General features: G+C 37.6%; 5 protein-coding genes, 1 long non-coding RNA gene and 1 other non-coding gene across 10 annotated transcripts; 4 read left to right on the forward strand and 3 right to left on the reverse strand.

Moving 5' to 3' along the window:
• Positions 1-13,688: 13,688 nt before the first annotated feature.
• Positions 13,689-15,934, forward strand: LOC145012360 (uncharacterized). Its single transcript, XM_078971161.1, has 5 exons — positions 13,689-14,589; positions 14,668-14,720; positions 14,809-14,975; positions 15,051-15,202; positions 15,261-15,934. The coding sequence occupies exons 1-5, from the start codon at positions 13,791-13,793 to the stop codon at positions 15,686-15,688; spliced, it is 1,599 nt and encodes a 532-aa protein (XP_078827287.1). The 5' UTR covers positions 13,689-13,790; the 3' UTR covers positions 15,689-15,934.
• Positions 15,935-23,990: 8,056 nt separating this feature from the next.
• LOC145008099 (uncharacterized) lies at positions 23,991-25,499 on the forward strand. The gene is made up of 6 exons (XR_013663270.1): positions 23,991-24,102; positions 24,228-24,310; positions 24,425-24,489; positions 24,820-24,904; positions 25,022-25,122; positions 25,460-25,499. It is a non-coding gene; the product is annotated as an uncharacterized LOC145008099 (long non-coding RNA).
• Positions 25,500-28,734: 3,235 nt separating this feature from the next.
• Positions 28,735-29,964, forward strand: LOC145013395 (tetraspanin-2-like). Its single transcript, XM_078972188.1, has 2 exons — positions 28,735-29,304; positions 29,498-29,964. Exons 1-2 carry the CDS (start codon positions 28,807-28,809, stop codon positions 29,783-29,785), a joined length of 786 nt encoding a protein of 261 aa, XP_078828314.1. The 5' UTR covers positions 28,735-28,806; the 3' UTR covers positions 29,786-29,964.
• An 893-nt stretch (positions 29,965-30,857) lies between these two features.
• Positions 30,858-33,946, reverse strand: LOC145011934 (S-adenosyl-L-methionine-dependent methyltransferases superfamily protein). Its single transcript, XM_078970681.1, has 8 exons — positions 33,541-33,946; positions 33,332-33,399; positions 32,949-33,177; positions 32,787-32,873; positions 32,625-32,710; positions 32,413-32,533; positions 32,206-32,297; positions 30,858-31,213 (listed from the first exon to the last, which is right to left on the reverse strand). The coding sequence occupies exons 1-7, from the start codon at positions 33,811-33,813 to the stop codon at positions 32,220-32,222; spliced, it is 942 nt and encodes a 313-aa protein (XP_078826807.1). The 5' UTR covers positions 33,814-33,946; the 3' UTR covers positions 30,858-31,213; positions 32,206-32,219.
• Positions 33,947-34,271: 325 nt separating this feature from the next.
• Positions 34,272-34,352, forward strand: TRNAL-AAG (transfer RNA leucine (anticodon AAG)). The gene has a single exon. It is a non-coding gene; the product is annotated as a tRNA-Leu (tRNA).
• A 307-nt stretch (positions 34,353-34,659) lies between these two features.
• On the reverse strand, positions 34,660-36,254 carry LOC145013135 (ubiquitin-related modifier 1 homolog 1-like). Of its 4 annotated transcripts, none has more exons than XM_078971942.1 (6): positions 35,871-36,254; positions 35,666-35,792; positions 35,505-35,549; positions 35,154-35,229; positions 34,977-35,059; positions 34,660-34,891 (listed from the first exon to the last, which is right to left on the reverse strand). In XM_078971942.1, the coding sequence occupies exons 3-6, from the start codon at positions 35,525-35,527 to the stop codon at positions 34,774-34,776; spliced, it is 300 nt and encodes a 99-aa protein (XP_078828068.1). In that variant the 5' UTR covers positions 35,528-35,549; positions 35,666-35,792; positions 35,871-36,254; the 3' UTR covers positions 34,660-34,773. The 4 variants fall into 4 exon arrangements, with proteins under 4 accessions (XP_078828068.1, XP_078828067.1, XP_078828069.1 ...); XM_078971941.1 differs by having other exon boundaries at positions 35,505-35,565; XM_078971943.1 differs by having other exon boundaries at positions 35,666-36,254.
• Positions 36,255-40,716: 4,462 nt separating this feature from the next.
• Positions 40,717-43,500, reverse strand: LOC145012745 (protein HEAT STRESS TOLERANT DWD 1-like). The gene is made up of 12 exons (XM_078971532.1): positions 43,345-43,500; positions 43,017-43,183; positions 42,832-42,910; positions 42,573-42,746; positions 42,398-42,496; positions 42,143-42,311; positions 41,928-42,034; positions 41,702-41,841; positions 41,515-41,587; positions 41,331-41,446; positions 41,135-41,252; positions 40,717-41,042 (listed from the first exon to the last, which is right to left on the reverse strand). Exons 1-12 carry the CDS (start codon positions 43,390-43,392, stop codon positions 40,905-40,907), a joined length of 1,428 nt encoding a protein of 475 aa, XP_078827658.1. The 5' UTR covers positions 43,393-43,500; the 3' UTR covers positions 40,717-40,904.
• Between the last annotated feature and the right edge of the window lie 26,069 nt (positions 43,501-69,569).

The raw sequence follows: 69,569 nt of genomic DNA on the forward strand, positions 1-69,569 counted from the left end.
CAAATTGTGATCTTCTCACATAAAGGGTAATATAAAACTATATTTTGGTAATGATAGTCATATTTGGGAAAAGCATTCACTTTTACAGAGAAACAACCATATGAAACAGTCGAGTCTTGGTAGAAGACTACTTTTTATACTAGTAGAAAATATAGGATTTTCTAGGAGTTTTCAAACATATACAAACATTTACATTATACATTTACAAACATTTTCATCGAACTTATACAAACATTGACACTAAATACTTATGAACTCACCAGCTTAAATGTTGATCCTCTCTTTCAAAATAACTTGTATTCTCAGGTCATCAATAGACAGGTGCCGATGGCAGGTTTTGAGAAGACGGAGCACAGTCAAGACTCATCTTTTATTTTGGTTATTCATTTTTGGTGTCTTATTACTATTTAACGAATGCACTTGTATGAAATTATACTATTAATGCAATGGATGATGTTGTTGCCTATTTACTACTTTGCATTGTTATGATACTATACATGACGTCCTCTGCCCCGGAACGTTTACGCCGTTCAGGTTTTGGGGTGTAACAGATTGGTATCAGAGCATTGTTTATAGTGAATCGAGTATATCAACCCATAAAAGATATACAAACTATAAACACAACGGGATTAAAATACTCTGACCAAGAGTTTATACTTTTAAATAATAAAATATTTAACTAAGTATACGTACCTGCATTCATACTAAAATCATTGTCACTAGAACAGAACAAAAGTATTACGATTGTTGAATATCACAAGTAGGATTGGGGATGTATGGTCAGTTCTGGGAATGACATAGCCTGATCAACTATGTTGGTCCGAGAAGTGATTAGCATATGCCCACGGATGGTTGTGAGGTTGCAACAAGTCTATAAACTTACCAACACTACTACAATGAGAACATTAGAACAAAACATGAACTTAAAATACTATAGGAGTATTTTGTGTTACTAAAATTACTTATTTGAGAACTAAAAAGGTCTTTACTAGTAGGTTAATAGTTGTTAAGTGTATACGCTAAGGTTATATGTGATTAAGGTGTCATAGACTTAGAATTTGTGATCTTTGCTTTACTTCATATTCCTTGTTTGGTTGTGGATTTGGAATTAGGGTCATTTATTCGAGGGTCTATCCTGTTTTGATTTCATATAACTGGTATGCACTATGAAAGTATTGAAGTAACTAGTAAAGATCACCTTATAGTTATCTTAAGTAGTACGTCTATTTTTATTAGATTCTTATACCCCTTTTCTCGCGTGGATATCATGTTTGGATTCCATCCTCCTGGCGACCCATACTTCCCAAACAAAGGCAATGCTAGATGGCTTGAAGAAGAGCCAAAAGATGATCATCCAATCCCTTTGGATGATCACCACGCAGAAGGCTTTTCGGATGGTTCTCACTCCAAACCTAAAGTCAACAACCAACCTCAAGGAGTTCAAGTCCCAAATCTCAACCCCCGACCAGCATTTCAAGGTCCCACACCCTTGTGGGCGACAAACTCGAATCGTTGGAGTGATGAACAGGGTCAACCTTTACACTACAATGGGGACCGAAGCTTTTACAATGTAAGCGAGGGAGGCTCAGCTGACTGAGTCCTGCCCATCATGGTTCACAGGATTTCTCGGAATGGTGAGCAAGGTCGAGCAGCTATCGACCGAGTCATGGAAGTTGATGCCAATTCGGGCGTTAACACGGTCCCTATTATCCATCTTGAAGAAGCTATGGAAAGGACTAGGAGATTCAATGAGACTCTGCAACATGAACTAGCTGCATCCCGAGCTGAAGTCTTAGAACTTCGAGTGCATCAGAGAGCTCATGAGCGACATCTTCAGGACATAGTTCGTCAACTAGCAGATCTGAGGGTTCGCCTGAGGAGTACCTGTCGCCAGTAGAAGATGTCTGACTCATCTTTTCTTTTGGGTTAAGGAATATCCTTTCTTATCTATGCTCTAAGTAGGAATGTTCTGTAAAATATTCCTATCTTCCAAGTACTTTAACTAGACTTCTAAACTACCAACATTTTCCCTTATGGTTTGATGTAAGACCTACTGTTAGGTCATTTTTCCCGAACTTGTTACATCAATAATACCAATAATATTGACAGTTATCTAATCTGTTGAAAAATATTTATTCTTGTGTTTTCCCTACTCTACTGTTGTGTCTCTATTTCAAACATACACTCTTATCAAGTTGTTACTATGGTGATTTAGTTCATGGGACTCATTCATTAATTTCAATATTGGATTCTTACCTTTTTCCTCGTATTTTTAAACTTATAGTTGAAAGATGCCTCCTCGTAAGTCAACAAGGCGTGATCCTCCGATAACTTCATCTCAAACACCTCCTCCACAATTCGATACGACAACTCTTAATGTTGCAGTAGTTGCGACAACCATGGCACAATACCACAACAACCAGGGTACTAGCGGAGGTGGTATGGTCGTTCATTCCACACAATGCGACATCATCGTGCGCTCGCGAGAGTGCTCTTATAAAGACATCACCAACTGTAAACCTCAAACCTTCAATGGAATCGGTGGAATCATTGCTCTGTCGCAATGGTTCGAGAAAATGGAATCGATCTTTGAGATATGTTCCTGTACCGAAGGAAGCAAAGTCAAATTTGTTGCATGCACCTTCAGCGATAGAGCCCTGACGTGGTGGAATAGCCATGTCAAGTCGCTAACTCTAATAGTGGCTAATGCTATGGGCTGGGAAGCTCTTAAAGGGCTGATGATTGAAGAATACTGCCTGAGGGGAGAGGTTCAAAAACTGGAACAAGAACTCTCGGGCCTGACCATGAAGGGCTCCAACATAGTGGCTTACACTACCAGATTCAGCGATCTGGTGGCGCTATGTCCCAATATGGTTCCCACTGAGGGAAAGAAGATTGAGAGGTACATTTGGGGGCTAGTGCCTCCATTTCATGGGAATATGGAGTCCCTACTACTTTCGAACCATACTACTTTCGACAGTGCCAAGCGATTGGCACAACGACTCATTGAACATGGAGTCCCTACCCCGACAACAACAACAACCCTGGCAATCTAAGAACCCTCCAAAGCCGATGACAACAAGTGAAAGTTTTGGGATAACAAGAAGGGAAAATTAGCGCAGAACTCTGCCAAGAAGCAGCAAGTTGTGGTTGTTCATGCCATGATTGCACCTACTACTACTACGCTGAGGAAGCAGTATATTGGGAATTTGCCCAAGTGAAATAAATGCACTTTCCATCATAATGGTGCCTGCTGGGAAATGCACTGCGCTAACTGCAACAGGAAAGGTCATACGGCCCAATTTTGCAAGGCTTTGGCGAGGCCAATTAACCAAGTCCACAACATTGTTGTGCGCCAGGCTTGCTATGGTTGTGTCGAGGTTGGTCATTTCAAGAGAGACTGCCCGAAGGCAGGAAATGCTGGCGGAGTGGGAAGAGTTTTGGTGGTAGGTCACGAGGAAGCTGTAGTTGATCCTACGGTGGTTACTGGTACGTTTCTCCTCAATAATTCTTATGCTTGCATACTATTCGATAGTGAAGCAGAGAGGAGTTTCGTAAACCATAAATTTGCTCCCTTACTTAAACAAAAACCACGTGCACTAGAGGAATCATTCACTGTAGAAATGGAAAACGGGAAAACGGAAAGCACTAACTGCATATACATAGGTTGTACTTTAACTCTAGATGGTCATTCTTTCCAAATCGACCTCATGCCGGTCTCAATTAAAAGTTGTGACGTCATAATCAGCATAGATTGGTTAAGTCTTCTTCGCGACGACATCATGTGCTTTGAAAAAGCAGTTCGTCTTAACCTCCTGAACGATGAAACTCTAGTTATCTACGACGACAAATCACGTACGAACCTTCGTATCATTTCGTGTATTCAAGCTCGAAAGTGCTTACGAAAGGAATATCATGTATTCCTTGCACACACCGTTGATACGAGTGAAGAAGTGAAAGACATTCATAACATTCCAGAAGTACACGACTTTCCGACATCTTTCCAAAATAACTACTGATATTACCACCGCAACGCCAAGTCGAGTTCAGAATAGACTTGGTGCCAGGAGCTACCCCAGTTGCCAAATCTCCTTATCGTCTTTCACCAGTAGAGATGCAGGAACTTTCCAGTCAACTTAACGAACTTCTTAGGAAGGGATTCATTAGGCCAAGCTTCTCACCATGGGGAGCACCAGTCTTGTTCGTGAAGAAGAAAGACGGATCGTTTCGTATGTGCATCGACTACAGAGAACTGAACAAACTTACCGTCAAGAATCGCTATCCTTTACCCCGCATTGACAACTTATTTGATCAACTTGAAGGAGCAAACTACTTCTCGAAGATAGATCTAATATCTAGATATCACCAGTTACGAGTGTTAGAAGAGGATGTCCCCAAGACAGCCTTCCGAACTCATTATGGACACTATGAGTTTGTAGTGATGATGTTCGGATTAACCAACGCACCAGCTATATTCATGGATCTAATGAATAGGGTGTGTTGTCCTTACTTGGATCATTTCGTCATTGTCTTCATTGATGACATACTTATCTACTCTCGAAGTAAGGAGGAGCATAGTCAACACCTATGAACAGTCTTAGAAACATTATGATCAGAGAAGCTCTATGCAAAGTTCTCTAAGTGCGATTTTTGGATCCGAAGAGTCAAATTCTTGGGCCACGTTGTTAGTGAAAAGGGAATTCATGTAGACCCTTCCAAAATCAAGGCCATTGAGAACTGGTCAACACCGAAGACACCTACAGAAATTCGTCAATTTCTAGGTCTCGCTGGCTACTATCGCATGTTCATATAGAACTTCTCTAGTATCGTGAAACCACTTACTTCATTGACCCAAAAGGCATGGCCTTTGACTGGGAAGAGAAACAAGAGAAGGCGTTCCAAACTCTGAAACAAGCCTTGTGCTCCGCACCGATATTATCCATCCCAGAAGGGATAGAAGATTCGTTGGGTATTGCGATGCATCCAACCAAGGGCCTGGTTGTGTTCTTATGCAAAGAGGAAAGGTCATTGCCTATGCCTCGAGACAGCTTAAGACACACGATGTCAACTATACAACACACGATCTTGAGTTAGGAGCAGTGGTATTTGCTCTGAAGATCTGGAGACACTACCTGTATGGTACAAAGAGTACTATCTTCACAGAACACAAGAGCATTCAACACATATTTGATCAGAAGGAGCTCAATATGAGACAACGACGGTGGGTCGAGCTACTCAATGACTACGAAAGCGAAATTTTTTATCACCCCGACAAAGCCAATGTAGTAGCTGACGCTCTGAGTCGGAAAGAATACTCTGGTCGGAGAGTTAAATATTTTACTATAACCATCCATTCACACTTGTCCACACAAATTAAGGAGGCTCAACTAGAAGCCTTGACACCTCAAATTGTGGCGAGTGAATCCCAGAGAGGGATGGATAAGAACTTAGAAGTTAAGAGTGGTGGAGTCTTATATCTCATGGATCGTATCTGGTCACCGAAACATGGTGGTTTCCGAGACTTGGTCATGACTGAAGCGCACAACACTAGATATTCCGTCTACCCAGGTTCAGATAAGATGTATCTGGATCTTAAGAAACTATACTAGTGGCCTAACATGAAAGCATATATTGCTACCTTCGTGAGTAAATGTCTTACTTACGTAAAGGTTAAGGTCGAGTACCAGAAACCCTCATGATTACTACAGCAACTGGAGATACCAGAGTGGATATGGGAGCGGATTACTATGGAATTCATAACCAAGTTGCCCAAGACAACGGGTGGACTTGATACCATTTGGGTCATCGTCGATAGATTGACCAAATCCACGTATTTCCTACCAATCAAAGAGACTGACAAGATGGAGAAACTCACAAGAACATACATTAGGGAGATCGTATGACTGCATGGTGTTCCTATATCTATTATCTCCGATAGAGATAGCAGATGCACTTCGAGGTTCTGGCAATCACTACAAAGTTCCCTTGGAACGAGGTTGGACATGAGTACAGCTTACCATCCGCAAACTGACGGGCAAAGTGAGAGAACGATACAAACCTTATAAGATATGTTGTGAGCCTGTGTAATCGACTTTGGTAAGGCATGGGATACTCATTTACCCCTTGTCGATTTTCCTACAACAACAATTATCACACGAGCATAAAGGCTGCTCCATTTGAAGCCCTCTATGGCCGGAAGTGCAGATCCCCTCTGTGCTAGGCTGAGGTGAGTGACACACAGTTAGTTAAAGGACGAGTTCCTGATAGCACTCTCACAGGTCTGGAGATCATACGGGAAACGACAGAGTTCAGATTCGTGAACGATTGAAAGCCTCTAGAGACTGACAGAAAAGCTCGTAGACAAACGAAGGAAACCTTTGGAATTCCAAGTGGGAGACCGCATTATTTTAAAAGTCTCACCTTAGAAGGGCTTGATACGCTTCGAAAAGCGTGGGAAGCTCAATCCAAGATACATAGGGCCTTTCGAGATTCTCACTAGAATCGGCCATGTAGCTTACAAACTCAATCTACCTCGCGAACTTAGTAACGTACATTCTAATTTCCACGTCTTGAACTTGAAAAGTGTCTATCCGACGAGGCTCTTGTAATCCCACTCAACGAGATCGAGATCAACGAGAGCCTCAACTTCGTGGAAGAACTTGTAGAGATCATGGACCGTGAGATCAAGCAAACAAAGCAAAGTCGTATCCCGATAGTGAAGGTTCACTGGAATGCTAAGCGAGGACCTAAATTCACTTGAGAGCATGAGGATCAGATGAAACTGAAATATCCTCATCTTTTTACTTAGTTATTTGTAACTACTTATTTGCTTAAACTCTAATTTCGGGACGAAATTCTCTCTAACGGGAGGATGATGTGACAACTCGAAATTTCTATCTTGTATATTCAACCAATTCAATCAAAGTCATACTCGTTTCTGCTATCTTTTAACACTTTTCAGAGTCTGTTTGAGTGTTTTAAGCCTAGTATATGAAAGAATCGGGTGTCAGGAAGTATTTGCTTGAGTTCGTTGTACCCTAAATAAGCTTTAAACCCATTATGAGGAGTGTACGGCCAAACCTTCATGTTTGGGCCGTAAACTCATGTGTTGGCCGTGAACTCATGTTTAATACATGAGTTTACATCATTTTCCTCATTTCCCTTCCATTTAAGACTATAAACCCGAATTCTCTCTCAAGTATCATAAGATCGTCAACTTGATCTTCCAAAAATGTAAGAATTCTTTCCTTTGATTTGTTGTTACATCTCTTTATCTAGTGATTGTACATGATTCCATCCATGAAATCTCTTCATTTTGATAGATCTTCGGGTGTTCTTCATTTCACCAAGAACATCAAGAACACACACTAGTGTTCTTGGACCTTAAACACCCTTACAAGCTTCTTATAAGTAAGTACACTACTCTTAGCTTCTTATATGCTTGAAACACTTGTTAAACAACTAGAAAACATCACGAAACTCAAGAAAAAAAAGGTGTTTACGGCCAAGGCAATCTCCTTGGGCCGTAAACGCTAATTTGTGGTGCAATTGTGCCACAACTCCTTCCTAAGGCTTAGACTTGAACCTAGAACACTTCCTAATGAATTGTAAGACCTTAACACATAATTTGGTACAAAATACCATGAGTTTACGGCCCTAAACTCTTAGGGACATGAACCTCTTGGTCATAAACTCATGTAGGACATACATGTTGGCCGTAAACTCCTATGTGAGGCCATACTTCCCTTATATGCAATCCTATGTGGTTTAACACTTCAATACAAGTGTTACCTAGTCCCTAAGGATGTTTCATTTCATGATTAGATGTTATAAACACTAATTAGATACATATATGTGTGTCATTATATGCTATTTAGGATCCATTGTGTTCAAGTCTTCACTTGAAACTTAGCATCCTTTATCGATCCTACATTCGAGTTACTCACTACAGGTGAGTTCATACCCCTTAACTTATCTTTTAAATGCTTTTAAATGTTTTTATGGGGGGGAATACAAGTAGAAAACATGTTAGTTATATAATCAATCACATGTGACTTATAACTATGTTTCAAACAAAGGATTTCATATACTTCAAAATGTGTTTCAAACAAAGGATTTCATTGACTTTAAATTGTGTTATCAAACAAACTACTTTTAAATCGTTCTATAAACTGACATCAAGTCATTATTATTTATTTTTCAAAACTCTTTAAATGTATTACAAACCCTCTTTTAAACTTATATACTGTCAAAAGCATGTCTATATATGTATAGTTATATAAATAATGTTTAAAGGACTTAGGACTGCTAACTCGCTTTATTTCTTTTTCCTTGTTTGGATGTGGACTTACGGTATCGTTTATTTATCCGAGTTTCGTCTAAATCTTAGTTATATATTATGTATAAATATGTAGATGTAAAATTATTATCAATCAGTTCAGTACCTTGGGTAGCAAAGGTATACATCCATTCAAACTACATAAATCACTAGTAAACTATAATAGGTATAGTTTAGGAGAATACTATCATATACAAATACTATAACATAGAATACTATATCAAAGAATACTATAACAGAGAATACTATACAGAGAATACTATATAGAGAATACTATACATAGAATACTATTGCTATAACAAGTATACTATAACAAGGTTTAGAAATAACATAATGTGAGATACTACTTCATGACACAGCGACCATTTCGTTGTGTCACGTTTTGTAACCAGAATCTCCTGGAGGGAGAGCATGATTTTGCGTATAGATCTATACTGGATTGACTATCCTACACCTTTGTTGTTCGCTACAATGGCATTTGCAAGTCTACGGGTGCCAAATGTTATTTCTTCCGACGTCTTTCATCATCGTGTTATAGTCAGTTTAGTATGGTAACAATCTTATCACATTTTGCCTTAATTAAACCATTGGTTTTAAGGTAGTTATTACTTCAGTAGTTAATACAAATAATATTGCAGTACAAATATATTTTCCCATTATATTCAAATTGTGATCTTCTCACATAAAGGGTAATATAAAACTATATTTTGGTAATGATAGTCATATGTGGGAAAAGCATTCACTTTTACAGAAAAACAAACATATGAAACAGTCGGGTCTTGGTAGAAGGCTACTTTTTATAATAGTAGAAAATATAGAATTTTCTAGGAGTTTTCAAACATATACAAACATTTACATTATACATTTAAAAACATTTTCATCGAACTTATACAAACATTGACACTAAATACTTATGAAATCACCAACTTAAATGTTGATCCTCTCTTTCAAAATAACTTGTATTTTCAAGTCATCAGTAGACCTGTGCCGATGGCAGGTTTTGAGAAGATGGAGCATAATCAAGACTCGTCTTATTTTGGTTATTCATTTTTGGTGTCTTATTACTATTTAAAGAACACACTTATATGAAATTATACTATTAATGCAATGGATGATGTTGTTGCTTATTTAGTACTTTGCATTGTTGTGATACTATACATGACGTCCTCCGCCCCGGAATGTTTCCGTCGTTCAGGTTTTGGGGTGTGACACCTAATGCATGGAATGGGGTCGTGGCTTTGGAAATGGCCCAAAATGACAACATGCAACCCTAGAAGAATATCTAAGTGAAAAGAAGCCAAGATATAAGCTTTATACATCCAAAGGGTCTGAAATGCAACACAAGCTCTATATCTACTACTTCTATTTGAATCACCAAGGGTCTCCTTCCTTCTCCTAGCTTCAAATCACACAAAATGGCAAGAAACTAACTTAATAACACACAAGGATGATTAGGTTTTCGAGAGTGGGTTGTGGAGGTGATGGAGGCTGGGGTGGAGGCCTGATATGATGCTTAAATAGGGTGCAAACCTTAAAGATCAGGGTTTCCTCCTGACGGACCTACTCGTCGAGTCAAGGCTTTCGACTCGTCGAGTAGACCACTTAAATCCCACATCCAAATCGGCATCTACTCAACGAGTTAGGGGTACCAACTCGTCGATTAGCTCTTACAAAATACATACTTAAATAAATTAGATGCGTACCAAGAACGGGACGTTACAATTCTCCCCACTTGTCTTAGACTTCGTCCTCGAAGTCTACTGTGTCTGAAAACAACTTTGGGTAGTGCTCCCTCATCTCCTCCTCGGGCTCCCAAGTCCACTCCGAGCCCTTACGGTGCTACCACTGCACCTTCACTAGCTCGACCCTCTTGTTCCTCAGCTCCTTCGTCTTGCGATCTAGAATCGTCACCGGTCTCTCAATGTAATTCAGGCTATCATCAACCTGAATATCCTCTAAGGGTACAACCATCGTGTCATCCACTAAGCACATCCATAGCTGGGAAACATGGAAGGTGTTGTGGATCTAGATGAGCTCAGTGGGAAGATCCAGTTTGTACGTTACCTTTGTCCACCCGAGCTATGACTCTTAAGAGGCCGATATACAAGGGGCCCAGATCGCCCCGTTTCTGGAACCATATGACACCCTTCCAGGGTGACACCTTTAGGAGGACCATGTCGCCCTCCCGAAACTTCAAGTCTGAACGCCGCTTGTCGGCGTAGCTCTTCTGGCGACTCTGAGCAGTCTGAATCCTGCTCCAGACCTGCTGGATCCGCTCGGTGGTCTTGAGTACTACCTCCATACTCTCCATAACCCTCTGACTGGCCTCATCCCAATAAATTGGGGTCCTACACTCCCTCCTGTAGAGCATCTCGAAGGGAGGCCGATCTATACTAGTGTGGTAACTGTTGGTATACGAAAATTCCGCTAACGGAAGATACATATCCCAACTGCCACCAAAATCCAAAACGTGTGCTCAAAGCATGTCCTCGAGAGTCTAAATCATCCTTTTGCTTTGTCCGTCCATATGGGGGTGGAAAGCAGTGTTGAAATGGAGACGAGTACCCACCTCGTCGTGAAACTGCTTCCAAAATTTGGAAGTAAAACGGACATCTCGGTCTGACACCACTGAGACGAGCACTCCATGTCATGCCACTACATCTCGCACGTAAATATCGACCAACTTTTCGGACGAGATGCTCTCCTAGATCGGTATGAAGTGAGCGTTCTTGGTCAACCGATCCACGATAACCCAAATCACATCAACCCACGTGCGATCCTGGGAAACTTAGTGATAAAAATCCACAGTAAGTCCTCCCATTTCCACACGGGGATGTCTAACGGTTGCATTTTTCTGTGATGCCTCTGGTGCTCTGCCTTGACCTTCCTACAGGTTAGGCATCTCTCTATGTATCAGGCTACATCCCGCTTCATGTAGGGCCACCAGTAACCAGGTCGAAGATCATTGTACATCTTCGTCGCCCCGGGATGGATAGAGAACCTGGACTTGTGGGCCTCATCCATCAGTATCTTTCGTACTCCACCCCAGTACGGTACCCTAACCCTCCCATGCAGGGTCAACAACCTACGGTTGTCATAATCAAAGGAGGCTACTTGGTCTATAATCCGTTCGCACTTCCGGCGCTCCTCCTTCAGGCCCTCAACCTGCATTTCTCGGATCTGCTCCAATAATGGAGTAATCACTGTCATCCTCAGACAGATGTCTCGAATCGGGGTTGTTGCCGCCTTACAGCTCAAAGCGTTAGCCACTATGTTGGCCTTGCCCGGGTGGTAAAGGATCTCACAATCGTAGTGCTTTACCACATCTAACCACTAACGTTGCCTCATGTTCAGATTTGGCTGGTCCATGAGGTACCTCAAACTCTTGTGATCCGTGTAAATGGTACAACGGACCCTATAGAGGTAGTGTCGCCAAATCTTGAGGGTGAATACCACGGCCCACAGCTCTAAATCGTACGTCGGATAGTTACCCTCGTGAGGCTTCAGCTGTCTCGAGGCATAAGCTATCACATGGCCCCGCTGCACCAACACTTCTCCCATGCCTATGATCGAAGCAACACAGTAGACTACAAAATCATCATCTCCCTTTAGCAAGGTTAGAATCGGTGCCTAGCATAACCGTTGTTTGAGGGTCTCGAAGGCTGCCTGCTGCTCAGGTCCCAGTGAAAAACCACCAACTTCTTGGTCAGTCGGGTCAACGGAACTGCAATCCTTGAGAAGTCTTGAATAAATCTCTTGTAATACCCTGCTAGACCCAGGAAACTCCAAATCTCAGTTGTAGACCTCGAAATCTCCCACTGCATCACGACCTCTATCTTGGCCGGATCTAATAGAATACCTTTCTGGTTGACGAGATGCCCAAGAAACTACACCTCACACAACGAGAACTCACACTTGGAGAACTTCGTAAGAAGTCTATCCCCCCCTCAGGTGCTCCTCGTGCTACTCATGTGTCTTGGAGTAAACCAAGATATCATCGATGAGGACTATTACATACTGATCAAGCATCGATTTGCACACGAGGTTCATGAGATCCATGAACGCAGCTGGAGAATTGGTGAGCCCAAACGACATCACCACAAACTCATAATGAGCATAGTGAGTCCTAAAGGCAGCCTTCTGCACATCATCCTCCCTGAATCACATCTGGTGATACCCTGACCATAAATCAATCTTGGAGAACCAAGATGCTCCCTGAAGCTGGTTAAACAAATCATCTATCTTCAGAAGTGGGTAACGGTTCTTTATTGTTACCTTGTTCATCTCTCGGTAGTCTATGCACATGCGATGTGACCCGTCCTTCTTCTTACAAACAGGATCAGGGTTCCCCATGGTGAACTGCTCATCTTGATAAAACCCTTGTCTAGTAGCTCTTGCAGCTACGTAGACAACTCTTGCATCTCGGTAGGAGACAACTGATATGGTGTCGTGGCTATCTGAGCCACACCAGGGACCAGGTTAATCCTAAACTCAACCTGTATCTCTGGATGTATTCTATGTAAATCCTCTAGGAATACGTCCGGGTACTCTCGTACTATTGGTACATCGTCAACTGCCGCCTTACCCTTCTCCCGGGTATCCATGACATAGACGACGTATCCTGCGCAACCCTACTAAAGGTGGCGCCTCACTCTCGCTGCTGAACATAAAAATGGTCCGCGTTGCGGCCTCTTGCCATGGATCACTAACTCTCCCCCACTAGAGGTGCGAACCCTCACTAGCTTTTGCTCACAATCAATCACTGCCCCATTGGGGCTCAATCAATCCATACCCACTATAACCTTATTCCCACGCTTGGGAATAGAAACCAGGTCTACCGAAAATTGTTGATCGAATAATTGTAGCGTACATCCTCTGTGAACCCTCGTGACCCTGACGGTCCTGTCATCTGCTATCTCCACATCGAATAGGCAACCCAGCTCCTCCAGAGCTCTTACAAATTGCTTGCTAAGCGCGGGCGACACAAAAGATCGGGTGGCACCCAAATCAAATAGTACCAAAGCGGATATATCGTTCACTAAGAACGATGTTATAACAAAACATGCAAACATAAGTAACAAACAATATCGATAAAGAGATAAGAGAAAGATACATACATATCACCACGTCAGGAGCTACTCGTGCCTCCTCTACAGTAAGCTGAAAAGCCCTGCTTCGTGTCGCAGGCGCATCAGCCCGGCCTTGACGGCCATTTGTAATCCTCAAACTGTTAAACACGGGCACTGGGACCGCTTGTGTCCCCTCTGATTACAATATGCTGTTATAATTTGTCATTATATTACTCTTTTAGGGGGTAGTTATGACAAATGATCCAATACTTTCAAAGACTGTTTTTCCGTTGATGAGGAAAACTTACTTAAACCCTAGCCCTTTCCCTTTCTCCTTCCGTCAAACTAGGGTTTTTGGTTAACTTCTTTTGAAATTTCACAACATGGCTCTAGTCGATCCCCAAAACCCCGTCAAGCCACAGACCTTGAAGTTCTTCACAAGCGATGAATACGAGCTAGCAGTTAATCAATCGATCCAGAGCCTCTTAGACTCGCTTCAAAACCCTAGCTCTGATTTATCTGCCTTTACCTCGACATTTCTCGAATTGATGCAAGCTAAACCTATCCCACTTCTCGAAAGTATCTGGATTTTTTCGGGTTTAACTTTTCATCCAAAAATTTCTTCAAAAGATGATATCTTGGATCAAGTTCTAGCTGTGAAGGACCTTTTTCAATCAATAACAGCTTGTTCGGCTTCATGTAGTTCTTCAACCTGTATCGCCTTAATTGCTCCTGTCATCTTCAAATTGTATACAGTAGTTGTTGATTCGAAGAGAAAAGTAGTAGATTCGAAGCGAGGAAAGAAAGCAAGGAGAGAAATTAGTAAATTTCTCGATGTAATTTTGGGGTACTTTAACGTGTGTTCTGACGGATCAAACAGTGATGAGGATTCTGCTTTAGTTAGGCCGATAATCGACCTGGTTTCGATTTGGGTGCATGGTGAAGCTACTGGAAATCGACTGAAGCAGTTTTTCCCACTTTTAAGTGATGAAATTATAAATTGGGTTACAGATGAAAGTAGCTGTGTTATTGGATTGCTGGCTGGAGCTGTGATTTTGGAGTCTTTTATGTTGAAATTATCTTTGAAATTAAGTGAAGGAAGTTCAAAAGAGGAGGTGCAGAATGAGTTGAGGACTTGGGCTGTTTCTTCCATAACTGGATTTCATAGCTTTTACTTCTTCGGTAAATACCCAATAAACTTTCTTTTACATATCGACTCTCTATCTGTTTTCTTGTTAATCAGTATCTTTTATGTTTCAGATATGCTCATTAAGATGCTGCTGGAACCGAATTTGACAATGACATCCTTATTGGTTAGTCCTTTTCATTGGAATCATGTTAACTTTAAGCACCTGATTATATAATTGATAACATGATTATACTACATGATTTGGTTTACAGAGTTCTGAAGATGAATCATTTTTGAGGAAACTGTTATATGATGTTGTTATATTACCTGACTATTCATTCCTCCATATACACAAAGTAAACCATCTTCCTATTAACCACATAAAGAATAACATTTTGGCAAGAATTATGGTGTCCCATGAAGCCATTGAGTTATTTAGGTATATTAATCTTCCTAAATTCTTCAATATACAAAACTCCAATATCAAAAATGTTATATAATCGTATATTTATAGGAAAAACAAGGATCATTCAAAGGCTATTTCTTATACAAATGCATTCTCGGGCTCTCATTTACCTACACTTATTACTAAATTGGCTACAAGTGAGCTTGGCAACCATGGAAGAACAAGTCAACCTAAGGGATCATCACCTATGGCTTTTCTAAGTAAGTCTTAACTTCTTTCTATGTTTGACTTTTTTTTTCCTGACTGATGATATTTCAGAGTGGATGCTTGAACTCGAGGGCCAAGGTTTGAGTTTTTGTGATGGTTTCATGTCAAAGCATCGGGAAAAATTAGTCCTTTACAGTTCAAGGTCAGACTTTGGTCAACCCTCATATAAGGGAGATGCAGGGAAGACGGATGAAGATGTAGAGTTCTTCATTGATAATAAGGGGAATGATGAAAATGAAGATGAAAAGATTGCTGATTCCATGAACGATGTGTTTGTTGCTGCTGCACATGCTATGCGATCTGATGCAAATGGAAGTGGGAAGAAACGAAAAGAAATAAGTGTTGAAAAGAAGAAAGATGGAGTTAAGTTTCAAAGGCGTAACCTATCTGGTGATAGTAGCAGCTCATCTGAGAAAGATGATTCAGAGACTGCAAGTGAAGTGGAAGATCCTGATTCTGATGAAGATGAGTTGGAGTAAATGAGTTCATCTTGAAAGTTACAATTTTGCCCCTTTTTGGTTAATGTATTAGAGTCCAAGTATTTGTAACCTTTTTATTCATGGTTATAGGGGTATAATTGTAATGTACATGTTGCAGCACTTTAAACCCCGTGAATCTACTCCATGTCTCCCATTTAAATCCATTTAGGGTTTCCCATCATCCCCGTCTTTAATGAAACCAATGCATCATGATTAATATAATTGCAACATTGTTTATTTTTTCAACTTTTTGATACATAGGAGCTACAACTTAGAAACCTCACAGTTTGGAGAGTCTCATATCGCCTGCGTGTATTAAAATCATATGTGGATAAGTAATTAAAATAATAATTGAAGTAGCATAATCATTTTATACATATTAATATGATGGAATAAATATTGAAAACAATTTATGACGTAGATAATCATAATTCTCTCAAACACGCTCATATGAAGCATATTCGATTATGATCCCTCATCCACAAACTATGGGGAACAATTTGACAACCTTATCTACTCTTCGAACGCAATGTATGGCGATATGCGATTGATGTATATTGAGTTTCCAATGCAACTCAATCAACTTTTATCCCAAAATTCAACTATTTCACCCAATCAAAACCTAAACCCAAACCCCAACCACAACCACAACCACGAAATGAACATGAATGTTAGATTTTAGGTCTTAAAAATATAAATATAAACTTTGATAATTTGAGAATCATGATTGCAATTACTTTCCAAAATATGTGATTTCGACCCTATAATAGGGGTATCACGAAATCACATGTGAGATAATCTAAGAATGACAATTTAGAAATCAGGTCATTTCTAAATCTGAAACGCAAAAAGTAATTTGATGTTTTGTGTTTGATGAGACAGAGAGAATATGACTATCAAGTTCGAGTATATGAAAAATCCAACCGTTTTTTTGAAACATTTATATGTTCTTATACATGAGAAAAAGTTGGTTAAAAGTGGTTACATCCACTTTGGCACCAAAAAATGATAATTAGAAATGTGGTTATTAGACATAACCAATTCGTACATCATAATAGTGTCACCATTTGTTTTTGGCAGGAAAATGAATGTTCGGATTCTTTCCTATTATAGTAATCTTTTTAGGGGTGCTGCCCCTACATAACGGAACCATCGACAATGGATCTACCTCTTGGACCCCGCAATGGGCGCTACCCCTTGGAACCATGTACTCAGGGGCGCTGCCTTAAGACCCATGTATTCTTAAGTTCACATTTATCACTTCGAGTGTGCACCCCGCACCTCTAGTCTTTGTGAGTAAATAGAACCCGACCTATCTCAATATTAACAATAACTATACTAAAATATATTGATAACGTTAAAATCACCAACACCAAATAAAATGCCGAACCTCTAAAAAGGAAAAGGGAGGGCTGAATCTAAAGCATGGTAACCACAAGAAAAACAGTATTGGCTCATACATGGGCAATATATTGGAGGACTCAGTGGTCGGCAACAACCAAAAAGGAGACCTTTTTTTTTTATCCAAGATAGGACACATTTTCTCAAAGAAATAAAACGAGACGATTACCAAAGCAAAGACAAAATTTGCACAAAATGATATATCATAAACAAAGTTGTTACAAAGTTTCACCGTTTGTCAAACAAACTTGGTCAACTAAGGGAAAAGGGAGACAACCATTTTATCTAAGGCACTCTACAGGAGGAAAGCAGGAAGAATTTCAAGTATTTAGATTTTTGGAATATTGAAAAAAAAAGTTACATGTGGAAACTCGTTGGAAAAACTACACAACATCATTGGATGCTCGTGTCTGATACGACGATGATAACATACTAGAAATACAACAAACTACTCGTCTGATGGGAATGATAAATCCAAAAGAAAAGGAAAAACTACTCCGTCAAGTTCGTCAGGGTGTCATCCCTTTGGATGAAATACAAGATATATATAAGAGTGAAGTTTGTGGAGTTAAATACGAATTTGAAAAAGCATGTGGAGTTCGCACAAGGCACATGAAAATAACCGACTCAACATGCAATTGTTAATGCAATACATGAGTTACGTTTTCGGAAACCATCTCAAAGCTGCTCTAATGGTAAAAACCGCAATTAAGGAAAAAAATAAAGGATAATTTTTATTCATACTTATTTATTGTTATGTTTTAATGCTTTAAGGTCTTGTTATGTAATTTTTAATTTTACTTAATGAAATTTAAGTTTTTAATTTAAATTGAACAGTTTAAAAAATGAAATATAACATCATCCGATTAATGTGACAAAAAAAAAAAGAATAATATGGTAAAAATGACATGAAAGAACAAAAATTATAACAAGTAGAGGAACCACTCCCCTCATTATTACGATATAATTTATTTTTAAATATTTAGCGTTGTCCATTTATTAAAAGCATCTTTTCACAAAATGCAATTTCTTTTACAAATTGATGATGCCTTGTAGTGGATATCAATAGAAGGTGTTTTATTAGGCTCGGGAGAGTGCTAACACTCCTAACACCTCGTTGCGTCAGATTTTTTAGTGTCACATCATTTTTAACTATTTAGCACTTAATCTTAGCATTTGGTAGGGAGTGGTAACACCAGTGGCGGAGCCAGGACCAAAGTAAAGGGATATCCCAATTTTATATTTAGGGTAATCCAATTTTTTTTTCCGGGGTACTTGGCTTTTTCCGGTTCCGCTTCGGTTTTAAACCCAAACCTTAATCGAATCCTTAGCAAACCTCAAATATTGTTATATAAACATGAAGTTGAAGTAGATTTTGATACTTGAATCGATGTTGGATTCAAAGTAGACATCAAATGAAGTATGAGGATAGCAGAATTATATAATAGACAAAAATGGTTTAGTTTACATATGCTTGGCGATGTGGGATAGAATAGCTGGGAAAATAAAAAAAAAATAGCCAAAGGATATATAAGAGAAAGAATTAAACCTGAGATCTTTACTTCAATAAACCAACACCTTAACCAGTAACTCTCCTATTTGTTTTGTTTTATAACTGAAGGGATGCGTATATATACATTATATCGAAAAAATTTAAAAGATTCGTAAACAAAAATTACACTATCGAAAAAAATTTTAGGGGTATCCCGGGATCCCCTTGGATCTGCCTATGGGTAACACTCCTGACACTCTATTTTATATTATTTTTGATTTTTTTCTAATTTAATTAAATTATTTTATTTTAATATACAAACATTTTTTTGTTCACAAATATTAAACAAACTTTATTTTTTAAAACCACAAACAATAAATATTTAAGTGCAGGGTCCTTTTGGTAATTTCAGAAACTTGGCTTGTGATAGAGATTAAGATGGGGTGTGATGTATAAATATAAGATTTTTGGAGGTCTTATTTTGTCCAATTCAAATTTTTGTTTCTTCTTCCTCCAACAAAATTGATTGCAGCGAGACTCCCATTTTCCATTTTCGATCTTCACATCGCGATTCAACAATTAAACTGAGTCAAGAAGGAAGCACTTCAGCCAAACACACTCCACCCAACCAAAATCGTCCAAGACCTTCTCTCTTTTCTCGCCAAACTGTTGGCACGTTTCTGGTAGCAACCCCCCTAGAGAGAGCTAGGGGTGGTGTTCTAGCATGGTTGGCGAGATTGGCGAGATCCATAACGAGTTCCACTCCGCTTAGCCTTACAAAATGATCAATTTTTGAACGTTTATAATTCAAGTCGAAAATAGACTTTGCCAAAATATCTTTAATTTTTTGCAAATAAAATTCATGTTTAGTTAAAAACTTACATTAGGAATCATTTGTAAAACAGTTATATAAAAAATTGTATTCTGCTAATTTATTATACATAATAAATGATTATTTTCCATATACATCACTTTTTAGGTCATTTTAGTAATTAACCTAGATTGTTAAAATACCAAATTTCAAAAAATAATGGTCAAATTGATAAATACGTAAAATAAGCTCATTTCCTTATATTTTTCCAAAATCACATGTTCATTATCTTTTTTGTTTATTGCTTTTTAAAAGAAACTTAACTTATAACATCAAACATCTTTTAATAATATAATTTTTTTTTCATAACATGCAACTACACATTTGTGTTTACTTTTTGTCTAACTCGTAGATGATTAAAGAAGTGAGACAACAGTACATAAAGCAAACCATAATTGGTCATGAAAGGTTTTCATAGGTGTATATCTTTAATCTTCCCGCTCTTATTTCTTATTGACTTTATTGACTTTTATTTTTATATTTAGACAAAACTTCAAAAATGGTCCCTATGGTTTCTGAAAATATCAAGTTTAGTCCCTAAGTTCAAAAAACCTCACAGATAGCTCATGTGGTTTCAAAACTTTTAACAAATTATCCTTTTCGCTAACTCCGTTAACATTTAGCCGTTAAGTGAAGGACATTTCTGTCATTTCACAACCATAAGGACCATTTATGAAGTTTTGTTTTAACTTAAAATAAATAAATAAATATAATTATTTAATATTAAACACCTTCTCTCTCTCTCTCTCTCTCTCTCTCTTTCTCTCTCTCTCTCGTGAATCAAATCATTCTTCGTTGCCCCCACTATCGCATCATTCCTCACCGTTTGTCACCACAAAATTCTACCACTGGTTTCTCTGGTAAACACTCTGATCCCCATCCCATCCTTCTCTTCCTCCCTAAAAGTTCACCAAGAAACGGGTTCTCCGTTTTAGTCACCGGAGCAACCAGAAGACAAAATGGAGACAGCCCTGCTCCACCCCTCCTCCCGTTGATCGGAAACAACCAAACACCCCTGAGGATCGTTGCCTTCTTACAATCTATTTAACCATCAGACCACCATTTTGACTGCTTTCATTCGTGTTCCTTCTTCCCTTTCCCGATCAATGAAGAAGAGGCGTAAACCAACAAGGGGTTATCGGTCTCAACAGACACCCTTTTCCCTCCTAGTGATTTCCCAGCCGCACCGAACCTCCTATCGATCTGCCTTTCGTTCGTCTGTTCCTTGCCCAATCTGATGGATACGATGATTATTCAAGGTTAAAGTTGGTTTGGATTTTTGGGGAAGATGAAGCTATAAGAATACGTACTGTATAAGTCTCAAAGCAATAGGGGAGAGAGAGAGAGAGAGAGAGAGAGAGAGAGAGAGTTTCTTTCGTTTTTTTCTTTTTTTTTTTTTACTAAAAAATTAAGATAATAAGAGAAAACCTCGTAAATGGTCCCCGGATATTGAAATGACGAAAATACCTCTCACTTAACGGTAGAAAGCTGACAGAGTTAGGCGGAAGGATTAAACATTAAAAGTTTTGAAACCACAAGGACCATCTGTAAGGTTTTTTGAATTTAGGGATTAAAATTGATATTTTCAGGAACCACAGGGACCATTTTTGAAGTTTTATCTTATATTTATTATTTGACAAAACTGCAAATTTGGTCCTTGTGGTTTGCAAAAATCTTTGGATAAGGTCCAAAAAGTTTTCGACTTGCATAGAAGGTCCAAAATCAAAGTTTTTCTGGGTTTTTGGTCCAAAAAAACATGAAAAGACGGTTTTGCCCTTTTATTTTCCTTTTTGTATTTTTATAATTATTAAAATACTATTTTAATTTAAAAATAAAAAGAAAAGAAAATAATTAACACCCACCCACTTACCTCCACCTCTCTCTCTCTTTCTCTCTCTCTCTCTCTCTCACACACACACACACACACACACGAAGAACTTCTTATCCCAATCCCGTCTTTAATTGGCAACCTTGAAAACCTCCAAGACTTGATTTTAATCTCCATCAAACTCATCAGAAAAATCCCAGGTGAGCTTTGGAGCTGCCGGAGTCTCAAGACTCTTTACTTGTTCGACAACTGATTCCCCGGAGTAAACAAAGACCTCACCGGAGGAAACAACGGCCTCGCCGGAGTCTGGTTCAACATCCTAATTTCACTACCACCACTATCATCCCCTCTTTATACCCACCGTCGGTAGAACCCTCTATCCCTCACACACTCACGCACATGATGAAAGAAGTACATCGACTTGCTCCTTGTTCATCCTTAGTTCCCAATTAAATCATCAACAAATCATATTTCTCCTGCACATCTTACATTCCCAATTTCAAGATCAATTACATATCCCTAGGCTAGAGTACAAAGAACAAAACTGATTTCCCAAACCCTAGATGATAATACGATCGAATCCAACATCAGAACACTTGTAACTCGCTTTAATCTGATTATCTTAGGGTTGAAGTTTGAAAGTAAATATGTTCAAGAGTTCTTCGCCTACAGGTTCATCATTTTCTTCTTGTAAGTAATCAGAATGATGCTTATGACAATACTTTTCAGAAATCTTGAAACTCTGACATGTTTTTAGGGATGTAGTTTTGGATTCTGGGATTTTTATGGTTTGTTCCAATTTTTAAGATTTTCTCCATTGAAGTGTTCTTGGGTATTTTTCCAGATTTCAGTTGATTCCGTGTTAGGATGATATTTGTGTTGGATTATTGTGGGTTGAATATGTTAAACGGTTTTTTGATTGAATTAGTATGTTGAATAATTTTGTTTCTGATTTGAGATGAAGTTTTGATGGAGCATCGATATTAATTTTGAAATACTGGAGCTATTTTTTTTATAGTAATCAATGTTTACACTTCATTTTTATTATAGATTTTGTGATAAGTTTGATGTTGGTATGTGTTCGAGTTCCTTGTGTGTGTGTATTTGGAGTTGCAGGTGTGTTTATGTTTAGAGAGAAATAGATAGAGAGGAGGGGGAGGAGGAAGATGAGGAGAAGAAGGATCACTACTAGAAACACCACCTACAGCAAGGGAATTAGCTACAGATTCTATCCGTAGCTAATCAACGATAGTTTAGTGAGGGATCAGCAATGGAAAGCACAAAAATTTCAATCAAAATAATTATAGAGTTTTAGAGAGGCATTAACGAAGGATTTACGACGGATTGGTAAGATTTTATCGACAAAAATTGTCCCTCACTAAACCCTCAGAAAGTAAAACCTCTTAATGAGGGAACAACGATGGATTGCAAAAAGTAGAGGCTTTTTTTTTTCCTGGCCCTCGCCAAACCCTCGTAGAAAAAACTTTTCCTGCTTTTTTTTCTTTACCTCGTTTTATTTTCGTTCCCTCCTATTTCTTCCAAAAGCCAACAATTTCCTCTCAAAGCCCTAAATGATAGTCAAATCTCTCCTTCGCCCTTGAAATCACCTCCACCACAGTCAACCTGCATCGCCATCTTCGAAGCCTCTCAAAGGAAAACCTAATCCGAAATCACATCCTAATTGGCTTTCTCGTTGACTTGCCTCTCAATTCCATGCTGAGTTCGATCTATTGATTCATCCTTTATTGCTGCTTCAGATCGTACATCTGCTCAGCAGCAACAACGACGTCGCTCACCTGACAGGATAGCAGCATCGGTTCTGTTGGCAGTGGCTGGAACATTGTGGTGGTCATCCCATTCAAACACTTGTTCGTACAAATTTGATTAACCTTGAGGTAATTTTGAACTTTTTGGATGATATGCATAATTTTAGGTTACTGTATTGTGGTAGATGATAGGATTAGGTGTGAATTGATGTTCTTGCCGATTGATGAGTAAATAGCATGTACCTAGCTGAAAACAAGAAGCAATTTACTATTTATTGAACATAGTGGCTGAAAAATTTGAAGTGTGGCTGATTAGTATGCATTTTGAGCCATTGTAGTGGTAAATCCAAAGTCAAGAGGGGTATATACAAGAAACGAACTCCTTCCATTCTACAAAGAAAATTACTTGTTGTAAAGTATGCATATGTAATTTTTTGTAGCCTTAATGAAATAATTTCATTAACCGATTGTATATTCAATATTATTTTCTCCAGGAAGCTTAGATAAAATTGAAAGCATGGTACTGACAAATTCAAAGATAAAAAAATATCGACAACATCCATCCCAGTTTCCTGGTCAGCCACGCACCTCTAAACATTTTCAGGTCTAAATTCTTAAAAGGATTCTTTGTCTATCATTTATATCATGAGTGGTTAAGGAATTATTTATGATTTTGGGATAAATATTGTCGTGTTGTATTTATTCTCCAGGTTATTGAGGAAATTGTTCCTATAAACATTGTCACAAACTGAGAATTACATGGCCATGGTCAGTGTTTCTAGTATGTGTTTCATGAAAACACCAACAAATGTTGAACATAAATTATATAGTTCGGCTCCTTTTCAAATAAATTTAACTCTGGCAACAAGTTGGTGTTTGCAAGTGGATCTTTGATGAAGTATCAGAGAACACCAACAAATATTATCATATCATGTTCACATTTTTTTTAATTTTCTAATGATGTTATTTTGATATATGATATGTTAGATGTCTTTCCGTTATTAGGACAATATTCCTCCAATTGATTATATGGTGAAAACTTCATCAAATATGCAGGTAATTTGTACAATTGTATTTTTTTTGTCTTAGAAAGTTAACAAATATTTTGTGTCAAGTTAAATTATATATGAAATTATTTTGTTTTTTACTTATTTGAATAGTCATTATGAACAACATTGCAGTTATACCCTTCAAAAGATCATCTTTACCTTCCACTTTCGCTATTGAAGTCCGTACTAAATGAGCTTACACAAAATAATGTCAGGTAGCATATCATCTACAAGATTGTCAAAAAGACGTAAATACCATCATTATTGGAAAATGGAAATGGCCATGGAAAATTCATTTGTTCTCCTCTGTTTTCTTCTTTCTACGACAGGTTCGAAGTCAATCAAGGGAACACCATATTGGATGGCTCCTAAAGTTTCAAACTGGTCATAGCTTGTAAGTACATTTATATCAATCATTTTTACACCTGATTTCTTGAGTTTTCATTGAAAGTCACAATATACACCTAAACTTAAACAATGGATTTCTACTATTGAATCTTGATACATTTGTTAACTCAAAAAGTTCATATCTTGCAACACTTTCCATATATTTCTTGTTTGTATTGAGTTACAACAGTTAATGTAAGTAAATACTATGCTACAACTCATATATCTTCTATTCATCCAAAAGGGTGTTGAGAAACGAATTATTTGGATACTAGTTTTCTTATTTTCTTATTTTCATATTTTCTTATTTTCTTATTTTCTTTTTATCATTTTTTAGCTATGCTGACATATGGAGTCTTGGGTGTACGATAATTGAGATGGCTACAGGAAAGCCTCCCAGGAGCCAACAATATCAACAATAGGTACTATTCAATTTCAAACTACTTTTTTCTTTAGAATGTGTTTTTGATTTCAATACTTATGTTTTAAACTTTGATCATTGCTCCACATCATTTGATATTATTTTATCTTCATTTCAGGTTACAGCTCTGTTTTATATTGGCACTACAAAGTCTCATCCACCTATTCCTTACAATTATTCTTTCGAGGCACAAGATTTACTTCTCAAATGCTTACACAAGTACATACATGATACATCTAATCATTTTACTTTTTCATTTATTTCAATCCATATAATTGGGGGCATTTTAGTCTTTAAATAAAAAAAGAAAGAATAGAATCAAATTCCTTTCACCGGCCTCTAGGAATGTTGAAATTCATAGAACTTAACACGAACACACCATTGCTAGAATGCACAAAGGAAGCATGCCATATATATATATATATATATATATATATATATATATATATATATATATATATATATATATATATATATTCCAATCCGTATAATGGGGGTATTTTGGTCTTTGTTTTTTCACCTTGTTTCCAGTTAAACTGAGTTGGTTATATTTCAGGGAACCTGAGATGAGGCCATCTGTTTCTAATTTGTTGCAGGTGATTCTAAATTTGAATCTTTTTTAATTTCTCTCAAGTCTCGACTTATGTTGTTCCAATATTTTTTGCATTATTTCTTGCAGCATCCTTTTGTTACAGCCAAATTCTCATGTTGCTGCTCCAATAATGGTTAGTTTTATTTATTTATTTATTTATTTATTTTTGGCTCTGCTTCATTTGCATTTTTTGAATTGCATTTTGAAAGTACAGTTGTGTTAATAAGAAAAATGTATGAAATTACATTAAGAGTACATTAAGCTATAGGCAGCTAAAGTTTTGGATACTTCATTGTCCTAGTTTAATTTTTATATTCATTCATCTTTCTATTTTTTTATGTGAACCACTGCTAATATATGTCAGAAAATAATTCATTCTTTAATTTAATCAGTTAGTATATTGGAATTTTTTATATTATATGTAGAAACTAAATTATTAAAATTTTATATGCATGATAATTGAATAGAAAGTACAATATCTTATATTTGAAAGTACAAACTCTAATGTGGGTGTCATCCTATAATGTTATTCTTATATATATATATATATATATATATATATATATATATATATATATATATATATATATTGTCTAAAAAGTACATTGCTTTTCAACAAAGGAAGAATATTATGATCTGCATTTGTGTCTGATCCAGTGAGCTTTTTGAAAGGAATAGCTAGTAGCCTAGTACAATAACATTGTATTTTATAAAAAATTTCTATGATGACATTGTACTTACAAATTCTACCATGTTGTAAATTTTCCTATCATAGCATTATACTTACCAAAATACTAGATTATAACATCTTACATCCATGTTTTAACAGCAGGCTGTGTATGAACGTATACGAGAAGAGATGTGTGGGTAGATGGACATATGATCTTTTTGGATGCTTTGGTAAATTTTTAATATTTGATGTTTTTGGATGATTTGGTAAACATCGATATCTATGTTTTTGGATGATTTGATAGTTTTTAGCATTGTAATGTTAATGTTTAGTTTTGGGTATTATAATATATATATTTTTTTCTATTATTAGTGTTCTTTAAATGTTAAATGTTTGCTTTGGGATTGTATTATTAGTTGATGTTTTTTATATCTTTTTTTATATTCATAATAATAATAATAAAAATAATAATAATAATAAAATTTGATTCTATATATTTGTGAGGGAACAGCAACGGAAAAAAAATCATATCTAGAGTTTGCTAGGGATCTGCTACGGAAAATAAAAAAAATCATTTACAAAGTTTGCTAGGCATTAGCTATGGAAAAATAAAAAATAATATATGAGATCTGCTAAGGAATAGCGACGGGTTAAAAAAAAAGGATATGAAGATTGCGACAGAACATCGATGGAATATTGTTATCAAATTTGTCGCGAATGTCCTAAATAATTGTATTAAGGGACCATTTTGCGACGGATACTCCGTTGCTAAATTCATCGCAAAGATAAACTGATCCATCGCTAAAACCCTTGCTAGGTAATTAGCCACACTGTATTTAGCTATGGAGTAAGTTTGTTGCTAATCCATCTCAAACAACATTTAGCGACGGAATAGCGACAGATTCGTCCATCTCTAAAACCCATGTTTCTAGTAGTGGATGAGGAGGAAGAGAGAGAGGGGGAGGGCTCCCATGGGGTGGGTAGAGAGAGAGAGAGAGAGAGAGAGAGAGAGAGAGAGAGAGATGGGTGAGCCAACTTAATTCCTTTTTTTGCATTAATATTTATAAAAGAAAAATATAAAAAATACAAAAAAGAAATTTAAAGGGCAAAACAGTCAATTCAAATGCTCTATGGACCAAAAGTACAAAAATTTCCTAAGTTTAGGACTAAAAACCCAGAAAAACTTTGATTTTGGACATTCTATGCAAGTCAGAAACTTTTTTGACCCTATTCAAAGATTTTTGCAAACCACAAGGACCAAATTTATAGTTTTGTCTTATTATTTTGTTCTATTGTTTGTAAATATCTTATGTTATTAATTTAAGCTTTAAACTTTTTATCCTTATCCTTAAAAAACTACTTATTAATTTATTTATTTTTGCTATTTTTATATGAGAAATACAAATTTCGTTCAAGTTATTTTCAATTATAGATTTAGTATAAGCATTCTAATCGTTACAACTAAGAATTGTAACTATAATCTCTTGGAATTTCATATCTCTGGGTAACCTTCATTTGATGAGTTTTAACAAAATAACTGTAACCTTTGTGGAAAAGGTATCACGAACCGCGAAAAAAAAATGAGTGAAGATCATCATATTTGTTGCGTATGAGGATCATCATCAGTTAAGAAACATAATTGTTTTGCAACTTAGTAATCAATATGCTTTCATATTTAAGTAAATTTGACAATCGTAACTATTACTTGAAGATTATGTGGAGTAGGTTTTAGCCATTTTAGGTTATTTAATTCTTTTTGTTATTTGATTTTGATAAGCATGCAACACCATTTCTTTGACTGAAATCGAAGTAGTGTTAAGGAAAACAACACCAACGTGAATGATGAACACCTCACAAGCCGACACCAGAGAATATATTCAGAATGGAACAATGACATTTTTCATCAAAATGATATAAGTTTGTATCGACAGACCTTTCAATTCTTTTCTCTTTCAAGGTCATCTTGGATGGCCTATAGGAGACAAAAGCACTTGAAACTCAACTTCTTATATAGAAAGAGATAGGAAATTGATAGCAATCGTTAGCCAACCATGACATCTTATATAGGTGCAAAATTCTGTGAGAATATATTAATTTCGTGATCATCATTCACAAGTATGCAATTGTGGTTGTTATGTGCTCGAATGATTTGCGAGGCCATAACTTATTCGCGTCCTGTGTAGTTTTTTTCTCACGTTTTAATGCAATTATGTTCAGTAGTTAAAACAATAGAACAACATGGTATTCATTTTAACCAATAAGTCTACAATCAAAGTTTGATTTGTTTGTTACATAATCTAAACATGGTCATGTTAAGCCAAGTCATGGACGTGCTTACCAATGGTGATGTTAGGCAACAAACGACTAAATATGACTAAATCACTAATGACAAGAGTCAAGAAACCCCACTTTCCAATCAAATCTTTTATATCATTGCATACATAAAAAAAACTAGAAAAGAATCAATTTATAAATTTTATAATCAGCTATTCAGCTACCTATTTTTCTACATAATCCTTACAGAATCTATAAAGCAAACACCAAATATATTTTTTTATATGGGTGGGTATAGAATATGTTCCCAAACCCATAACAAACATTACATCTTCAATCATCTTCTCCAACTTTCTAAAATTCCGCCATGGCAGTAAGCAACAACATCATAGCCACCATAAACTTCATAGCACTCATATGTTCAATCCCAATCATCTTCACCGGCATCTGGCTGGCCTCGAAACCAGACAACCAATGCATCCGCTCACTCCCCTGGCCCATCATCTTTCTCGGCGTCCTCTTCCTCCTCCTAGCTCTCACCGGCTTCATCGGAGCTCACTGGAACAACCAAGGCTTATTATCCTTTTACCTTTTCTGCAACGCCGCCCTCATCGTCACCGGAATCATCCTCCTCATACTCGCCTTCATCGTCACCCACCCTTCCGGCGCATACTCCGTTCCCGGTCGGGAGTATGACGAGTATCGTTACATGGGGTACTCGGAATGGCTCCGGGAGCATATCACCGATCCAGAGAACTGGCGGAGTATAAAGGCGTGTTTGGCTTCATCTTCCATTTGTTCCAAAATGGTTCGCGATTCTTACACTGCACCACAGTTCTTTAATGCACGTATCTCATCTCTTCAGGTAATTATCTTTCTTTTGTGTTTTGTCTGTGTGTGATCATGTGATTAGTTATATATACACACACACATATATATATATATATATATATATATATATATATATATATATATATATATATATATATATATATATATATATATATATATATCATATCATATCATATATGTGATTATAAAGTTGTATTCGTTTTCAGTCGGGATGTTGTAAGCCTCCGACAGTGTGTGGGTATCAATACGTGAATCCGATAACGTGGATTAATCCGACGAACCCGATGGGCGATGTGGACTGTATCATATGGAACAACGACCCGAATCAACTGTGCTACAATTGCGATTCATGTAAAGCGGGAGTGTTAGGGAACCTTCGGAAAGAATGGAAGGAAGCCAACGTGATATTGATCGTTGCCATTGTTGCTCTGGTTTTCCTTTATCTCATAGCGTTTAATGCTTACAAGAATTCACAAGCTGGACCCAAAAAGTAAACTAGACTAGTTCTTTAATGAGTAGTACGTTATGTATTAGAAGTTGTAATGATGAAAGGGTTTGTTTTGTTGAAGCTAGTGGTGTGCAATGCATATATTCGTTTTGTACTTTTTGTGAACTTCATTTTGTGGAATTTACTTCACCATATAATACAATACAAGAATCTGCTTTTGGTTTACTTTTGATTTTTGGATTATTCCTTTGTTATCAATGAGCAATTAATGAACGTATTACACTAGATATTCACAAGTCACGAATCACGAATCATATGCATGGAAATTATCATCGATCTATATGTTTGATTATACAGAGTTTGCCAAAAATGAACAAATTTTTAGATATTTGTATTCATTAATTTCATTATTAAATATCGTGAATTTTATAACTAATATAGTTTTCGACCATATAAAGATTAGGATGATACACCCAAGGTATTTAAGGTTTGAAAAAAAAATACTTAAAATCGTAGATGTCAAATGTCATCTAGATTTCGTGGGTTTTTTTATATACTTTCATGAAATCACAGCCCATTAAGTTATTTTTTAGTATATATTTTCATGAAATCACAGCCCATTATGCCCATCTACGATTTATGTGCTGGATTGATTATTTTTTTGTTTTTTTTATTTATTTATTTTTTATTATTTTTGCTATTTTTTGGAAAGTAATGAATGAAATTTCTCAGATTTGTCTTTTTATTTTTTCAATTTGACATTCCAGAATCATTCAAGGTGTCAAAGTTGTTATTCTCTTTAGAATCGTTCTTACACTATACAATACTTCCATACTTATTTATTCACATTTGTTAAATAATATTAACTAGTCAATTTGACATTCCAGAATCATTCAAGGTGTCATGTTCGAATAAATTTACTTTCATACTGTTGACAAATTTACACAATTATAGCATTCTTCTTTAAGTTTTTTTTCTTATTATGGCACTCTACTTTGAAAATCTACCCATTTGAAGTTAAAATTACATTGTATTTTGACAACATTGCTATAATTCGATAAACTATTCAAAATAGCAATGATATAAGCCTATAATAGGAAGATATGAAAGTAGAATGCTAAAACAAACAAATCGATGGAAATATATTGATATATCTTATATTAAACCCTAAAAAGAACTATAAAATCAACATATAAACAAAGCCTTATGAAGAAACCACTTGACATATAAAATCATCAACTTGCTGGAACCACTAAACAAAATGATAATTAAATTTATAATTAAAAATAAAAATAAAAAAAAAAAATCAAAATCCGGTTCTAGCAAAATGATAATATTTGTCAATCCATCAGAATCCGCTACACCAAACCTGATTCCATAGAATTAGCAATTTATGTGTCTAGTTTCTGCTAGATATTGAAGACATTTGAAGATTGTGTGTGCTCCAAGTGAGAAACCTATTAGCTTCATAGGCCTGAAATTTATAACCACCAATATTTACAAATTTTTTAACTTTTATTCCAAGTTTAAATTTTATAATCAAGTAACCTAACATGTTGCCTTAAAATCCCTTGATCAACACTGGAAAGTAGAAGTTATAATAACTACTTTCAAAGGTTAAATAACTACTTAATTGATGAAAACAATCGTGAATTGCGTTGCTTACAACAATCAAATGCTTAGATGAGGGGAAAGCGATTTTTAAGGAAAGTAGAAGTTGTATGCATATATTATATTACATAATATGATTATAGAAGATGAGTGGAAAGTGATTTGCCACTACAATATAAAATGAGAATTTTACCAAATGTAGGAGTTGGTATTGGTACACACGTATACATGGCAATGATTTTGATGAAGACGAGTTGTTCGACGCTACCAATGACAAGTCATAAATGATTGAAGGAAATTCGCACGAACATTTTGATGATATGACTAGCTCATGTTTTTTTTTTTTTTGATGTTTTGAGTACATTTTTTATTTATGTTTTTAATGTAGTTTGTATTTTTTTTAATTAATGAAGTATTTTCTTTTTATTAATTTTATATAATTAGATTTTATTCACTTAATAAAAAGAAGGAAAATATGATAAGGTGTGGTATCAGTTTTGTGGGGTAAGAAGGAAAATGATATGGTACAATAATAACGTGGGTGTGGTATGAGACCCTATGGACATATAATCTAAGCTTATTCTTGTCTAACAGCTTAATCAGGTAACAAATAATACATTAATACAATACGAGGATTGCTTTCTTTAACTTTTGATTTTGGGAAATATTCCATCTTAATCGTTGAGTAACTATGATAAGTATTACACACACTTGTTCTCTCACTAAACAAGTACATACTGATGCTATATTATCATGGACTTTAGTTATTTCTGAATTCTGACACCATATCCTAACAAAATTTTGAACAATAATTTTTTTTTTATTTATTTCGACATCATAGATATCCATACCAACCTAGTTTTCACTTTTCATGCTGTTGCCAACTTTCTGGAGTGGACAATGTACATCGGGTCAGAACGCCCAGGATTCGGAGATATATCTACAGCCTGCACGGATTATTATAACGAATTTCTTACAAAGTCAAATGTCGGTTTGTTTGACTTTCAAAGTCAAAATTACGTTTTTTTTGTAAAAATTACATCTAGTACTCATATTACTCACCTGGGGTGGTTCAAATCCTCCCACATAGTGAAAATATGCTCCAACTATCATAACATGATCCGCATCACCGGTTGATGTCCATATTGATATCGCCTTTGTCCAAAAACACCGATTTGAAAAACTGTTCATTTCCAAGATTCATAATCTTTATACTCATATCCTTAACTTTCTTGTCCTAAAGAATTCATTCGTTAAAAGTATCATTGTATCACCTCATTATAGCCTTGCCACCTGGCTTAAGGACCCGACTCATCTCCTTGAACACTTCAATCGGTTTTGTCAAATAATCAACACTAACCTACATTAATCCAAGACAGATTAGTCAAATCCCATGTCAAAGTTAGTTGCCCAAATTAATTGTGATTGATACGCACCACGTTTGTGATAACATCAAAGGAATTATCGTCAAATGGAAGCTTAGGGTTCGTGTTTAGATCTTGCACCACATATTCAGTGAGAATCTACAATATAATGGGAGATGATAAGGAAAAGAATTTTAAAAAATGCAAAAAAATATGCATAAGTTTGATTCTTACTTTATTGGCTTTGAGCTCGTCTTCATTAAGACCCATACCTGCAATTCGTTCTTGCTTATAGCCTGCAGGAAAATGACTCACCCAACTACTACACATGTCAAGAAGAGCTACCCCTGGAGTGTTACTTGGTGGAAAAGCTTCTTTGTAATACTTGGTAAGAGCTGCAATGGCTGGATCATCGATGTGGGTTACAAAACGTGGAGCTTCATAGAAAATTAAATCCGATGATCTGCAGTAACACCAAACGCCCAATTCAAACTGAAACGATTAAGTTCTTAGGAGTTCCAAACAAAGTTGGATTGAGTGTAATGAAATGTTTCGAGGAGCTCAACACAAGATTGTTAGGAATGAAATGCAATCATGATTAGTTTTAGAGGTCGTACTCGTCGAAACGCTGGAAATCTTCTTCCTTGAATGGAAACTGTTCGGGCCATTCTACGTTTTCCAGTATCTGTAAATATGATCAAGGAAGCAAGGTACATATGATAATTTATCAAATCACCCGAATCTTATCTCAATTCATGGTGTATTCATCGAATCACCGAAAACCCCAAATTAGATAACAAACCCTAAAACCCAAAGTGAAGCGAACCTGTTCAACAGCACCTTTTGTCCTGGCTGATGCGATGATGGAATTAGTGCCAGAATTGCCAGCCATGCTTATGAATTGTGACCAAAATGAAACTCCAATTCCGAAAACCAGTCGCCGAGGTACTCTGTAGCTGCTTAAATTCTTACTCCTCTTCAGTGTTTTAGAAAATTGACCGCAACTGTTGATACTAAAACTAGAAACTGAAGCATTGATATGAACACCCGCCAAAATGGGGAGCCTGTTGTGTAGAATGATTGGAAAACGATTAGCCATTTCAGCTATTTATGTTATATATTTAAGTATGGTCAAACTAGGAAATCAGAATACAAATTGGGATTTTTCTTGGTTGAATTGAAGTTTTGGAAATCATGTAAGAAGGTTGTTCCAATCGGTTGTATAGTGGATTATACATCTTTACGTGGCCAAATCGTCTTCACTCCCTTAAACTAAGGAATGTGGATAATAAATTGTTACCAACTTACTGAATCGTCTTTGGTATAAACATACAATCATTCAAAGAATAAAATGAAAAAGAAAGTACTTTGATTAGTTTTTATTTGGACATATTCACAAATTTGACTACACGTTTCCTAAGGATTATATAACATAACCAAGATTTTAGCATTTATAAAATATGTTTATCCATCTCAAACACCAAAATAAGAGAAAATAAACAACAAACAAATAATACGATTATATATAGGTAAAAGAATGAAGGAACTAACAACAAAGTTGATATGGCCGAGTTGGTCTAAGGCGCCAGATTAAGGTTCTGGTCCGAAAGGGCGTGGGTTCAAATCCCACTGTCAACATTCCATTTTTTTCTCTTTTTTCTAAATTCTGGTTAATACTGTGTAGAGCTCAGTTAATCAGTTTTTGTAGTTTTGCTTAAAATATGTAATTGTACTTTAATACTTCTACAATCAATTTTGTTATGAATATCATAAGCAAAACAATACTAATAATTGTACTTCGAAAAGTCCCATTTAACCATAAAACCCAGTTTTTATCACAAGTAGGTTGCAAAAAATACACTCTTTGTAATAAGATCTTCATAACCATTGTTCATTAGCATAAACAATCAAAACTCAAGTTTACACATTCTTAAACACAGTGACATCATAACAAGTGAAGGTTACAACTTTGATTTTAATCAAAACTCAGTTTACTACATTGATAAATACTTTATAACATTCATTGTCGCCAAAAAATAAACATATGGAAACATTTCAACTATCCCCCATGCAAAGTAGAGATGAACACTACAACATCCTTATTTTCCAAGGTTGTATCAAGTTGGCCACTCAATTCCCAATCACAGTCATTCACAAGAACAAGAACTCCAGGTCGCCTACACACCAAAACAATCAAATTGTAAAAATGTTCAAATTTTGGGCCCAAAAAAATAAGAAATCAAGAAAAATGTGGGAACTTACACAGTGTCTCCCTTCATAAACATTTCGGGTCTCTCTTTGATTAAATTGGAGCGAACCCAAGCAAGCAAGTGCTTCATGGTTAACTAAGAAACACAATTAAGAAAGATTATAAAATCTAAAAGGATCACAGATATGAAGAATTGTGTGATTGTATTTGAAAAGTTTAAGGATTTTGACCTTCTTTTCTTCAGCTGGTAGGTCAACATCGACGCTATGGATCTTCACGTTGTCACAAAGAAGTTCTAGTCCTCCACTGGAATACAGAGATGTTCATCAAGCTGAATGGTTCCAGTGTTTTGGTTTGGTTTGTGCAAACTCAAAGATGCAATTAAGTGATTACAAGTGCCAAAGTTATTCTAACTATCAATTATCAAGTGTATGAAACTATGGGATATTTCAAGTTTCAAATCAGGTATCAAAGGTTTATACTCCAGAACTATCACAAACATAATATGATCAACGAAATACAGTAGTATGTAGTATAAAATTTTATGAATACTGTGTACGAGAGAGAGATGAAGGAATTACCCGAATTCAAGAGTCAATTGCATCTTCGAGTATCTTGAAGAAAATCTGTAGATGAAAAACCCTGAAGGGGTTTAAGGGTTCGGTTTCAACTAAGCATCCAACAATTAAACCTAGTTTTACTCTGCATCGTAGAAAATCACAAAGAAAGAAAAGAAACAAACCTTCGTGAAATTGAAATTGGTGGGATATTCTGCTTTTGACAACTCTTGTGTTTAAATCACCGGGGATGAAAGCGTAGAAGCGAGGCTGTTTGATTCCCCAATAGAAAAGCCGCTCAACAGTAGATTCCTGCAAATAGCATAATAGGTTTTTCATGTTCGGGTCGGGTCCAAGGGTGAGCATCGGGAAGTTTTTTCGGGTTATTACCCAAACAACCCGATAACCGTATTAACGTCGGTTTTTCGGGTTAGCCGCCGGAATAACAAGAAACAGAAACAAAGATTGTAATTTCACACTGTGATTCACTCACTGACTTGTTACTCCTACCCAACAATCTCCCGTCCAATCTAAACTTCTAACTTCAGCAACCAAACCAAACCAAGCTATTTTTCAGCAACAAACTTTTCATCAGATTTCAACATAATCAAACCATCAAAATTTTCATAAAGACATCTGACCATCAGATGAAATCAGCACACAATTCCATCACAACATCATCGATTTCAACAAGAAATCATCAATTTCATCAGAGTTGGAGAAGAGCATTGGGACCTTATCATCGATTTCAACAGGGCGGTCTTGAGGATGATCAGAGAAAAAAGGCCCCTACTACTATTATAATTTTTTTATTTTTAAATAAATGTATATAAAATATATAATAAAAAAATTGGGTCATTTGCAACTGCTCACTTTGCCCCCCCTCAACGCCCCCCATGGATTTCAGAAGAAAAAAAAAATCAAGGATTTCTGAAGAACGGATTACAAACCTGAAGAGGATCTGAAGCTCAGATGTGCGGCGGTGGTGCCGGAGGTGTGGGAGGGTGACGACGACCGAAGCTGCTAAGTTGTAGAGGAACAACGTGGATGAGCGTGCATTGTTAACAGGATAGCAAAAACCAAATCGAAACCCAAAAAAACCGAAATAACGGCATAAATCGAAACCGAAACAAAAACCGATGGTACAGTTTTTAATTTTGAAAACCAGAAAAATTGCGGTGCGATTCGGTTTTATGCTTAATAACCGCACCAAATTAACCGAAATAACCGCAAACCGTATAATTTAATATATTATTTAAATATTTATAAAACTTAAATATTATTAATTAATAAAATAAACTATCAATTTTATCATCTTACGATTTTTATTGTTTAGTTTTTGGTGTGTAAATGGTGGTTAGTAAATGTTAGACATATTGTTAATTATTTGAATGAAATGAATTCAATATAATATAATAAAATGCAACTTGAAAGAATAAATATGAACCAAAATTGTGATTTATTTGCAATGAAAATCTTGAAATAAATAAAAGTCGATTAAATTTTGATGTTTTGAACATGAAAAACAGCACATTTTAACTGAAAAACCGCACCATCTCATTTTATGGTTAAAAACCGAAACCGCACCGAAATAACTGCAAAAATAACCGCAAAACCGAACCGAATCAAAACCGCAATTTTCGGTTTTTGGTTTTAAAAAACCGCAATTTGCGGTTGCGGTTGTAGTTTTATACAAAAACCGCACCGAACCGTACCATGTTCATCCCTAATTGTTAAGGCGGTACAAGCGCAGCAGCTGAAGGCGGAGGCGAATGGTTTGGCATTTATTTTTTTCAAGGTTTAGTCCAAACCTCAAGCCTTGATTATTTTGGTTTAATGGTTATGATGGTCCTCCGCAAATTAAAAAGACTATTATACATTTTTTTTATATTTTTTAATATCTTTTTTAATAATTTAATAATTAAAACAACAAAAATGGGGGGTCCATAACATAGTCATAGTATATTTCCAATGCAATAAAGTTATGTAGTATCTTTTTTCTTTCATAAAGGGTATTTCTATGGGTTTGTCTTGGTATCATGTTCATAACGTTGTATTGAATGATCCCGAACGGTTGTTTTCTGTTCATATAATGCATACAACTTTGGTTGTTGGTTGGCTCTCTCTCTCTCTCTCTCACACACACACACACAATGAAGACCGTATGAATATATAAAGATATGGGGAAGAACCATATGAATATTTAGGTTCAGATTCAACACAGGCAAGCCTCACTTCTTTTTCCTGATACAACACACACATACACACAATAATGGATCATATGATGTTCTAGGTTAAGATTCGAGTAATACAAAGTCGTACACACTCCAAAATCAATATACACAAAACCCAAAAATCGTTCAACTTCATCGCCATCACCTACGTTCTTCTCTCTTCTTCCTTTTTCCCATCGCAACCCTAGCCGCCACCATTAACCAGAACGACCACTACTCGAGCCACAAATACCAAAAGAATGGGAATGGTGAGTTTCCTTGAATTTATCATCCAATACCCTCACACTTAAAGAAGATCGTAGCCATCACCATCTTCAAGATCGCCGATTTAACTCCCACCACCTCTGGTACAACCACCACCAACTGGAAAAAAACAAACAAACAAAGGGATGAGATCTTAGTTATCTCTATTTCGTATCTCACCTCAACTCTTTGAAATTAAAATATTCTAAGTTGTCATTGAAACCAAGAAATACGATCGAGACCTAGATTCAAAATGTTGAAGAACACCCCAGTGAAAGATCTTCAACAACCAATTTCAAGAAAATTGGTTCCATAATCAAACTTCTTGTTATATATTAAATCACCCACAATAATCGATTAACAGGTTTATCCGACAATCCAATATATATATATATATATATATATATATATATATATATATATATATATATATATATTGTTAATCATTAATTTGAGCAAAATCTAGAGTATGAGATCAAGATGAAGAACATCGAGAAAACCCTAGAATCAGATTCCTCAACTATTTAATCCTGAAAAATCATTGGTGTTTGAAATTAATAATGATATATGAGCTTGAAGCACATACCCATGGATGAAATTGATGATTGATGAAGATCTCCAAATAATATAGAGAGTAAATTATTGAAATCGTCCATATGGTTTGGTTAAAATTGCACGTTTGGTTCCTAACTTTTTTTGCACTCGAATCGTCCCTGTGGTTTGATTTTGTTGCATTTTTCATCCCTTACATACATAAAGTTAGGGACCAAACATGCAATTTTTATCAAACTATAGTGACGAAAAACGCAACAAAATCAAATCACAGTGATGATCCGAATGCAAAAAAAAAAGTTAGGGACCAAATGTGCAATTTTGACCAAACCATAGGGATGATTTCAGTAACTTACAATATAGAAAAAAGGCATTCACGGGAATAGGTTTGTAGACTGCAATATCAAGCTTTGGTCATGAAGATAAGATTTTCTGGTTTCTGTGAGGAAGTATTCATCGATGGGCTTGTGGGAAGAGGTATATTTTCTGTGAGGAAGTATTCATCAATGGGCTTGTGGGTTCATCAATGGGCTTGTGGGAAGAGGTATATTTTCTATGAGGAAGTATTCATCAATGGGCTTGTGGGAAGAGGAAAGTAAAAGGTCAGAAAATGGTTTTTTGGTTGTAAGAGAAAGAGAGATGTGGGTCCAAATTAATTAATTATTTTCTTTTTCATTTAAATTAAATAGAAAAAACATAAAAGATAAATCATAAGGGCATTACAGTCATTCAGTTTGTCGACAGACCAAAACCATAAACAAACTACATTAAAAGGACCATAAAACCAAAAAAAAAAAAATCGAGGTTTGGACCAACCTCGGAAAAAATGCATACCATAAGGACCATTTTTGTAGTTTTGTCTTTTAACTTATGGCTTTTTCCCAAAAAAAAAAAAAAATTAAAATGTGCGTAGATTAACTTTTGAAGGGTAAAAGCCAAAAAACCAAAAGTCATCAAAAGTCACCAATTCATGACTTTTAAAAGAGTTTCTTCTTATCAAAAAATCATTCTAAAAGAACTTGTGAAATTGATAGACACTTTTTTTTAAACTTTTAGCTTTTTGAAAAAGCCAAAAAACTAAAAAGTCATTTTGAAAAATAATCTCAAACACCCTCTGGAAGTTGTAGCACATGGGGGTGGAAGAGAGGTGTCTAGGCGGATGAGAATAAAAGAAGGAGCGTGTGTATGAAAAGAAAAGGAAGTGTGTTTTATTAAGGCATGGATGTCTTTTTTTTATTCTTTTTCGGACTTGGTTGTATGTCTGAATTTTTAAGAGGTATTTAACCGATTAAGAGTACTTTATAAGAGGCTATCAAATATGGTACATCTAAATTTTTAAGAGGTCACTTCTTAATTTTTCAATTAAGAGGTATTTTATGACTTGAGTGTCGATTATCAAACATGTTAGTATCATAATATGTACAAAAAAAGAGCAACATAGCAACAAGGGTTACAATTAGAGAGTTTATGTACAAAGAACGAGAGAAGTACGAACCTATATAAAGTTTTAATTTGTCAAAAAAAAAATTGAAAAAAAGAATTTTGGTTTGGTGGTTGTGTGAGGCGTCAATGTGAATTATGAAGTGTCAACAACCGAAGTCCAAACAAAGGAGGAGGGAACAAAAGGGAAGCTGCTTCTAGGACTTCTATTTGGAAATTATGAACGAATAATATAATGTGCTCTAACAGACAATTCCCAAATAAGGGTTCACGAGATGGGGTGTTTTAAATGTTTAATATTAACTATTAATAGCCGTTTCAAAAATATATATATTAATAAATATGTAATAATTATATAATTGTTAATCTGGTTTTCTTAGCCCATGCAAAAAAAAAATGCTGAAAACAAATTATATTCAATTTACCCAAAACTGACGGTTACGTGATCTACTCAAATCAAGCACTAAAAGGTCATCACCGGTTACAAAAAAAAATGCTGAAAACAAATTAGAATTTTAATTTTTTATTCAAATCGGTTACTGAATCTTGCCATCACCGGTCATAAAAACCAATTTGAATAAAAAACAATAAGTGTACTAACATCTTACAATTTAATTTAATAACTAAATGAACACAAATAAAATAGTTTACTATTTAATTCAACCTTCATCATCATAGCATATCTCGATCGTAAAAGTTCACATTTTTAACATGTATATATAACATTGATATAAAATGTAAGCAAAACTCAAAAGTTACACCAAAAAAAAAAAAAGACTGCTTGCATTAAATCATTACCATTCAACCCCATTTTCACATAACTCAAAATTTTAAAACACTCCAACAAACTACAATATGTCTCATGTGATGCTCTCTTTAAATATAACATGCAAAATTTACCCCTTTCGGGTTATTTAAAATTTCCTGAATTTTCTCCATAACTGAAACCTTCATTTCAAGCAGCAGCATTAGCGGGAGGAAGATTAGTTTCAATATTTGAAGGCATCAATATATTAAAACCATCAGCAGCTGTAGAAATCAACATTCCTGGAATCTGTGTATGCCAATGAAGCTCTTTCAAGTCTTTCTGACCCTGTTCACCAAAAAAAAAAAGTCAACAAAAGTCAAAACATAAAACATTTTCTCATCACAAACAACAAATCAACATTCAAAATTGCAACTAACCTGATGAACAAAAAGAAGTTGTGGAGGCAAATCTGTAGGCGCATGTACTTCCTCTTGTATTTTGGCTTTAAACTCGGCTTCCTCTTCTTCATCTCGTTCTAAAGAGAGGTCCCATATTCTGACAGTTTGACCAAACATGAGGGGGTGATTTTGTAAAAGTTGTATAGAGATATGTTTTTTAATGAAAAACTCTTACGTGAGTTGATTATCAGATGATGATACTGCCAGTGTAGACGCTTCATGCGGACTCCATTCAATGGATGTAATCGGATGTTTGTGGTACTCAAAATGTGCCACTACAGAATCACCTTCCTAAAACAAAAAAAAATGTTATTTTTTTCATTGTTTTTATACAATAAGCTTTTTTTTTAAAAACATACCTTGACCAATCTAAGATCGCGAATAGAAAATGTCCCATCATCACTACCAGATGCCAACATACAACTAGCCAACCTAATTAAAAATCAACAACTTAGTAAACCCCTAATCATAAAAATAAATTTTTATATATATATATATATATATATATATATATATATATATATATATATATATATATAAAGAAACCTGTTCCATGAAATAACATTGACATCTGTGTTATGTGCTTTAAAAGAAGTTGCTGGTGATTTCCCTAAACGCGTATCCCATATTGCTATTGTTTTATCCACAGAACTCGAAGCAAACACATATGGCTCTGTTGGGCTCCACTGCATCAACAAAAATTTTATAAAAGAGAGACTAAAATCAACAGTTTTTTTACATAATTACCCTTGATGGGCAAAAGGGTAATTACCTGCAAATCTTCAACACTACCAGTGTGTCCAACAAATGGTTTGCTATCAACATTCCATGTTGAGTCAGATGCTGGCTCCCATAAGTGGATGCAATTCTTGCAGTCACCTTTCAAAAGATAAATAGCAAAATAAATTTGTTAAACAGAATCTACTTGAGTATATGCTCTTTTTATATCACATAAATAACATCTACTTCTCACTTCATACTTCATACCTGAAACAAGTCTTCCAGGAACAAGAGGACTCCAGTCAATTGCATAGCCTTCATCCTTGTGACCCGTAAACTTTACTAAAGGAGTTTGAGTAGATACTGTGGAAGCATCCTTGCTAACATTTGTTTCAGCTTCTGCTAAAGCATTTAAATGAGATCCAAAATCCCATATCTACATCAACAACATCAAGAAACTGATATTGTTACTGGTACTGATACTGATACTGATAATATTGATATTCAGGTGTTTGAATATACCTGCACATGACCTGTATCTCCCCAAGTGGCACATATGTGGGGTTTTTGTGGCATTGCACGGATTCTATTCACACAACCTTCATGGAAAACTTTGCGCACCTGAAGATTGAAATGTATGAAGATTAAAAGAAGATTGTAGTGATGAAAGTTTGAAAATTCAATGGCTATGTGTTACCTGAAAGACTGGTGCTTTTGGTCCTTCGTTCTCAATTTCATCTTCATCACTGTCACTGCTATCACTGTCCATATCGGTGTCAGCATTGGATGTTTTTGTTGGTACTAGTTCACGTCTTTTCCCAGAAATGTTTGATATTTTGAATATTCCAATTGAATTTGGAGCATTGTTTGCCTATGAGAATAAGGATTCCATCATCTTCTCATACACGAAATGAAGCTAAACATGAATGTTAAGTTCTAACAGAATTAGGGTTTACCTGAGTTCCAGTGACGCAATATATAGTGTGTGGAAATTCTGTTCGAACTAATCCCAGTGAATCACGCACCACGTCAAAGCTACAATACAGTGTACAGAGATCAAGTATTTAACAAAAAAAAAAGTGAGAAGAGAAGAACAATTAAGAACATGAAAATAGTTAATAAAGTTGGTTTTGTAGGAAACCTTAAGCAGGGCCAGCCAATGTGGAAGGCATGAAGAGAATTATAAGCTGAAGGATCACATTGAAGCTCTTCGCCTTCCTCTAAGGCATCAACACCTGGTTGCCACACCTTCGCTGGCATTGAAGGTATTGCGTTTGATGAGGAAGACTCATCTGCTTTCTTTGAACCCTGATTACAGAATCACATATTCAAAACTCATTTTTATTAACGGCAAACGGAGTCGAATAGCCTTTTCTTTCGATCAAAAATCAAATACCTGAACTATCTGACAAATGAAAGACAAAACATAACGCAACAAGTGAATATTTAGAACGATGGGAAATTAATACCTTGTTCTTCCGCTTAGCTTTCTTTGGGTTTTTCAAGCTTCGAACCATTTTTGCTTTGAAAGAAAGACTGAGAGAGTGATATGAAGAAAGTGAATAACAGGGTGCGGTGAAGAGGGTTTTGGGAATTTAGGGTTTTATACAACCCGCTGACCGCCGTTAACCGAAACCGGTTATTAGACCCAAGCCCACTTCAAGCTTTGTTTGGGATTTTTTTTTTTTAACTTTAATGTCAGGTTTGATTTGATAGTTAAGATTGGTTTATGGAAAAATCTTGTATGGTAAAAAATTTCTAATTGATAAAGAAATCATGATGTCGTGTTAAACATATTATCTTCTATTGTTGATAAAATTGTTAAATAATTATATAGACATACAAATTGTCGTACAAAATCAAATTTACATAATATTTAAAATCCAAATACAAATTAGCATACAAAATAATTAAACATAAATAAGAACAAATTACTGAAATAGTCCATGTGGTTTTGCTAAAGTTGCGCGTTTGGTCCATATCTTTTGTTTTGCACTCGGACCACCCTCACGTTTTCTTTTTATTAGCCGTCTGGTCTATGAATCCGTTAGTCGTCACTTCCCAACATTAAGCCCCCTCACGTGCTTCGCACATGAGGGGTATTTTCATCACTTTATACATGGCGTCTAAATGCAATGCCAATCGTTTATTCATTCTGATCATTTTACGATCACCTCCCTCACACACACACACACACTCTCTCTTTCTCTTAATCTGTAACTCATCAAAATCGAGTAGAAACCCTAACTCCTCAAAATTTTGCAAGAATCATCCAAGCAACAATGGTGGGTTGGAGGATTAGAGCAAACATGGAAGAAATAAACGTTGAAAAACATTACGGTAACCCCTTATTTTCAAAAGTTAAATTTATCACTTACAAATTTCAAGCTAATAAGTTGAAGCTTTCTCTTTTACAGCTGGTCATCCAACTATCTTCTCCATCAAATTATTTTATGTTGGAGAGTTTACAAAGTTTCCCGGAAGGAGGTACGTCAAGGGCAAATAAAGATACGTTGATCAATTGGACATTGATGAGTTTTGTGGGCACAGTATTGATGAGATGATGGAGACCCTAGGCTTTGTTGAGGATGGTAAGTTGCTTTTATTACCACTTCAAAAGAACCTTTTCATATTTGGACTTTGGGTTGTTTGCATTGGCTTGTGACAGTGACATTAACCATTTGGGTACATAAGTGGGTAAACATAAACTGATTGAAGTTTATGTTGAACATGGTAAAACAATGTTGCGTACATATACAATGTCATCTACCCCTAGTAAAGTTAGGATAGAAGAAATCGTTGATAAACCTTCGTGTAACGCCTGTGTTTCTGGGCTTGCCATTTTTAGCAATGTGATAGTCTAGGTTAACCTTTGTAACCCATTTTGAAATAATAAGATTGTATTATTTGAGTATTATGTGTTTTGTGCTTAATTACTTAATTATGTGGTTTGATTAATTAAGAATAAAAATAAGCATCAAAATTTAAATGTAAAATAAACTTGATATCTTTAGATAATATTGTAGTAGTTGAAACAAGGTTTTCGAAGATATAAAGAATGCCGAAATCCGAGTTATAACGAGGAAGTTATGACCTGTCGAAGTTTCGCGACAGAACCGACAACGCTGAATAACGTAAAAAGTGAAGTTTACGTTAAGAGATATTTAGCCTTAGTGATCTAAACGAGAATCGAAGATCTCGTTGTTAGTATCAAAGGGATAAAAAGTTAGGCAAGAACGGACGTCAAACGAAGAAGTTATGAATTTATAACGAAATTTTCTGTCCCGGCCTATTAAAAATAAATATTAAAAATAAAGTCAACATTAGCCGACGGAGTCTAAACGAAAGTTGTAGAGCGTACTCTCACCTTTCCGTGGATATAAAGAACGTCGAAAACGGAGTTCGTATGTAGAAGATATGAATTTCCGAAGTTTATTAATTAATTTGTATTTATTTTTAAATCAAAATTCGGAAGCATTATCCGAAGGCGAGTCACAGGTCTGATCCGACTTACGCGCCGCGTAAATGAGTACGCCCCGCGTACTCCGAAAGTGTCGACATCGCAGCAAGTGGCTTCGGATACGTAAGCGATGACGTTTCTCGGACCAGTACGCCCCGCGTACTGGCATACGCGATACGCCCCGCGTACGAGAGGCTTCCAACCTCCTATAAATAGGATGCGAGGGGTCCGGCTTTAATTGCTAATTTCCTCTCGTTTTTGTGCCGAAGCTCTGCGTTTTTACCCCCGAAGCCCCGGTAATATTCCCGAGTCCCGAAGCAAGTCCCGAGATCCCGAGAAGTGCGGTTTCCGAGCCGAAGCTCTGCCCGCGAGAAGTTCGATTTTTGTAGAGATCTTCCAGATCTGCGGATGATTACTACTTCTGCAAGCCGTAGTGTTGTCCGATCATCTTCTGATCAAGTGAGTGTATACTACCTTTCATAAACGCAATAATAATACAATTATGGTTCGAGTGTATTAAGTTTATTGTCGTTTTTACGTGTGACTGCGTTGTTACTTTCTCATAACGTATAACTATGAAGTATTTTATACAAGATACGTGTTATGTGTATATTTTGTTGTTATGTGTATGAATGTATATTCACTTTCTTCTATCTTACAGATATGATTATTTCTACATGAAATACATGTTATGTATGTGTGCCTCATCTGTTATATGGAAAATGTATTGATCAAGCATGCTATACAGGTTTTGAAAATATGTATAAAAATGTATGTTTTTATCTACTAATATGTTGGGTAGAACATGGGTAGATAGTTGGTGTGTAATAAACAGATGAGAGGCCTCGTTGTTGTTTTGATCCAGTCATCTAGCGGAATTTAGATGACGACCACGGACTTTTCTAGACAGTCCAGTGGAACGCTAGCAGGTTCATAACTTGTAGGTGTTAATGAACTTGGGTGTTCATTCGCTGTATTCCATCCCCCTCATGGTTGCCTTATTTGACTTATATTGCTGAGGAAACCCCGCAGCATGTGTTGTCACCCCGATGAAAATATTCTTAGATTAGGTCCTTTGTGTTAGTTATTTTAGGGACATAAAGTGAGAATAACAGGAATGGGTAACTGGGTTATTGTTGGTTGATAATAATTAATTTAATTATTTATTGTGGGTTGAAAACCCTATATGCTCACCAGGCTCCCAAGCCTGACCCACTCAGTTTTATTTTTATTACAGGAAGTGGCGCAAGAGCTTAAGATGGGCGAACATCAAGTTGTTTTGTTTACAAGTCTGTATATGTATATATTTGTTAAAAGACTTGTAATGTTATCGTTTATGCGTGTTGGTCTATATCGGAACATGACACCCCGAGTTTTGATTATATAATGAAAAATACATTTCTTTTATGAAATGCTTTGGTAAACATTGTTTTATCATGTTTTGTTTTTGGGAACAAATTCCGCAACTCTTTCAAATCAAAATGATTTACTCTGAATTTATTTTAAAAGCATAAATGAAAATCGGTCTTTTCTGGCCGAGATTTTGGGGATGTCACAGTTGGTATTAGAGCATTAGTTTAAGCGAACTAGGAATTTTTAGGATTTCTAGACTTAAACTTAGAATGCTAAGTGAACTTTTGAGATGTGTGTCTGTTATATTTTAGACACAAGTACTAGTTTATTTTAGGAAAGTTGCCTAAAATGCTTTATGTGCTAAATGTTATATGTTGCCATATATGATATTATTTGTTCGGATCTATGGTCTGTTGCCGACCGGATCTAGAAACTTTATGTGTGTAGGATTCTAAGCGTACGTCTACGATATCAGAACTAGCATGTAAACGTTTCGGAGTGATAAGGATGATTTGAATATCTGTCGTGAATGAGGATCTATTTTCACCTTATTCGGTGTGTAGATCAAAAATGGTGAGAACAAGAAGTGGAGTTGGAAATGCTGATGAAAACAGGAATCAACCACCAGTGATTGAACAAAGACCTGTTGTAGCAGCAGCACCTGAGCCGATAACAATGGCCGGTGTGCAATTGATGATTCAGACGATGTTGGATCGTCAGATGGATGAAACTAGACGGTTGCTTCAACAAAATCGTGAAGAATTGTCAATTCGTGTGGGAGAGCCTGAATTAAATAAAGGGCACTCGGAAGGTGGAAACTTTAGTGGGTCTGTTGGTCAAGCCAACCCACCGATAGTTAGGCGAGACAACCGTGATGGAAGGAATGATGGAATGGGTTGCAAGTACAAGGACTTTTTGACTTGCAAACCATCGACCTTCAATGGAAAGGAGGATCCGATTGGGGTTATGGATTGGATATCCGAAATGGAGCTAGCCTTCATGACGTGTGGCTGCAGAGGTAAGTTGCAAACTATCTATGCCGTGCGTCAATTTCGAGGTGGAGCCGTTCGTTGGTGGAACACTTTAGGGAAGACTTTGAGCCCTAATAAGCCACTGCAATTGTCATGGGCAAAGTTCTTGGTGCAGTTTAAGTGCAAGTTCTGCTCAGCTCAAAATCTGTTGGAGTTGGAGAACAAGTTCCTGACATTAACTAAAGGCAGCATGTCAGTTGATGAATACACCAACAAGTTGCCTTGCGTATCGTTCCAGACGAGCTGACTAAGGTGGATCGGCATGCGAAGGGACTTCCATGGGAGTACGAGGTGCCAGTACGTCAGGCACTTACTCTAGAGGCAGCTATCTGGGCTGCCAAGTCTGTTGAAAACATGATAAAAGGGAGAACCACCAACAAGGTTGAGGTTGGTGAGAAGAGGAAGTTTGAGGGAATATATGGTTCCGGTAAGAAAAGCAAATTTTCGAAATCTGATTCGAAAAGGTTTGGTGGGGGAAAAGGAGGCGAAGCGAAGTGGTGTGAAAAGTGTAAGAAAAAGCACTTTGGGAAATGTAGCGAGGATCTAACTTGCTACAAGTGTGGAAAGGTTGGACATTTTGCCAATGAATGTCCGAACAACAAAAGGATGTGTTTTGGTTGTAATGAGGAGGGGCACATTTTGAAAGACTGTCCGAAGAAGAAGGAGGCAGCTAAGCCCAACATTCCACCAAAGCCGAAGGCGAGAGCATTCCAGATGACGCTGGAAGCTGCTAAGGATGAAGCTGATGTCGCTTTAGGTACCTTTCTCGTTAACAATTTGCCTGCCCAAATTTTATTTGATTCTGGAGCCAACTACTCCTTTATATCGCATGAATTTGGTAGAAAACTAGCTTTGCCTGTTGATAGACTAGATAATGCTTTATTAGTCGAAGTTGCTAGTGGCAAGTTTGTACCTGTTAGCCATCGTATGAAAAACATCTTAATCGACTTGAATGGGAATAAGTTCCGCGAGGAATTATTGCCTATCGAACTTAATGGTTTCGACATCGTGTTGGGAATGGATTGGCTCAGCACCAATGATGTCAAAATTTTATGCAAGAAGAAGATAGTTAAAGTAAACCCGCCTGGGAAGGAATCGTTTATGTTGTATGGGGACAAACGCCGAGTGAATTCTGGAATCATTTCCCTAATGAAAGCCAGAAAGTGTTTGACCAAGGGATGTACATCATACTTAGCATTTGTGATTGATGCTAAGAAGGAGAAGAAGGTGATGCAGAGTATTCCTGTGGTGTGTGATTATCCGGAAGTATTTCCCGAAGATCTTCCTGGATTACCACCTGATCGACAAGTGGAATTTCGTATTGACTTGTTACCAGGAACCACGCCAATAGCAAAAGCACCTTATCGATTAGCACCGATGGAGATGAAGGAGCTAATGATGCAACTTCAGGAGTTGTTGGACAAAGGTTTCATTAGACCTAGTTCATCACCCTGGGGAGCTCCGGTGTTATTCGTGAAGAAGAAAGATGGAAGCATGAGAATGTGCATTGATTACCGAGAGCTGAATAAGGCAACAATAAAGAATAGATATCTGTTGCCAAGGATTGATGACCTATTTGATCAATTGCAAGGTTTGAGTTATTTCTCGAATATCGATCTTAGGTCAGGATATCATCAGCTGAAAGTAAGAGAGCAGGATATAGAGAAGACTGCATTCAGAACTAGATATGGACACTACGAGTTCTTGGTTATGTCGTTTGGACTAACCAATGCTCCGGCAGCATTCATGGATTTAATGAATAGGGTTTGCAATCCGTTCCTTGATAAATCTGTGATAGTGTTCATCGACGACATTCTGATTTACTCGAAAAGCCAGGAGGAGCATGGCATACACTTGCGAGAAGTGTTAGAAGTCTTGAAGAAGGAGAAGCTGTATGCTAAGTTCTCCAAATGTGATTTTTGGATTCGTGAAGTCCAATTCTTGGGTCACGTGGTCAACCAAGAAGGGATAATGGTTGATCCAGCAAAGATTGAAGCTGTAATGAAATGGGAACAACCGAAAAGTCCTACGGAGATTCGAAGCTTTTTAGGATTAGCCGGATATTACCAAAGATTTATCCAAGGCTTTTCTTCGATTGCTACTCCATTGACAGCTTTGACCCCACAAAGGAGCTATTTATGCTTGGAGTGATAAGCATAAAGAAGCATTTGAGAAGTTAAAGAAGAAGCTATGCGAGGCACCGATACTTTCTCTACCCGATGGAGTTGAAGACTTCGCCGTTTATAGCGATGCGTCTGGGGTTGGATTGGGTTGTGTTTTGACCCAAAGAGAAAAGGTGATAGTATATGCCTCTCGACAGCTGAAAGAGCATGAAAAGAACTACCCGACTCATGATTTGGAGTTGGCAGCGGTAGTTTTCGCTCTGAAGATATGGAGGCATTACCTCTATCGCACTAAGTGCAAACTTTTCACTGATCATAAGAGTCTCCAATATCTCTTTAATCAGAAGGAATTGAATATGAGGCAACGACGCTGACTGGAATTACTCAAGGACTACGACTGCGAGATACTTTACCACCCCGGTAAGGCTAATGTTGTTGCTGATGCTCTCAGTCGGAAAGTCAATCTTGAAAGGAAAAGGCCAAGAGCGTTGAGAATTGAAGTTGTCTCGACCATTGTGGAAAGTATAAAGAAAGCTCAAGAGGAAGCTTCTGAGAAAAATAACCGAAAGGAGGAACATTTGGGTAAAACGTTGGTGTTTGGTACAAACGGTCATGGACTGAAGGTATTCCAAGATCGTATTTGGGTACCTAAGTCAGGAGGAATAAGAGATCTTCTGATGGAAGAAGCTCACAAGACCATGAATTCGATTCATCCCGGTAGGACTAAAATATATAGGGACCTGAAACCCTACTACTGGTGGCCGACGATGAAGCTTGATGTTGCAAAGTATGTGGCCGAGTGTGTGACTTGTGCGAGAGTCAAGACACAACATCAGAAACCGTATAGGAGTTTAGAACCTTTACCTGTGCCTATGGGTAAGTGGGAAGACATTACTATGGATTTTGTCACTAAACTACCCAGAACAAAGAATGGTCACGACATGATTTGGGTGGTCGTTGATCGATTCACTAAGAGTGCGCATTTCATAGCAGCCAGGGAGAAATGGTCTATGGAAAAGCTTGCGAATTCTTATGTGAAGGAAATTGTGAGACTTCACGGTGTTCCGCTAACAATTGTGTCGGATCGTGATAGTCGTTTCACCTCAAGGTTTTGGAAATGTCTACAAGAGGAAATGGGTACCAAGTTATGTTTAAGTACAGCTTACCATCCGCAGACTGATGGTCAGAGTGAAAGAAAGATACAAACACTTGAAGATATGCTGAGAGAATGTACCTTGGAATTCCTAGGTAATTGGGATGAACATTTACCTTTGGTAGAATTTTCCTATAATAATAGTTTTCACTAGAGCATTAAGATGGCACCTTACCAAGCTTTATATGGACAAAAGTGTCGTACGCCGTCTTGTTGGCTTGAGGCTGGGGAAAAGCAGTTTATGGGACCGGAGATGGTTCATCAAACTGCTGAAAAATTGAAAGTAATTAGGGAAAGAATGTTCGCGGCTCAGGATCGTCAAAAGAGCTATGCTGACAAAAAGCGAAGACCGATAACTTTTGAGGTTGGGGATTCGGTTTTGCTTAAAGTCTCGCCGTGGAAGGGACTTATAAGATTTGGTAAAAGGGGAAAGTTGAGTCCAAGGTTTATTGGACCGTTTAAAGTTCTTCAGAGGATTGGGAACCAAGCTTACAAGCTCGAATTACCCAAAGAACAAAATGGAATTCACAACACTTTCCATGTGTGTTATTTGAGGAAGTTCACGGGAGAAGTTCCCGATATAATTCCAATTTCCGAATTGAGAATTGATGAGAACAAAAGGTTGATTGAAGAACCAGAGACAATTGTTGACCGAAAGACTAAGAAGTTGCGACGCAATATGGTCGAGTTAGTGCTTGTCCGATGGAAACACACGAATGGGCCAAATCTCACTTGGGAGACGGAGAGTGACATGTTGAGTCGCTATCCGCATTTGTTTGTTGATGTGTGATTCCGAGGACGAAATCATTCTAAGGTGGATAGAATTGTAACGCCTGTGTTTCTGGGCTTGCCATTTTTAGCAATGTGATAGTCTAGGTTAACCTTTGTAACCCGTTTTGAAATAATAAGATTGTATTATTTGAGTATTATGTGTTTTGTGCTTAATTACTTAATTATGTGGTTTGATTAATTAAGAATAAAAATAAGCATCAAAATTTAAATGTAAAATAAACTTGATATCTTTAGATAATGTTGTAGTAGTTGAAACAAGGTTTTCGAAGATATAAAGAATGCCGAAATCCGAGTTATAACGAGGAAGTTATGACCTGTCGAAGTTTCGCGACAGAACCGACAACGCTGAATAACGTAAAAAGTGAAGTTTACGTTAAGAGATATTTAGCCTTAGTGATCTAAACGAGAATCGAAGATCTCGTTGTTAGTATCAAAGCGATAAAAAGTTAGGCAAGAACGGACGTCAAACGAAGAAGTTATGAATTTATAACGAAATTTTCTGTCCCGGCCTATTAAAAATAAATAATAAAAATAAATTCAACATTAGCCGACGGAGTCTAAACGAAAGTTGTAGAGCGTACTCTCACCTTTCCGTGGATATAAAGAACGTCGAAAACGGAGTTCGTATGTAGAAGATATGAATTTCCGAAGTTTATTAATTAATTTGTATTTATTTTTAAATCAAAATTCGGAAGCATTATCCGAAGGCGAGTCACAGGTCTGATCCGACTTACGCGCCGCGTAAGTGAGTACGCCCTGCGTACTCCGAAAGTGTCGACATCGCAGCAAGTGGCTTCGGATACGTAAGCGATGACGTTTCTCGGACCAGTACGCCCCGCGTACGAGAGGCTTCCAGCCTCCTATAAATAGGATGCGAGGGGTCCGGCTTTAATTGCTAATTTCCTCTCGTTTTTGTGCCGAAGCTCTGCGTTTTTACCCCCGAAGCCCCGGTAATATTCCCGAGTCCCGAAGCGAGTCCCGAGATCCCGAGAAGTGCGGTTTCCGAGCCGAAGCTCTGCCCGCGAGAAGTTCGATTTTTGTAGAGATCTTCCAGATCTGCGGATGATTACTACTTCTGCAAGCCGTAGTGTTGTCCGATCATCTTCTGATCAAGTGAGTGTATACTACCTTTCATAAACGCAATAATAATACAATTATGGTTCGAGTGTATTAAGTTTATTGTCGTTTTTACGTGTGACTGCGTTGTTACTTTCTCATAACGTATAACTATGAAGTATTTTATACGAGATACGTGTTATGTGTATATTTTGTTGTTATGTGTATGAATGTATATTCACTTTCTTCTATCTTACAGATATGATTATTTCTACATGAAATACATGTTATGTATGTGTGCCTCATCTGTTATATGGAAAATGTATTGATCAAGCATGCTATACAGGTTTTGAAAATATGTATAAAAATGTATGTTTTTATCTACTAATATGTTGGGTAGAACATGGGTAGGTAGTTGGTGTGTAATAAACAGATGAGAGGCCTCGTTGTTGTTTTGATCCAGTCATCTAGCGGAATTTAGATGACGACCACGGACTTTTCTAGACAGTCCAGTGGAACGCTAGCAGGTTCATAACCTGTAGGTGTTAATGAACTTGGGTGTTCATTCGCTGTATTCCATCCCCCTCATGGTTGCCTTATTTGATTTATATTGCTGAGGAAACCCCGCAGCATGTGTTGTCACCCCGATGAAAATATTCTTAGATTAGGTCCTTTGTGTTAGTTATTTTAGGGACATAAAGTGAGAATAACAGGAATGGGTAACTGGGTTATTGTTGGTTGATAATAATTAATTTAATTATTTATTGTGGGTTGAAAACCCTATATGCTCACCAGGCTCCCAAGCCTGACCCACTCAGTTTTATTTTTATTACAGGAAGTGGCGCAAGAGCTTAAGATGGGCGAACATCAAGTTGTTTTGTTTACAAGTCTGTATATGTATATATTTGTTAAAAGACTTGTAATGTTATCGTTTATGCGTGTTGGTCTATATCGGAACATGACACCCCGAGTTTTGATTATATAATGAAAAATACATTTCTTTTATGAAATGCTTTGGTAAACATTGTTTTATCATGTTTTGTTTTTGGGAACAAATTCCGCAACTCTTTCAAATCAAAAGGATTTACTCTGAATTTATTTTAAAAGCATAAATGAAAATCGGTCTTTTCTTGCCGAGATTTTGGGGATGTCACACTTCGTGTGGTGGAAAACTATTTTTAGTATGGAAGGAAACTGAAACAGAGGATTGTATTGGATCAAGTAAACCAAATGTTGTGCCAACAAAAGAAACTGAAAGTGACCAAATTGATGCCTAATGTGAAACACAAGGTATATTTGATGAATTTGATGAAATTCTAAATGAAGAACCTGGAAGGATTACTCATGAAAGTGACAATAGAGATGATGTTGATGATAGTAATGATAGTGATGAAAGTGACAAAAGAAAAAGCTAAATATTTACCATTCGAAATCATACTTGACCTGTAAAAAACAACTACATATAACACGTCAAGTGTAAAATAAACAACAACCAAATTTTATCCAATAACAAAAGTCATGCACCAAAATTTATCCAATAACAAAACTCATGCATATAAAAGTCATCAAACATAACTTAACAAAATTCATCCAAAAAGTCATCAAACATAACATCCAAAAGTCATGAAACAAATGTTGGATTAGGTGTCTAAACCCATAACTATAATTAGTGTGTACTTGACCCGATAGAAGCATAGTCCATTTTGGGTTGCCTTCACCAGAGCAATTTGATAGGAAAGATTTTTGAGAAATAGGTTGTTTGTGATTTATTAATATATTATAAGTATAATATATTAAGTTAAAAAATCATATTATTTAATTAGTATTTATCAAAAATTAATTTGAAATTAATTTAGTGATTAAAAGAGACCGATTAAATTAATGGCGACTGATTAGGTAAATCGGTGATATTTATAGTTTTAGCTAATGATCCATGTTGATTAGGATGGACTAATTCTATGAGAGAATCCATGAAGAGTTAGTCCAAATGGCTTATCATATGGATTGTTGGATTAAAGGCCCAAGGAAGTGAATTAGGGTTTACAAGTTAGACCCGAGGAATTCCACACTATAAAAGTAACCCATAGACTCCTAAAATCGACACTTGTGATCATAGATGAAACCCTCACCGAATTTGGAGTTTCATAACCTCTCTCTCAAACTTCTCCTCTTGTTTTTGGTGTACGTAAACCATTTGAGGCATCACACTTGAGGTGTTAAGCTCTTGAAAGGCCAAGTTCTGCAAGCTACATAAAAGAGATATTCATCTAACTCAGTTTTTATGTTGTATATCTCCAATTGCATGCTAGCTAGGGTGTATGCTTAGGATAATATGAAGTTGCATGTATAATTAGAGAAAACTTAGATCCAATTCATTAGGGTTGTATGTGCACCATATGAGTGTTATAGTATATAAAAGCCATCAATAAAGAACTAGTAAAATCATCAAACATAACATCTAAAAAGTCATTCAAGGTAACCAAACTTCTTTCCCTTACTCACAACCCATGACTCACAAGTAGTAAGCGTAAGTTGTAGCCAAACTTTCCTAACATCGACACTTTCAGAAAATAGCAAAAGAGCAATCTTGTGTCTTTCATCTTCTCCCCCTCCATCCCTCTAATCCTATTTTTGCCAATTCATCCATACATGCTTTTATATCCTTATCCATTTCACTTCTTTTATTTTGTTCACTTATTTATTTTTTGTTCCACCAACTTCCTTGCAAACTTGATGATTTCCTCCTCAACTTCTAATGCCATTGCTTTTCTCTTGGTTCCACCATCTTTTTTTTTGTTTCCACCTATTCCCTTATTTTTCGAATGTCCAAAGGATTTTTCACTTGCAACTACGTGTTGGGTTGGTCCGGGGGTTTCCGTTTGGGTACATGAAACCTCGTCAAAGTCATGCACATTATATTTAGTAGTAGGACGAGGGAATGTAGAAGATTGTCTCCAACTATCAAAGCCTGTAGATGTGGACCTTTTAAATAATTAGGTGCACAACTCAGGGACAAGGGGGGACATTTTTCAAAATCCTACAATCTTGTTCAACTGTTTTAAATAGTGAAATTATCAAACTGTTAAAACATAATAATCATGTTTCTAGTATTTGTTTTAAAATTATACGAGTATATATTACCTTCGTCTCCGTCTCCCATTCTTCGTCGGTCAAATTAAATATATTTGTTAAAGGAACATATATATTCCCGGTTTTGCTTTTAAGTTTCACACAAGCTTGATACTTTCCTTTATAGTAGTTGTAACGCCCCAAAATACGACCCAAATTTTTTGTCTAAATAGTAATAAAACTAATATACTGATTATCATATCATAGAAACCATACGTCAAATATCTCAACTCCTAATAAAATGTCGTGAAACAACTGTATCAAATCATACTATGAATCAAAACAAACTCCCAGGATAAAGACTGAAGATGTGGTGTGTGCGATGCCATCATCCTGAGCTCTTCCCCTTACTCGCGGAAGTACCTGAAACCAAAACTGAAACTGTAAGCACGAAGCTTAGTGAGCTCCCCCAAACTACCGCATACCATACAATAACATATAAACACGTACTGGGCCTTTCCCACTGCATCGGACCGTAGTCCGGAACTAACTGGGACCTTGTCCCCTGCATCGAACCGATGTCCGGAACTAGCTGCATCGGACCGAAGTCCGGAACTGACTGCATCGGACCGAAGTCCGAAACTAACTGATCATGGCATAACATAAACACATATCAACTAGCATAACACTCATCATCATAAACTCATATACTGCATACTACGCCAGGCCGTAGCACAGAACACATAACACATGAATCCTGTCTGAACCACGAAGGCATCAAACACACTAACAACTGCATCAGACCGAAGTCCGGAAACTACTACTAACTAAATGGCTCGACATTGTGGCCTTAGACCCGTTCCTACTGGAAGGAAACTCACCTCGTAGCCTAGCTGCTGAAAGGACTGCTCCGGAATCTGTCTGTTGCGTCTCCGGTTTCACCCCGGCTACAATATCCATGAGCACCATCAATCAAATACTGATAATAATAATATTGAGGGTAAAATGACTCTCCTACCCCTGGTCCAAGTCAACCTAACTGTCAAAGTCAACATTCAGTTGACCTGACTCGTCGAGTTGGGCCGCCAACTCGTCGAGTCCTTACTCTTACTTCCTTGATTCCACTCGCTACTACTCGTCGAGTTTTGGCGCAAACTCAGCGAGTTCCTCTTCGCTACTAACACTCTGACAATCTGCATCCGACTCGCCGAGTTGTATGAACAACTCGTCGAGTTCTCCTTCATTGGATGATCATTCTAGCTGTGACTCGCCGAGTTGTATGAACAACTCGTCGAGTCTATTCTTGAAGTATGAAGATAGCCTTGGACTCGCCGAGTCAGGGCATTGACTCGCCGAGTTCTTCCACGAATAAGTCTAACCCTCTAGCTCACCGTGTCCACCTCTCACTCACTGGTTCCACTCGGCATAACTCGAAAAAGGAAACACATGGGACTCGCGACTCGACTCGCCGAGTCGTATGCATGCAAATACTATACACTCGATTCTGCTTGAACTAGTCCATGCCATTAATAGATCTGGGTTCCTGGGACTTGATTTACACGTAAAGTTTCCAACTTTACGTGTAAATAACATCAAATGAAGGTTTTAAGGTTAAAAGCACACTATAATAGTAGATATAGAGCTTTCATGCAAAATGGATCCATAAAGGTGCTAGATCTAAGCTCTTGGAAATCAAATCTAGCTAGATCTGAAGGTTAATCAACTCCATGAGTCATCTATGCTACTACTAAGCTAAAAAATGGTTCAAGAATGACTTTAATGGCTTCACAAAGGAGATTTAAGCATAGAAACATAAAAGGGCCAAGATATACCTTACTTTCTTCTGAAATTCCTCAAGGATCTAGGATCTACTTCTCCTCCTCTTGATCTACCTTCCTTTATCTCTCAAAATCTTCAAAGAACACACCAAAATCACACAAAATGCAAAAAGGACTCTAGGTTTTCGAGAATGATGCTCTGAGGGGTGATGGGGGCTGACTAGAGGCCCCAAAAGTTGTTTAAATAGGTTGCAAACCCTTGAAATTAGGGTTTCATCCAGACTGGCAGACTCGCCGAGTCCGGAATATGGACTCGCTGAGTCGCCAACTTAAACGTGCTTGAAATTGCGACCCTACTCAACGAGTCCAGCTACTGACTCGTCGAGTTCCCCTTAAAACTTGAAGAAATATAACAATAAATAACAATATAAATATCATACCAGAATTAGGGTGTTACAGTAGTCATAGTGGGTTCTCATTTTTTTGGTCAACAACTAAACCATGTTCCCTTAATAATTTTTCGATTACAACCTTCCATGAGTTTGGTTTGAGGGCACTACCCTCATGATCGTTAGTGTTTACTTCATGGATACATGCATCAAGAAAAGTTTTGTCTAAACTTTGGTCCCAAATGATTCTAGATCTCCTTTATGACATGTCTATAATAAAAACAAAAAAAAAAACAAGACACATACTTACACACACACACACACACACACACATATATATATATATATATATATATATATATATATATATATATATATATATATAATTCAACATCTTTGTACAAAAAACAACATATATGTAACAACCCGTTATTTTTCAAGTCAATAAAAGTCAAACCCTTTTAAATAAAATTTCGAGCTTTATTTATTTCGTTAAGCTCATAAGGGTTAAAATATGATTTAAATTATATAAATGATGATTATTTTTATATATAAGTATTTTATTTTAAAGGAATAAAATGCACTTAAAAATCAAAACTTTTCCTTTGGAACCGAGAACCTTCACACCTAAAATCCCCCGCCACCGAAACGGATATTGGCCAAAAACCCTTTTCTGACCGAGAACGCACTCGATACATATATTTTCACATGAAAACTTGAGTCATTCTTACTTTCCCAGTCAAAAACACACTCATTTTGCTCTCAAGTATCATCCAAGAACCTTCATATTTTCGAGCAAAATCCTTCAAATCTTCATAATTTTCACCAAGAACACCAAGAACAATCTTCAAATCTTCAAGCGGACCGAAAAATGTTTGGACCACGAACTCACTCAGACCGAAAACCCTTTTAGACCCTAAACTTGGTTCTCGGTTGGGGTTTTAAACCGAAAACCCTTAATAACACTCAAAAATAATTCTCGGTAAATTTTGTAAGTAATCCTTACATAAAATTAATTGTTGTTTAACACTTTAATTAATTATTTGGCTAATTTAAATACGATTATGTGTTTAAATATTATTATGATACCGTTATTTCCATGTATGCTAGCCTGAGGATTGTAACTACAGTTCTGCTATCCAGACTCGAATACACAATAGAGGTGAGTTCATACCCCTACGTTTTCACTATTTTTTTTTTAATGTTTTTAGGGGGGGTGGTACAAGTAAAACACAAGGACTATTGAGTTAATAGTAAAACGATTTCAAACCATTTGCAATTGTTTCTAACCGATTTACCGCTGCTTTCCATCGAAATATATTTCATTATATTGTTAAACCTTTTGTAACATGTCGAGCAAAATGGTACTTTTCACTGTTACCAAATTCACACTGTTAAATTGCAAAGGTTTCGGTTCATTAAAGAACATACATTTAAACTATAACATGTATAGTTTGGGAACCACTACACTATTTTACTAAGTCACTAAACGTAACGATAACATACATATAAACTATAATATGTATAGTTTGGGAAACACTACACTGTTTTACAAGTTCAAGAACACTATACATAAACAAGGATGTAAACTATAATAGATATAGTTTCTGAAACACTATGCTATCACATTATTCAAGGGATACTACTACTGAATAATTATCTTAGTATAATTATTTTACATTACAAAGTACACTGCTATAAAGAGATTCATACAGATTCAAGTATAATACAACATTATAACACTACACGTAAACTAGTTAATACATGATTGTGAGGCACTGCTTCATTGTACCTATCATGGTACGGGTTCAAGTCCTATAAAGTATAACTAGAGTCTCCTAGAGGGAGAGCGTGAGTTTGTGTATAGATCTATACGGGACCGACAAACCCACACCCAAACTGTTAGTTACAGTTAGGCCAATAGGCCTGGGGTGACAAACGTCATAATATCCCGATGTCTGAAGAACGTCGTAGAGGCCACTAGTCATTTTAGCATGGTTATATGAAACTCACAATAGTATCAACTAAACATTGTTTACGGGATTAACACTACTTCAAAGGTTTTATTTTAAATAATGAAACCACAGTACACTACTCTACACTACAGTTGGTGGATTCCAGGCATACATACAAAAAGGGTTTTCATACAAACACTACTAAGTTACACTACTTCTCTAATACAAAGTACACTACTACATCATACAACTTAAATACATTCATGATATAGTTTTATTTTTAATAAGACTACAATATATGTAACGCCCGATCCTCAGGTATGGTTTAAATAAGACTTATTGGGTTAAGGCCTACTCGACGAATTGCTTGCCCTACTTGTCAAGTAGCAACGGGGTGGGATCGCGTGATAAGTCACCTACTCGACGAGTCCATATTGGGACTCGGCGAGTAGGAGCTGGCAGATGAAACCCTAAATCTTGGGGTTTTACACCCTATTTAAAGGAACCCCAACCTCCATTGGGCCTCCTTACAGTTCTAGAGAGCTCTTGTGAGACCATAATTCGTGTGTGTGTGTGTGTGACCTTTGTGTGTTGAAGCTCGAAAAGATGATCTTTGGAGGGAGAAGGCTTGGAGGAGAAGGAGATTGGAGCAAGTGGAGTGTGGGAATCAATACTTATCTCTATAATCATCTTCTAGAGGTACCCAAATCGCCATTTTCTTGTATATCTCTTCTATTGGTTGAGTTATAGGGTTTCTTTTATAGAATGTTAAGTTGATAAGATGAGCTATGGGCTAGATCTGAAGTTGTAACTTCAGATCTTGACTCTCCTTAGATTCTAGAAGCATAAAGTTGCAGTCTTGGTCATGATTGAAGTTCCTCTTGAGCATGAAGCTCCATGAAGAACTTAAAATAGGCATTTAGAGCCTTTATAGCCATGCATGCACGTAAAGTTTGCAACTTTACGTGAAAAGAATGCCTTGAAAGCTTGGATCTGTGATTTGGAGGCGTTGCATGGCTTAAAACAGGTCTGTATGGAAAAAAGGACTGAATGGACTCGACGAGTCGCAAGATTGACTCGGCAAGTCATATAAAGATAGTCATGGACTCGGCGAGTAGCATGAGCAACTCGCCGAGTCCAATGAAGATTGCAATAGAGTCGATGATTTGTATGAATAACTCGGCGAGTCAAATGAGTTTTCCCCAAGTTATGAATGTGTGTGTATCCATCATGTTGTTAGAAGGAAACCCGACAAGTAGCCTTAAGGTTTCGATCAAAAATTTTAAGAACTCGGCGAGTCACCCCAGTGACTTGGCGAGTGGGAGGGAGTTTCAAGGAACTCGACGAGTAGCCTCGGGTACTCGGTGAGTTAAGTTCAACATGGACTGTTGACCTTAACTAAGGACTTTGACTTTGATTAGGGGTAAAATGGTCATTATACCCTCACTTCAGTTATCGGTATCTGATTTAGTGATTATGGAAATTATAGCCGGGGAATTTCGGAGCAGCAGTCATCCAGCTTCGGATTTAGCATCTCAGCAGTTAGAGTTACGAGGTGAGTTTCCTTCCAGTAGCAACGGGTCTACGGCCTCAATGCCGGTCCATTTAGATAGTAGTTCCGGACTTAGGTACGATACTGGGAGGGTCCTGAGAAGTAGATATGTATGCTTGTTGTCTTCATGGTTCATGCATGTTATGTTCGGTTATGTTATGTGCTATATGTTCCAGACTTCAGTCTGATGTCGGGCGGGGCCCAAGCTAGTTCCGGACCTCGGTCCGATACCGGGCGGGGCCCGATGTAGTGAGTGGGTCCCATGCTAGTCCCAGACTCAAATAAATTTTTTTCTAGTCTATCAACAGGCAAAGCTAGTTTTCTACCAAATTCATGCGATATAAAGGAGTAGTTGGCTCCAGAATCAAATAAATTTTAGGCAGACAAATTGTTAGCGAGAAAGGTACCTGAAGCGACATCAGCTTCATCCTTAGCAGCTTCCAGTGTCATCTGGAATGCTCTTGCCTTCGGCTTTGGTGGAATGTTGGGCTTAGCTGCCTCCTTCTTCTTCGGACAGTCTTTCAAAATATGCCCCTCTTCATTACAACCAAAACACATCCTTTTGTTGTTCGGACATTCATTGGCAAAATGTCCAACCTTTCCACAGTTGTAGCAAGTTACATCCTCGCTACATTTCCTAAAGTGATTTTTCTTACACTTTTCACACCACTTCGCTTCGCCTCTTTTTCCCCCACCAAACCTTTTCGAATCAGATTTCGAAAATTAGCTTTTCTTACCGGAACCAGATGTTCCCTCAAACTTCCTCTTCTCACCAACCTCAACCTTGTTGGTGGTTCTCCCCTTTATCATGTTCTCAACAGACTTGGCAGCCCAGATAGCTACCTCTAAGGTATGTGCCTGACGTACTGGCACCTCGTACTCCCATGGGAGTCCCGTCGCATACCGGTCCACCTTTGTCAGCTCATCTGGAACGATACGCAAGGCAAACTCCATCTTATCGGTGAAGTTATTGGTGTATTCATCAACTGACATGCTGCCTTTCGTCAATGTCAGAAACTTGTTCTCTAGCTCCAATAGATTTTGAGCCGAACAGAACTTGCGCTTGAACTGCACCAAGAATTCTGCCCATGATAATTGCAGTGGCTCATTTGGGCTCAAAGTTTCCCCTAGAGTATTCCACCAACGAACGGCTCCTCCTTGGAACTGACGTACTGCATAGATAGTCTGCAACTTGCCTCTGCAGCCACAAGTCATGAAGGCCAATTCCATTTCTGAAATCCAATCCATAACTCCAATCGGATCCTCCTTTCCATTGAAGGTCGATGGTTTTCAAGTTAGAAAGTCCTTGTACTTGCATCTCATTCCATCATTCCTTCCATCATGGTGGTCTCGCCTAACTATCGGTGGGTTGGCTTGACCAACTGATCCACTGAAGTTTCCACCTTCCAAGTGCCCTTCATTTAATTCAGGCTCTTCCACACGAATTGACAGTTCTTCGCGATTCTGTTGAAGCAACCGTCCAGTTTCATCCATCTGACGATCCAACATCGTCTGAATCATCAATTGCACACCGGCCATTGTTATCGGCTCAGGTGCTGCTGCTACAACAGGTCTTTATTCAATCACTGGTGATTGATTCCTGTTTTCATCAGCATTTCCAACTCCACTTCTTGTTCTCACCATTTTTGATCTACACACCGAATAAGGTGAAATTAGATCCTCATTCACGACAGATATTCAAATCATCCTTATCACTCCAAAACGTTTACATGCTAGTTCTAATATCGTAGACGTACGCTTAGAATCCTACACACATAAAGTTTCTAGATCCGGTCGGCAACAGACCATAGATCCGAACAAATAATATCATATATGGCAACATATAACATTTAGCACATAAAGCATTTTAGGCAACTTTCCTAAAATAAACTAGTACTTGTGTCTAAAATATAACAGACACACATCTCAAAAGTTCACTTAGCATTCTAAGTTTAAGTCTAGAAATCCTAAAAATTCCTAGTTCGCTTAAACTAATGCTCTGATACCAACTGTGACATCCCCAAAATCTCGGCCAGAAAAGACCGATTTTCATTTATGCTTTTAAAATAAATTCAGAGTAAATCCTTTTGATTTGAAAGAGTTGCGGAATTTGTTCCCAAAAACAAAACATGATAAAACAATGTTTACCAAAGCATTTCATAAAAGAAATGTATTTTTCATTATATAATCAAAACTCGGGGTGTCATGTTCCGATATAGACCAATAAGCATAAACGATAACATTACAAGTCATTCAACAAATATTTACATATACAGACTTGTAAACAAAACAACTTGATGGTTCATCCATCTTACGCCCTTGCGCCACTTCCTGTAATGCAAATAAAACTGAGTGGGTCAAGCTTGGGAGCCTGGTGAGCATATAGGGTTTTCAACCCACAATAAATAATTAAATTAATTATTATCAACCAACAATAACCCAGTTACCCATTCCCGTTATTCTCACTTTACGTCCCTAAAATAACTAACACAAGGGACCTAATCTAAGAATATTTTCATCGGGGTGACAACACATGCTGTGGGGGTTCCTCAGCAATATAAGTCAAATAAGGCAACCATGAGGGGGATGGAATACAACGAATGAACACCCAAGTTCATTAACACCTACAGGTTATGAGCCTGTTAGCGTTCCACTAGACTGTCTAGAAAAGTCCGTGGTCGTCATCTAAATTCCGCTAGATGACTGGATCAAAACAACGAGGCCTCTCATCTGTTTATTACACACCAACTATCTACCCATGTTCTACCCAACATATTAGTAGATAAAAACATACATTTTTAAACATATTTTCAAAACCTGTATAGCATGCTTGATCAATACATTTTCCATATAACAGATGAGGCACACATACATAACATGTATTTCATGTAGAAATAATCATATCTGTAAGATAGAAGAAAGTGAATATACATTCACACACATAACAACAAAATATACACATAACATGTATCTCGTATAAAATACTTCATAATTATACGTTAGAAGAAAGTAACAACGCACTCACACGTATAAACAACAATATACTTAATACACTCAAATCATACTTGTATTATTATTGCGTTTATGAAAGGTAGTATACACTCACTTGATCAGAAGATGATCAGACAGCACTACGGCTCTAAGAGTGGTACTTCTTCGGTGAAACCGGGATCACTTCACACACCGGGTTTCTCGCGGACAGAGCTTCGACTCGGAAACTCTTTTTCTTCTCGGGATCTTCGGCCTTCGGGACTTGCTTCGGGTCTCGGGATGATACTGGGGCTTCGGGGGGGGGGTAAATAGGGCTTAGAGAAGGTATCGGGAGTGAGAGAGCAAGGGAGGAGTAACCAAAATCGGCTGACCCTTGATTTCTATTTATAGGGTGAGATTTTAGGGTTCACGTCGTGAGTTTTAAGGCTCACGTCGTGGGGATTGATCGTCACTGCATGCGTCACTCATCCACTTGTGTCTGACAGCTTCGGAAGGTCAAATCTCAAAATTCACGTCGTGAACACAGTGTTCACGTCGTGAACTCTGACACAGTACCGGGTTTCGTGCCCCGAACTTCAGAAATTCATAACTTTCGCATACGAACTCCGTTTTCGACGTTCTTTATATCACCGTGGAGGTGAGATTATGATCTACAACTCTCGTTTAGATTCCATTGGCTAATTTTGACTTTATTTTTAATATGTTATAAATATATTACTTTTAGTAGGCCGGGACAGGAAAACTCCGTTTGAAATTCATAACTTCTTCGTTTGACGTCCGTTCTTGCCTAACTTTTTATCGCTTTGATACTAACAACGAGATCTTCGATTCTCGTTTAGATCACTAAGGCTAAATATCGCTCTAACGTAAATTTCACTTTTTACGTTATTCAGCGGTGCCGGTTCTGTCGCAAAACTTCGACAAGTCATAACTTCTTCGTTATAACTCGGATTTCGGCATTCTTTATATCTTCGGAAACCTTGTTTCAACTACTACAACATTATCTAAAGATATAAAGTTTATTTTACACTTAAATTTTGACGCTTGTTTTTATTCTAAATTAATCAAACCACATAATTAAGCAATTAAGCATAAAACACATAATACTCAATTAATACAATCTTATTATTTCAAAACAGGTTACAAAGGTTAACCAGGGAGGAGGTTGGGCATGTCATCGGGGATGACGCAACACTTGATGCTATGACTTGGACTAATTTTTCTACCAGGTTCATAGCCGAGGTTGCACCAGTTGTTGAGGTGCAACAGTTAACCAGGGAGTTTCAGGATCTTACTCAGACTACAGAGACAATGGCGGAGATTACCGCCAAGATTAGGGAGAGGGCCCTTCTTGTTCCTCAGTATGCAGCTGATGAGGAGATGAAGAAGGCCCGTCATCATGAGATGTTGCGGAGTGATATCCGCCAGTTTGTGAGCCGGTCCAGTAATAAAACGTTGGATGATATGATTGCAAGGGCACGCGAGAGAGAGAGAGATCTAAAGATGGAGAGGAAGAAGAAGCCAGAGATGGATACAGGTACAGGGAGTTCGGACAAAAGGCCCCAGGTTTCAGAGCATAGGTCCACGGGACAGCAGAGCCACAGTCGGTGTGGCAAGTGTGGGAGACTGCACGATGGGGTGTGCAAGGTAGGGAGTCCTGTCTGCTTTAAGTGCGGCCGGACGGGGCATATGAGCAGAGACTGTACAGCTACTACCACCACCACAACATCAGATCCGATTTGCTTTCATTGCAATCAGAGGGGACATAAAAAGTCCCATGTTCGAGCTTAGCCGTAGCAGGGAAGGTGTCGGCACCTGCCCCTGCTACTTTGAGGATTACAGACGGTCGTCAGGGCTGGGCCGAGGCGCCAGTGGCGAAGAGTAGAGCTTTTCAGATGACATCAGACGAGGCGCGAACGACTCCTGACGTGGTGACGGGTATGTATTTCCTTTTATCTCTGCATTTATTATTGATTGTTTCTAATGTTATATATATATATATATATATATATATATATATATATATATATATATATATATATATATATATATATATTTGCGTATAGGGTCGTTCTTAGTGAACGACATTTCAGCTACAATATTGTTTGATTCGGGTGCTACCTGATCATTTGTTTTGCTTGCGCTCAAGGGGGAGCTGGATTGCCCACTCGAGGTTAAGATAGCTGATGACAGAACCGTCAGGGTCGCGAAAGTGCATAAGGCGTGCTCACTGCATTTATTCGATGAGCGGTTTCTGGTAAACCTGGTTCCTATTCCTCTGCGAGGGAACAAGGTCAAAGCGGGCATGGATTGGCTGAGCTCCAATGGGGCAATGATTGATTGTGAACTGCAGTTAGTGAGAGTTCGCACTCCCAGTGGGGGAGAGCTAGTGATTCAGGGCGAGAGGCCACAACGAGGACCGATTCTTTTTTCAGCAGCGAGAGCACGACGATACTTCCAGCAGGGTTGCACGAGGTATGTCGCCTATGTTTTAGATGCCCAATAAAAGGGCAAAGCGACTGTTGGCGGTGTACCGGTGTTGCGTGAGTACCCAAATGTATTCCCAGATGATTTGCGTGGGGTACCTCCTGGGAGACAGGTCGAGTTCAGGATTGACCTGGTCCCCGGTGCGGTTCCGATAGCCAAAGCACCATATCGATTGGATCCTCCGGAGTTGCAGGAGTTGTCTATGCAGTTGCAGGAGCTGCTAGAAAAGGGTTTTATCAGGTCGATTAGTTCACCATGGGGAGCCCCAATCCTATTTGTGAAGAAAAAGGACGGATCGCACCATATGTGCATAGATTACCGGGAGCTGAATAAGGTAACGGTGAAGAACCGTTACCCACTCCCGAGGATAGATGACTTGTATGACCAACTTCAAGGAGTATCTTGGTTCTCCAAGATTGATCTGCGCTCTAGATATCACCAGATGCGGGTCAGAGGGGAGGATGTCCAGAAGACCGCTTTTAGGACCCGTTATGGTCATTATGAGTTTGTGGTGATGCCGTTTGGGCTCACCAACGCTCCAGCCGCATTCATGGACCTCATGAACTATGTATGCAGACCCATGTTGGATCAGTTTGTGATAGTATTCATCGATGACATCTTGGTTTACTCCAAGACTCAGGAGCAGCATGATGAGCACTTGAGAGAGGTGCTAGAGACGCTGAGGAGGGAGAGACTTTTTGCGAAGTTCTCCAAATGCGAGTTCTGGTTGTGCAAGGTGCAGTTCCTTGGTCACCTCGTCAACCAGAAGGGTATTCTAGTATATCTTGCCAAGATCGAGGCCGTGATGTAGTGGGAGGTCCTGAGGTCTCCATCAGAGATTTGGAGCTTCCTAGGTTTGGTAGGGTACTACAGGAGATTCATCCAGGACTTCTCCAAGATAGCAGTTCCACTCACTCGACTGAATAGGAAGTCGGTGGTGTTTCGTTGGGGGCCTGAGCAGCAGGCAACATTTGAGACCCTCAGACAGTGATTGTGTGAGGCATCGATTCTTACCCTGCCAGAGGGAGTGGATGACTTCATAGTATATTATAATGCTTCGATCATAGGGATGGGAACAGTGTTGATGTAGCGAGGGCATGTGATAGCTTATGCCTCTAGACAGTTGAAGCCTCACGAGGCTAACTATCCAACGCACGATTTAGAGTTGGGGGCAGTGGTGTTTGCCCTCAAGATTTGGCAATATTACCTCTATAGGGTCCGTTGTACCATTTACACGGATCATAAGAGTCTGAGGTACCTCATGGACCAGCCGAATCTGAACATGAAGTAGCGGCAGTGGTTAGACGTGGTGAAGGACTACGAGTGTGAGATCCTTTATCACCCAGGGAAGGCCAACATAGTGGCCGACGCTCTGAGTCGCAAGGCGAAAGCGGCCCCTATCAGGGATATATGCATGAGAATGATCGTGATTACTCCATTGTCGGAGCAGATCAGGGAGGCACAGGTCGAGGGCCTCAAGGAGGAGAGACAAAAGTGTGAGAGGATCGTGGGCCGAGTAGCTTCCTTTGATTATGACATTCGGGGATTATTGACTCTTCATAGGAGAGTTTGGGTACCATATTGGAGCAGAGTGCGGCAGGTGTTGATGGATGGGGCGCATAAGTCTTAATTTTCCATCCACCTAGGGGCGACGAAGATGTATAGAGATCTTTGACCAGACTATTGGTGGACCTGCATGAAGCGGGATGTCTCCTGGTATGTGGAGAAATGCCTGACCTGCAGGAAGGTCAAGGTAGAGCACCAGAGACCCCACGACAAGATGCAACCGTTAGACATTCCTGTATGGAAATGGGAGGACATCACTATGGATTTTATCACTAAGCTTCCCAGGACTGCACATGGAGTGGATTCAATTTGGGTTATTATGGATCGGTTGAAGAAGAGTGCCCATTTTATACCGATCCAGGAGAGCATATCGGCTAAGAAGCTAGTCGATATCTATGTGTGCGAGGTATTGACACGACATGGAGTGCCTGTTTCGGTAGTGTCAGACCGAGACGTCCGTTTTACTTCCAGATTCTGGAAGCGGTTTCACGACGAGATGGGTACTCGTCTCCATTTCAGTACCACGTTCCACCCACAGACGGACGGGCAGAGCGAGCAGACGATTCAGGCTCTAGAGGACATGTTTAGGGCATGTGTTTTAGATTTCGGTGGCAGTTGGGATACATATATTCCGTTAGTGGCAGTTACCACGCCAATATTGACCGCCATCCCTTCGAGATGCTCTACGGCAGGAAGTTTAGGACCCTGATTTGTTGGGGCGAGGTCGGTCAACGAGTCATCAGGAGCATCGAAGTGCTCAAGACCACATATTTGATCTAACAGATTCGTAGTAGTCTACAAACTGTGCAGAGTAGGCAGAAGAGTTACGCCGACAGGAGGCGTTCGAACTTGGAGTTTTCAGGTGGATGATAGGTCCACCTGAAGGTATCACCCTGGAAAGGTGTTATCAGGTTTCGAAAGAGGGGCAAGCTGGGCTCC

Source organism: Lactuca saligna, chromosome 8 (assembly GCF_052625555.1).
Source record: "Lactuca saligna cultivar CGN05327 chromosome 8, ASM5262555v1, whole genome shotgun sequence".
NCBI lineage: Eukaryota > Viridiplantae > Streptophyta > Magnoliopsida > Asterales > Asteraceae > Lactuca > Lactuca saligna.

Excerpts from the sequence above, each read along its gene's own strand:
- LOC145013135 (XM_078971939.1), bottom strand. The coding sequence starts at position 35,846 with ATGCTCACCCTTGGACCCGACCCGAACATGAAAAACCTATTATGCTAT. Across the intron at positions 35,060-35,153 it reads TACCAGCTGAAGAAAAGAAG|TTAACCATGAAGCACTTGCT; the intron begins GTCAAAATCCTT and ends TGTGTTTCTTAG. Across the intron at positions 34,892-34,976 it reads TTTATGAAGGGAGACACTGT|GCGACCTGGAGTTCTTGTTC; the intron begins GTAAGTTCCCAC and ends TTTGGTGTGTAG.
- LOC145011934 (XM_078970681.1), bottom strand. The coding sequence starts at position 33,813 with ATGGCTAATCGTTTTCCAATCATTCTACACAACAGGCTCCCCATTTTG. Across the intron at positions 33,400-33,540 it reads CAAAAGGTGCTGTTGAACAG|ATACTGGAAAACGTAGAATG; the intron begins GTTCGCTTCACT and ends TCATATTTACAG. Across the intron at positions 32,711-32,786 it reads TTGATGTTATCACAAACGTG|GTTAGTGTTGATTATTTGAC; the intron begins GTGCGTATCAAT and ends GGATTAATGTAG.
- LOC145012745 (XM_078971532.1), bottom strand. The coding sequence starts at position 43,392 with ATGGTTCGAAGCTTGAAAAACCCAAAGAAAGCTAAGCGGAAGAACAAG. Across the intron at positions 42,911-43,016 it reads ATTGGCTGGCCCTGCTTAAG|CTTTGACGTGGTGCGTGATT; the intron begins GTTTCCTACAAA and ends ACTGTATTGTAG. Across the intron at positions 42,312-42,397 it reads GAGATACAGGTCATGTGCAG|ATATGGGATTTTGGATCTCA; the intron begins GTATATTCAAAC and ends TTGTTGATGTAG.
- LOC145013395 (XM_078972188.1), top strand. The coding sequence starts at position 28,807 with ATGGCAGTAAGCAACAACATCATAGCCACCATAAACTTCATAGCACTC. Across the intron at positions 29,305-29,497 it reads CACGTATCTCATCTCTTCAG|TCGGGATGTTGTAAGCCTCC; the intron begins GTAATTATCTTT and ends ATTCGTTTTCAG.
- LOC145012360 (XM_078971161.1), top strand. The coding sequence starts at position 13,791 with ATGGCTCTAGTCGATCCCCAAAACCCCGTCAAGCCACAGACCTTGAAG. Across the intron at positions 14,721-14,808 it reads TGACAATGACATCCTTATTG|AGTTCTGAAGATGAATCATT; the intron begins GTTAGTCCTTTT and ends TTTGGTTTACAG. Across the intron at positions 15,203-15,260 it reads ATCACCTATGGCTTTTCTAA|AGTGGATGCTTGAACTCGAG; the intron begins GTAAGTCTTAAC and ends ATGATATTTCAG.